This window comes from Anolis carolinensis, chromosome 1, assembly GCF_035594765.1.
Source record: "Anolis carolinensis isolate JA03-04 chromosome 1, rAnoCar3.1.pri, whole genome shotgun sequence".
Lineage (NCBI taxonomy): Eukaryota > Metazoa > Chordata > Lepidosauria > Squamata > Dactyloidae > Anolis > Anolis carolinensis.
Window position 1 is genome coordinate 274,074,473 of NC_085841.1, and position 71,650 is coordinate 274,146,122.

At 41.6% G+C, this 71,650-nt stretch overlaps 4 protein-coding genes and 1 long non-coding RNA gene across 5 annotated transcripts; 2 read left to right on the plus strand and 3 right to left on the minus strand.

The window, feature by feature from the left end:
• The first annotated feature begins 6,867 nt into the window (after nucleotides 1-6,867).
• Nucleotides 6,868-20,636, plus strand: LOC103278316 (A-kinase-interacting protein 1). Its single transcript, XM_008107114.3, has 7 exons — nucleotides 6,868-7,118; nucleotides 11,228-11,372; nucleotides 13,231-13,314; nucleotides 16,444-16,557; nucleotides 17,810-17,899; nucleotides 18,775-18,864; nucleotides 20,288-20,636. The coding sequence occupies exons 2-7, from the start codon at nucleotides 11,238-11,240 to the stop codon at nucleotides 20,414-20,416; spliced, it is 642 nt and encodes a 213-aa protein (XP_008105321.1). The 5' UTR covers nucleotides 6,868-7,118; nucleotides 11,228-11,237; the 3' UTR covers nucleotides 20,417-20,636.
• Nucleotides 20,637-21,185: 549 nt separating this feature from the next.
• On the minus strand, nucleotides 21,186-33,427 carry c1h11orf16 (chromosome 1 C11orf16 homolog). Its single transcript, XM_008107107.3, has 6 exons — nucleotides 32,760-33,427; nucleotides 30,031-30,215; nucleotides 29,540-29,696; nucleotides 24,349-24,577; nucleotides 22,604-23,248; nucleotides 21,186-21,492 (listed from the first exon to the last, which is right to left on the minus strand). Exons 1-6 carry the CDS (start codon nucleotides 32,844-32,846, stop codon nucleotides 21,296-21,298), a joined length of 1,500 nt encoding a protein of 499 aa, XP_008105314.2. The 5' UTR covers nucleotides 32,847-33,427; the 3' UTR covers nucleotides 21,186-21,295.
• On the plus strand, nucleotides 27,684-31,542 carry LOC134295387 (uncharacterized). The gene is made up of 3 exons (XR_010001940.1): nucleotides 27,684-29,238; nucleotides 29,605-29,787; nucleotides 30,845-31,542. It is a non-coding gene; the product is annotated as an uncharacterized LOC134295387 (long non-coding RNA).
• Nucleotides 33,428-34,410: 983 nt separating the features above from the next.
• Nucleotides 34,411-35,223, minus strand: ascl3 (achaete-scute family bHLH transcription factor 3; the record flags this gene model as incomplete). Its single annotated transcript, XM_062966623.1, has 1 exon — nucleotides 34,411-35,223. A coding segment is annotated over one exon (561 nt), but the record flags the coding sequence as incomplete, so codon positions are not given.
• A 6,489-nt stretch (nucleotides 35,224-41,712) lies between these two features.
• On the minus strand, nucleotides 41,713-50,883 carry tmem9b (TMEM9 domain family member B). Its single transcript, XM_008107085.3, has 5 exons — nucleotides 50,629-50,883; nucleotides 48,103-48,194; nucleotides 44,915-45,023; nucleotides 43,590-43,724; nucleotides 41,713-42,575 (listed from the first exon to the last, which is right to left on the minus strand). The coding sequence occupies exons 1-5, from the start codon at nucleotides 50,719-50,721 to the stop codon at nucleotides 42,420-42,422; spliced, it is 585 nt and encodes a 194-aa protein (XP_008105292.1). The 5' UTR covers nucleotides 50,722-50,883; the 3' UTR covers nucleotides 41,713-42,419.
• Nucleotides 50,884-71,650: the final 20,767 nt, after the last annotated feature.

Below are 71,650 nucleotides of genomic sequence, written 5' to 3' on the forward strand. Positions count from 1 at the left end.
CTTTGCGGAATTAAGAGTCTTGACTGGTCATATTTTCCCCCTCCCAGCAAGACAGGAAATTACTGTTTATTATAGAATAAATCTCTGGCAAACAGCTGGCAGCTGCACCAGTGAAGAAACTGGGGTGCAATGATAATAAATTGTGAAGAAAAAGTGGGTCATATTCTGTGCTTGCTAGGAAGATTATAAATTATTCTGTCCAAGACTCCAGGCTGTCTGGTTGTCTGTGTAGTTTCAGTTGATTGGAAATAATCATAACAGCAGAAATAACAAGACATTTTCATCCATTTTCTATTTCCCATCAGTAATCTAGTATTGTCCCCAATTTAAGAGGGAAGCTTTGATCTACTTGACCCAGAAAAGGCTTTATTTTGGCACTAAGGTCAGAGAAAAATAACAAAGGACTTGAACCTGTCAAAATCAGATATTAGGTTGAGAGATCAATAATAAATTCTGCCCAAGTCAACTTGGAAACTATTGACTTTATCACATCACCCACTCTTTCACTACAGTTGTGTTACCATAGATAGTGGATACATATGCTGAGCACTTTTGATGCCACATCTTTCTTCAATGGTGCAATTGCACTGCTTTGCCATCCTGTGATCATACTTTTGTACACCTTTGTAACCTCATCTTCCTGCACTACTGCAGGAAGGCAAAGTTTAAAATAGATAGATAAAAGGAAAACAGCCAATTTGGAAATAGTGAATCTCATCCCCTGACATCACTTCACTGCCAGCAAGCTGGCACAGAAGCAGAAGAAACCCATCATGCCAAAATTGGTGATGGGAAAATTACTGGATTGTGATCTATTGATAGATTTTACTTATCAGTAACGAGGATGGGAGAATCATGGGTGGGAGGCAAATTGGTAATGTGATGGCTACGGTGCCATGCAATAGGGACCATCACCAGCTACAATGCCAGTTGGTCTTCTTAATGTCAAAAAGTGTACATATTGAGAATAAGCAGCAAATTGGGGTGAGGGATAAGAGGAAGCAGAAACCAGTTTCTGAAAAAAGTGATGGATGCCACAGAAAGTAAGAGGGAACTATAACATTATCAGGTAGTGACCAGAACCAATTAGGAACCAGTCCTCATTCTTCGAAGTGGAACTAAGTAGACACTGGTGGCTTCCATGCCAATGAGGCAGCAAATCCACTTTGGGTTGTAGCCCAAATTTTAAAGGAGCTATCCAAAGTGTTCACCTTATTCTGAAGCTAGCACTCTATATAGCTTCTTTAAAGTTTGAGTAAGCTTTAAAGCAGATTCATCATGTAAACCAGAAAAAAAAACTGTGAATGGATTACCTTGAGTTAGTAATATGGTGAATGAATGCTAGTAACTGAATCAGGAGAATGGAGGTGCTCTGAAATACCTGACTATTAAAGTTATGACACTCAAGCTGTTTCACAGGGATGAGGATCGCAAGGCCTTCTAAATATTATTGACTACAGCTCCCATCCTTATTGTCCATAGAATCATAGAATAGTAGAGTTGGAAGAGACCTCATGGGCCATCCAGTCCAACCCCCTGCTAAGAAGCAGGAAATCGCATTCAAAGCACCCCCGACAGATGGCCATCCAGCCTCTGCTTAAAAGCCTCCAAAGAAGGAGCCTCCACCACGGCCCAGGGGAGAGAGTTCCACTGTCGAACAGCTCTCACAGTGAGGAAGTTCTTCCTGATGTTCAGGTGGAATCTCCTTTCCTGTAGTTTGAAGCCATTCTTCCGTGTCCTAGTCTGCAGGGCCGCAGAAAACAAGCTTGCTCCCTCCTCCCTATGACTTCCCCTCACATATTTGTACATGGCTATCATGTCTCCTCTCAGCCTTCTCTTCTGCAGGCTAAACATGCCCAGCTCTTTAAGCCGCTCCTCACAGGGCTTATTCTCCAGACCCTTAATCAATTTAGTCGCCCTCCTCTGGACGCTTTCCAGCTTGTCAACATCTCCCTTCAACTGCGGTGCCCAAAATTGGACACAGTATTCCAGGTATGGTCTGACCAAGGCAGAATAGAGGGGGAGCATGACTTCCCTGGATCTAGACGCTATACCCCTATTGATGCAGGCCAGAATCCCGTTGGCTGTTTTAGCTGCCGCATCACATTGTTGGCTCATGTTTAATTTGTTGTCCACTAGGACTCCAAGGTCTTTTTCGCACACACTGCTGTCAAGCCAGGCGTCCCCCATTCTGTATCTTTGATTTCCATTTTTTCTGCCGAAGTGAAGTATCTTGCATTTGTCCCTGTTGAACTTCATTTTGTTAGTTTCGGCCCATCTCTCTAGTCTGTCAAGATCGTTTTGAATCCTGCTCCATAGGTCATTCTGGGTGAAGTTTGAATGCGATTTCCTACTTCTTGGCAGGAGGTTGGATGGCCCATGAGGTCTTTTCCACCTCTATGATTCCATGATAGGAGCATAGCTTCCCTACTGTTGGCATGTTAGATAATGTTGCACTCCAATGCACAGTTTCACAACTATTTTAACTTTTTAAAATTTTTAAAAATTAAAACTTTTTCAATTTTAATGTGTTGAACATGTTTTTAGTCTATTTAAATTACTTGTATTTATTTTTAAATTGTTAGCTTTGATTTTAATTATGCACTTGAGCTCTTTTGATTTAGGGTGAAATAGTAATATTTAAATAAAAATATAGATAGAGATATATATAGATATATATTAAAGTGTTGGACTTTTGGTACTCACAAGAAATATACTGTCATAGTAGAATCTGCTGATATTTTTACACAGGATTAATTTTTTTTTTTATCTAAAGGAAGACCCACAACGTTGGTGGATTTTCCATGGCATCTGCTAATTTAGCCACGGAACTCTTTCTTCAAATACAATTCCCTTTATAGTAGCCAAAAAGGAATTCCCTGGACTGTGAAGATCATTTCTGCTCCATCTTGCAAGGACTTGCATTTATGTACAATAATCCACACTGTCAGCAAGTCTTTCCCTGGGTCATTTTGGAACTGCTGACTGTGTAACACAATGTACCGAGGCACATCTTTGTTTGGCATTGATTTTTATAAGAAACAGGCTAACTCGTATTCTGGGCTGCTTAAGGCTGTGTGACCTAAGCAGAAAAGGCTGCTTTGTTGGACTGTGAAAGCATTACAGTATTACTAAAGGAGAACTTTCATTCCCATAGCAAATCCAGGTGGGTGAATGTTGATGAGCCTTAAGCAAAATGGGCAGCTCAAAGATAAAAAATGTGGCCTATACATTCTGGGGAATCAGCATGCATAGAAGAACATACACTTGCTGAATTTTTAAAGTAACATTTTAAACAAGCAGGTTTCAAACAAGAAATGTTGGGCAGAGAGAATGGTGATAGAACTGGATTGGAGGAAAATATGTTGGGTTGCCTCATCATTTTACCCATATATCAGTCATGACAACTATAACACCAAGGATATTGGTTGCTCTAGAAAAGGCCTGCACAGCTTATGTCTCTCCAAGTGTTTTGAACTACAGCTCCCAGAATTCCTGACCACGGAACAAGCTGACTAGGGCTTCTGGGAGTTGGAGGTCCAAAGACCCGGAGGGCTGCAAGTTGTGCAGGCCTGGTCTAGACTAAAACTAATGGCATAAAAGGTATCAGATTTCAGCTAAACTTGCATCAGAAGATATATGTCTGGTACAAAGCTACATATCTGTAGCTATGGCTGCATCTACACTGTAGAATTAATGTAGTTTGATACCACTTCAACTGCCATAGCTCAATGCTATGGAATCATGGGAGTTGTATTTTGGCATCAGCACTATTTATGATGTTGTGTTTGACTGTTTATTGTCTATGTTTTGCACTTGTTGTATTTTGTATGTCTCTCCTTGAGTGTTCTGTGAGCCGCACTAGGTCCCTCTGGGAGATGGTGGAGGGATATTATCATCATCATCATCATCATCATCATCATCATCATCATCATCAAGCAGAGAAGGCTACAGTCCTCCTAAAATTACAACTCCTATGATCCTATAGCATCGACAGTTAAAATGGAACGAAACTGCATTAATTCCATTAAACTGAGACTGTTCAGCTTTGGCTATATCATGAGAAGTTATGACTCACTAGTAGGAAGGAGAGATCATGCTTGGTATGATGGAAAGCAGTAGGAAAAAGTGAAGACAACATAGAAAGAGTATAGCAGGACTCGTTTATAGGGTGACTTGGATGTCCCTCATTCATAAGGTTGCCACAAGTCAAAATCCACTTAGTTGCTGTGAGTTCTCTGGGCTGTATGGCCTTGTTCCAGAAGCATTCTTTCCTGACATTTCGCCTGCATCTATGGCAGGCATCCTCAGAGGTTGTGAGGTATGTTGGAAACTAGGCAAGTGGGGTTTATATATCTGTGGAATGTTCAGGGTGAGAGAAAGAACTCTTGTCTGTTTGAGGCAGGTGTGAAGGTTTCAAACTGGCCTCCTTGATTAGCATTGAATAGTCTTGCGGCTTCAAGATTTGGCCACTAACTGCCTGGAGGAATCCTTTGTTGGTAGGTGTTAGGGCTCTGCGTTTGGTGGTTCTTGTGTAGACTTGTCCACAGCTGCATGGTATATGGTACCATGGTATTCTGCTGAATGTAGCATTTGGACTACATAGGGAACACTAAACGCAGCATTGCCCAAACACGAATCAAGGAACGTGAAAGGCACTGCTGACTAACTCAGCCAGAGAAGTCAGCCATAGCAGAGCATTTGATGAACCAACCTGGACACAGTATATTATTTGAGAACACAGAAATGCTTCACCACTCTAACAACCACCATGTCAGGCTACACAGAGAAGCCACTGAAATTCACAAGCATGTGGACAATTTCAACAGGAAGGAGGAAATCATGAAAATGAACAAAATCTGGCTACCAGTATTAAAAAAAAACCTCTAAAATCAGGATAGTAAATAAAGAACATCACTCAGAAAACAGAGAAATTCCAGACATCAATCAATCAGGGCCAGCTAACACCTCCCAACAAAGGATTCTCCCAGGCAGTAAACAGCCAGACCTTGAAACTGAATGGCTATTCAATGATAACCAAAGAGGCCAATTGAAACATTAACACCTGCCTTCAACAGACAAGAGTTCTTTCTCCTATTCTGGACATTACACAGATATATACACCCCACTTGACTAGTTTCCAATATACCTCACAATCTCTGAGGATGCCTGCCATAGATGTGAGCAAAACGTCAGGAGAGAATGCTTCTGGAACACGGCCATACAGCCCGGAAAACTCACAGCAACCCAGTGATTCCAGCCACAAAAGCCTTTGACAACAAAAAAATCCACTTGTCTGTGGTTAACAAGAAGCTGAGTAGGAAACCCAGCTGAAAGTCATCCTATGTTCAAAGAAAGCTTGTCTTGAAGATATTTAGCTTGAAGGCTTTGCCGAGTAACTTGATCAGCACAAAGTTACTCAAAAGTAACTTCAGCAGCACTTTGATCTTAGAAAGCAGTCAGAAATACCGCAGATATTGCTTAGTCCGAGGGCAGCAACCTTCCGTGGCAATTTCCCAACTTTTATTTGGGTTTGGTGCAATAAAATGAAACATTTTTCCTGTTTGTTGCTACATTATGTTTCCCACTCTGCTTAAGAAAGTATCAAGTAAAGTTGCCAGACCACAGAAGGTAGATATACAATCCTGAGTAACATACTGGGGGGGTGGGGGGGGGGAGCTATGGATCACATTATTATTATTTTATTGACACAGAGTATGACACAGCAAACGAGATATATATGCTGGATTTCGTATTACAAAATCACACGTCAAACACTTCCAGACCATGAATGCCTTCGACAACACTTCCTAAGTGTTTAGGACTGTGTGATGTACTATTATTTATTATTATTATTATTATTGTTGTTGTTGTGTTGTCGGAGGCTTTCATGGTTGTAATCACTGGGTTACTGTGAGTTTTGTGTGTTGTATGGCCATGTTCCAGAAGCATTTTCTCCTGACGTTTTGCCCACATCTGTGGCAGGCATCCTCATAGAAGTGGGAGAAACGTCAGGAGAAAATGCTTCTGGAACATGGTCATAACAGCCCTGAAAACTCACAGCAACCCATTATTATTATTGTTGTTGTTATTATTGACACAACAACATTGTATGACACAGCAAACAAGATAGATATGCTGGATTTCGTTTCACAAAATCACAAGTCGAACACTTCCCAAGTGTCTAGGACTGTGTGATGTATTTTTGGATGATGCGCGCAGATCCCAGTAGGGTGGTGGCCTTTTGCAGTTAGCAGATCGTAATTTTGTCAATGTCTATTGTTTCCAAATGCCTGCTGAGATCTTTTGGCACGGCACCCAATGTGCCGATCACCACCGGGACCACCTGTACTGGTTTCTGCCAGTCATCATCATTATTATTATTATTATTATTATTATTATTATTATCCCACTTCTTATCCATGCTATATAATTTTAGCCTGGCTCCATGCAATAAATCCATAGTATGGAGCCAGGGCAGTTCAAGTGGCATCAAACTGCATTAACTCTGCAGTGCAGATGCAATTTCTATGCGTTCCCCGGCCTATTACAAGCTTCCTTGACTCAAATGGGATTCTTTTTCTGAGGCCCCTTCCACACAGCTGAATAAAACCCCACATTTTCTGCTTTGAACAGTGTGGACTCAAATAATCCAATTCAAAGCAGATACTGTGGGAGTTTCTGCCTTGATATTCTGGGTTATAAAGCTGTGTGGAAAGGCCCTGGAACAGGATTGTTTTCCTCCTCTGCAAGGCCTTCCCAAAGTGAGTCTCGCTGAGTTCCACCGGACTTCAATCAGCGACCAATGGAATTGCCGCCTTCAGCAAAGCAGCTGAAGCGGAAGAAGGCGGGGCCAGGAGGCGCGCCCATTGTGACGCAATAAGTCGCTGTTCCGATTAACGCACTACTCCCTCCGACACGGCTCGCACGGAAAGCTCGCGCGTGCCTTTACAGCTGCAGCGACAACCAATGTAGTAGTGACGTCAGCAGCTTTGCTTTCAGCCATTGGCGCTTCCCGCGGGAAAGATGGGCTCATAAGGCGGCGTTGAGCGACGGCTCTTTCCTTTCGCCTCTTGCGTTGCTTCTGACGGCTGGCGTCCACGCGGGTTGGAGTCACGGTGAGTTCCTCAGGCGACCGGCAGGGGGAGCCCGGACACCTGGAGTGGGAGAGAAGTCCCGCCAAAAATGTTTACAGTGAAGCAATGGTGCTCAACCTTCCTAATGCCGGGACCCCTTAATACAGCTCATGTTGTGTTGACCCCCAACCATAAAATTATTTCCATTGCTACTTCATAACTGTCATTTTGCTACTGTTATGAATCGTAATGTAAATATCTGATATGCAGGATGCACTTTCATTCACTGGACCAAATTTGGCACAAATACCCAGTACGCCCAAATTTGAATACTAGTGGGGTTGGGAGGGATTGATTTTGCCATTTGGGAGTTGTAGTTGCTGGGCTTTATAGTTTACCTACGCTCAAAGAGCATTCGGAACTCTACCAACAATGGAATTGAACCAAACTTGGCACACAGAACTCCCATGACCAACAGGAAATACTGGAAGGGTTTGGTGGGCATTGACATTGAGTTTAAAGTTGTAGTTCACCTAAATCCAGAGAGCACTGTGGACTCAAACAATGATGGATCTGGACCAAACTTGGCATAAATACTCAATATGCCCGAATGTGAACACTGGTGGAGTTTGGGGAAAATAGACCTTGGCATTTGGGAGTTGTAGTTGCTGGGATTTATAGTTCACCTACAATCCAAGAGCCCCTTGAACCCCACCAATGATAGAATTGAGCCAAACTTCCCACATGGAACCCCATGACCAACAGAAAATACTGGTCTTTGGCAACCCCTCTGAACCCCCCTTGCGACTCCCCCCAGGAGTCCTGACCCCCAGGTTGAGAAACGCAGTAAAGGCTTGACTAAACATTTGGAGTGACTGCTGTGTCCCACGGATCAGGCACACCTTTTGCGACAAACAAGCAAGAGAGGTTCTCTCCATTCTGTCAGAGTGAGGATGGGATTCCTAGTAAATCAGAGAAAGGGAACCAGCAGGATACAGTGGTTTGAGCCGTAGACTGGGATTCCTTGGGCAAGTCCCACTCTCTTGGCCTCAGAGCAAATTTCCCAAGAAAACTCTGAGAAGACCTATGGTCTTAGCATTGGTATGGGTCAGAAACTATGTGACGACACTGAGCGACGGCCAAGTCAGAAATATGCCAATAGAGCACTCCTTTCTCCCAAGATAAGCATCTGTCTTCTCTGCCTTTGGAAGCTGTAGGAACTCCAAAACAAACAAATGAACCAACAAACTGTAATTGGATTACTGTAAGTTTTCCAGGCTGTATGGCCATGTTCCAGAAGCATTCTCTCCTGATGTTTCACCCACATCTATGGCAGGCATCCTCAAAGGTTGCCCATTACAATTTGTGAGTGAAATGAACTCAGCTGTGCTGCTTGTTAAATTAGATCTTGACCTTAAAGGGCACAGTGGCAATAGACTATTGTGTTATATCAGTACTTCAAAATGTGAAGTATGGCAATAATGCTTTCCTGATGTTTTTTAGGTATATTTCTACATTTCTGAATTCTCTAGAGCCAAACAGCAATCCTTTAGCTAACCTTTTGTTTTTTTTTTTTTTTAAGGAAAATGAAATCCTCTATTTTAAAGTGACAACACTGTCTTAACTATAGGAATACAACAGAGTTGCTTCTGTTATACTAATGCTTAATGCCTCGCAACTCCAGGGATTCTTGGAAGCAACTGATTATCTGGATCCGGCACAGTCTGGCTTCAGACCGGGGCATGGAACTGAGACGGCCTTGGTCTCCTTGGTGGATGATCTCCGCAGAGAGCTCGACAGGGGGAGTGTGTCCCTGCTGGTTCTCCTGGATCTCTCAGCGGCCTTCGATACCGTAGACCACGGTATCCTTCTGGGTCGCTTCGTGGGAATGGGCCTTGGGGGTACTGCATTGTAGTGGCTCCAGTCCTTCCTTGAGGACCGTACCCAGAAGGTGTTGATAGGGGAGAGCTGTTCGGCCCCACAACCATTGTCTTGTGGAGTCCCACAGGGTTCAGTACTGTCCCCTTTGTTGTTTAACATCTACATGAAGCCGCTGGGCGAGATCATCCGGAGTTTTGGAGTTCGGTGTCATCTGTACGCAGATGATGTCCAACTCTATCACTCCTTTTCTCCAGCTTCCAAGGAGGCCGTCCAGATCCTGAACCGGTGGCCTGGCTACTGTGTCGGACTGGATGAGGGTGAACAAATTGAAGTTGAATCCAGACAAGACAGAGGTCCTCCTGGTCAGTCGTAAGGCCGAACAGGGTATAGGGTTACAGCCTGTGCTGGATGGGGTCACACTCCCCCTGAAGGCGCAGGTTCGCAGTTTGGGTGTCCTCCTGGACTCATCGCTGAGCCTGGAACCCCAGGGTTCGGCGGTGGCCAGGGGGGCCTTCGCACAACTCAAACTTGTGCGCCAACTGCACCCGTACCTTGGGAAGCCTGACATAGCCACGGTGGTCCAAGCTCTGGTTACATCTCGTTTGGACTATTGCAATGCGCTCTACGTGGGGTTGCCTTCAAAGACTGTTCGGAAGCTGGAACTAGTCCAACGTTCCACAGCCAGGTTATTAACTGGAGCGCCGTACAGGGAGCATACAACTCCTCTGTTGAAGCAGCTCCACTGTTAGCTTCCAGGCACAATTTAAAGTGCTGGCTTTGGCCTACAAAACCTTAAACGGCTCTGGTCCAACTTACCTCTCCGAACGTATCTCCCCCTATGAGCCGCCCCGCTGATTAAGATCTTCTAGTGAGGCCCTGCTCTCGGTCCCGCCGCCGTCACAGGTGCATTAGGCTGGGATGAGAGACAGGGTTTTTTCGGTGGTGGCTCCGTGGCTGTGGAACTCCTTGCCAAGGGAGATTAGGGAAGCCCCCTCACTCATGTCTTTTAGGAAGCAGCTGAAGACCTGGATGTGGGACCAAGCTTTTGGCCCATCCTAAGATACGGTTGATATAATCTGATGTATTCGTTGGATTAATGTGAAATTGAATACAGACTGGCTCTGACTTTTGGCCCAATGCTACTGACCCTGTTGTAATGGTCACACAGTGTTTTACTGTTTTAAATGGGGTATGATATTGGTTTTAAGTGTGTTTTTATGATCGTTTGTTTTACTATATTTTGTATTATATGTGGCATTAATCTTGCCATTATGTAAGACCGCTCTGGGTCCCCCTGGGGGAGAAGAGCGGTATATAAATTAAATAAATAAATAAATAAATAAATAAAATGAATAATGCATTTGTTTGGGATATCATCCAGTTACATCTAAAAGCCACGGATTGAGCCATGGTACAAGTGCCTCCATACCAAGTGATTTTCGTGCCTCACTTGTAGACTCTTCTTAAAGGAAACAGCTTCCAGACATTTTGGATGGGGGCTATTTTTAGGACAGACATTTATTTATTTCGTGTCAAAAGCATTGTATAAATAGGTATAAAACTGGTAAAATAGAGGAATCACACGCGGCGAAATTGTTTTAGACCAAAAATGGGCGAAAGTGAATGCATTTTCTGTAGCTTTAAACAGTTCTTCCTCTATGCATGAGGCAGGACATTGTGGGCAAGCATACAGATGCAGCGTTGTCTGTTCTGCTCCACAGTTTCACAAGGTGGAGGACTCTTCTAGGTAGTGCCATTTTGCCAGGTTGTCTTTTGATCTGCCCACTCCACTTCTGAGTCTGTTCAGGGACTTCCAAGTTGCCCATTCTTGGTTTGCCCCTAGAGGCAGACCCTTGTAGGGGGCCATCCAATTGGGATTTCCTGGTTTAGCTGCCCAGAGGGATGCCCTCTTTGTTGCTGGGGGAACATTTAGAGGAGTGGTGGTTCTCATGAAGCCTTTCCTTGTATTTGAGTCTACTGGGAGGAGATTGATAGCCATGCAGTGGTTGGCTTTCACAGTGTTCATGAGCCTCACCTTTTCTTGAAAATGAAGGACTTGGAAAGTATCCCATGTGCAATCTGTATGAACAGAATTGTACAAAACAAGTGGGCAAAGCAACTCTTGGTGAATTAATAAAATTCATTAGAGATGAATAGACAATTTAATTCCATTTCCTCTCTTGTCTTCTTCATATCTCTTTTTTTCCTGTTGACGCCATTTGTTGCAATCTGAGAAAGTGTACTGTTTATTGTCATTGCTTTTAAATCAGGTTGCAAAAAATGACATCCAATTCCCTAAGTGTTAACCATCGCATGCAACGCACAGCAACACTTGCACAGGAAGTTCTGGAACGGGCAAAATCACGAAAATTAAACTGGCCAATTCCTGGTCAGCTCCAAAGGAGGACCTTCCGGGTAAGAATTTTAAAAAGAAAAACCTTGAGATACTATGTTTGGGGTCAAAATAATTATATTGCAATGAACAGCCTCATGAAAAGCAACAGTAGCAGTTCTCCCTCAAAATGATGTGTTTTTCTAGTACCTGCCAGCTTTTACACCATCTCTGTTATTTTCAGCCATGCATCTTAAGCCAAGGTTAGGGAGCAAGTGGTCCTGCAGATATCCCTCACCACTGACAATATTGATTGGGGCTTAGGAAACTTGCAATCCAACAACATCTAGAAGGCTATATATTCCCCATCCTGATCTTAATGCTTTTCATTAAGTTCCACTGATGGAAGCCATGATAAAGTGAAAAAGAGAAAACCCTACACTGGGAAAGCTGAAACTGAATGGTTCACATGCACTTGTTTTGCCCTATTCCTCATGGGTGCTACTTGCTGCTATTTGCTTTCCCCTCATCATTCCTCACCATGGACCATGCTGGCTGGGGCTGATGGGAGTTGGAATCCAGTGAAATCATAGTGAACTGAACCTATGCTTTACTTACTTTCTGACTACAGTTCAAAAGAGGGTATGAACACTTTCATCCACATTGCCAGATCTCTTCAGTGTGTTGCTCACTGCTGCACAGACAACTTGAAAGGACATGCACACACACACACACTGGCCACCGGTTACCCAGAACAGATGTTTATCACAATCGCACCTGTGATTGTCTCATGTACCATCTGTCTGTTCTTCTACCGGTTACTTTTCTACCTACATCATGTTATTTTTGATAGCTTTTAACTAAAGACAGCAGTGAATGCAATAGAAAATATAAAGTGAAACAAATGGCAAGTAGGTGTTTTTTGTTTGTAAATTTCAAATATCCAGTTAACAGCAGAGTTTGTAAAACTGTTTTGAGAACCAGAAGCAAGAAAGAACTTCCAGATCTTCTCTTTACTTAATACTTGATTAGAGGTTGTTTTGTTTTTAGTAAAAAAAAAAAAAGATTAAAATTAACTATTTGAAACAAGTTTCAAAATCTTGTGCAGAGCTGCATTTTATGAGCCCCTACATGTAAATGCAGGGGATGATGGGCCCCTTTATCAACCCTAAACCTCTAAGCCATAATCCTACCATGTTTCTCAATGGAAACTCCCTGTTGAACACTGCTTCATGTAGCCTCGGAGTAAATCTGTGTAAAGATGGGTATTAAATTATAATGGAAGCAGGGAGTGTATATAGTTAGCTTCTTCCATTAAAGTCTGAATGCATCATGATGTTTGTTGTCTTTGCTCTTGGATTCAGGGGGACCAATATGCACAAATAGGCCATGGGAAGCAATGTTGCTTTGTGTAGCTGCTTTTATGGGGCAGGAGAGTGGTATGCTTATCAGTAGATTTGTCTTAGTCATCCAAGGGCAATTTGAAGTTTGCTGTCTTATATGGTACCAAAGACGGGAAAGGATGATGATGGGATCATAATGTTGGGATTAAAAGTATAGGGAGCTTTTAAAGACCCATCTAAGTTATTTTAGGAGGCTTTTAGAGCAATATAAGATTACATTGGCTACGTGAGATGGTCTGGGAAAATGAGACTGTCATTGATAACTGTCTTGTTTTCTAGTTTTTAAAATAAAATAAAAACAAATTTAGTGAGAGGTAATTCTTTCTAAGAAGCCTCTCTTGCAGTGAGTTGTGGATTGAACATGTTAAGACACAGTGTGGAAGACAATTCTTGAGGAGCTCTTATTCATTTTCTTATTTAGCTAGCATGAGGCAATTGTGTATAACAAGCTCTGCTTCTACAAGATAACACATTGCCCTTTTGTTTGTATAGTGTCATGTTTTCTATAGTGACATTACATTTTGTTTCATGAAAACAGGAAGGGGATGGTGAAGATGCATGTTTTGCTGCAGCCTTTGCTTCAGTTGCTGAACACATGGGCCACATCTCTGCAGCATGTGAGGTAAAGGGGTCTTGATGCGGGAACAACACCAGCTTTGAAGGGACCAATCTGTATAAAAGGTGAATGGATTGCTTCAAGGTTTGGAAGAGAATGAAATCCAGGGGGAGCTCCCACAGAATGAAATATCTTTTGCCAGTTCTTTTGAAAACCTCCCATCAAATTTCATAAAGTTCTTCAGACCTTCAAAGCAGGTGCTCCTGAGATACAAAGGGAAGGAATGGATAAATCATAGCTTCCTGTCTTTGTTTGTCAGCATTCTCCCATAAACAATGTTCTATGAATTTAGCCCAGTGACTATTATTAAGACTAGGTTTTAACTGAACTGTAGAAGAATATTTTGATGAAATTGTTAGAATCTGAGACTCAACATTTCAGAAAAAGCTGAGTTCTCATTTCTGTCATGGTTGTATTGGAAATTCCATTGTCAGGTCAGAAAACACTGACATTTCATGTCAAATCTCCCTCTCTGGCTTGACAGCAGTGTGTGCGAAAAAGATCTTGGAGTCCTCGTGGACAACAAGTTAAACATGAGCCTACAATGTGATGTGGCAGCTAAAAAAGCCAATGGGATTTTGGCCTGCATCAATAGGGGAATAACGTCTAGATCCAGGGAAGTCATGCTCCCCCTCTATTCTGCCTTGGTCAGACCACACCTGGAATACTGTGTCCAGTTTTGGGCACCGCAGATGAAGGGAGATGCTGACAAGCTGGAAAGCGTCCAGAGGAGGGCAACTAAAATGATTAAGGGTCTGGAGAACAAGCCCTATGAGGAGAGGCTTAAAGAGCTGGGCATGTTTAGCCTGCAGAAGAGAAGGCTGAGAGGAGACATGATAGCCATGTACAAATATGTGAGGGGAAGTCATAGGGAGGAGGGAGCAAGCTTATTTTCTGCTGCCCTGCAGACTAGGACACGGAACAATGGCTTCAAACTACAGGAAAGGAGATTCCACCTGAACATCAGGAAGAACTTCCTCACTGTGAGGGCTGTTCGGCAGTGGAACTCTCTCCCCCGGGCCGTGGTGGAGGCTCCTTCTTTGGAGGCTTTTAAGCAGAGGCTGGATGGCCATCTGTCGGGGGTGCTTTGAATGCGATTTCCTGCTTCTTAGCGGGGGGTTGGACTAGATGGCCCTTGAGGTCTCTTCCAACTCTACTATTCTATGATTCTATGATTCTATGATTCTATGAAATACAAAAGGGAGGAGGAAGTAGCCTTGCCAGGGTACTGAAACTCTACCATAATGTCCACTTTATTTTAGAGACCTTGTCAGGTGTTCCTTATATTTCTCCAGCCTAAATCCAGGGAAATTATTTGTGGATGTGGCCTGGTTTTTTTCATGCGTTTCATTACTACAACATTCTCAAGCCTTAGGGTGAGCAACCAAAGCAGTCCATAAATCATAATGAAAGGTCACTTCTCAGTGTGCGTTCTGGATTTGCCAGAGCATTTTGAATGACTTGGCTGTGTTTGGGGTAAACTGCCATAAATCCTTCCCATGTTCAATGCATTTTGGGGGTGTTTTTACCCATTTTTTGTTGGGGGTGAGGGTACTTTTTGGAGGCATATGTATCCTCTGAGCCACACTTTCTTCAGACCAAGTCCAACAGTATTGGCAAGGAAAATCCACTAACAGTCTCAAGAAACATCAGACTTCTAGTCAACAACATTTTATTGAATAGCCAGTTGGCCTTATCAAGCACAGACAATACAAACAACATACAACATACATCTGGTTCATTTAAAATAAAATACAGATATACAGGTATTTGCCAGCTTGGTGCCAATGTAGCTTGGCCATAGATGTATGCATCAACTATCCTCATCTCCCCTACAGTCAGAAAAAGAATATAATGCTCAGAAGCCAACCTGTTGAGAATAATGAAGAGAGACTTCTCCATCATAATCTTTCCACCTTTGCAGTCCAGGGGCAGCAGGGGGCAGCAGAGACTCTTCTAGGAGGTGTGGTTCGAGGTTGGGTTTTAGTGTTTTGTTTTCCATAAAGGATAGCATTGGGTAAAAATTCATTTCAAATAGATTTTGATCATGATGTACCTAAATTTACAGATTTATGCTAAGGACAGAAAGAACTTGTAATTTTTTAAAACACTGAACAGGTAAGAAACAGAAGTTAAGAGATCTGGTTTTGGCATTTTTGGAATTCAAAGTTTTGAAGTCCTGGATCTTCAGTTATGCCAATGCTGCAATAGAGTTTATCCAACTTCAGCTCTCATTAGTATGGACTCCACAGGGAAAGAGAGAAACCCTCCTGGACAAGCCGTCTGGAAGAAAACAGCAGATGATGGGGCAAAGCCCACCAATAGTCTTGCCAGTTCTGTGTTCATAGTTCTCCGTTCTCATTTGCTATTGTCCACTTAGCCCCCAAGTTTTCCCAATGAATGGTGGGTGGTGAAGCAATAGGTTCAATAGTTTGGAGCAGTGGTGAAGGAAAACTTTTGATTACTCTGGCTCAACATTGGTTACAGCTCTTATCAGAATTTATTTTATTTGTGCTGGTGATAGAAATGAAATTATACTTTGGAGCCAATGTGGGGTAGCAGTTTGGGTGTAAGACTAGGACACTGGGAGACGAGAACCATTGAAACCCGTTCAGTAGCCTTGGGTAAGTCAGCCTTAGAAGAAGACAGTGTGAAACTCCCTTTGAAGAAATATTGCCAAGAAGACTTGTGATAAAATTGGATAAATACAAAATGACTTGAAGGCAAACAGTAATAATAACAGGTTGTCCCTATTCATGCTCCTTGCTGTTAAAATCTAGGGAGGTCCAAACTGCAATCACTTTAGTGATTGAATGTGTCCTGTACAGTTTGGAAGAATATCTTTTCAGTTTGCTTTTGAAATGCTTCCCACAGTTTGTGAGTTCTCTCAAAGTAATGACAGTGATAGCTTGTAGTTGACATTTGTTGATTTTGCTTTCTCTCACTTTGAAGGTTTATAATGTGACAGAAAACAAAATTGACAAATGTTTCCATCCATGCAAGAAAAAAATGGTCACATCTTTGTAGAACAGACTCTGTTTCATACAATGTCATAGGTTTAAATTGTGCTTTCTTCAATTTAAATGTACTTATACTTCTTTGTTTAATCATACTTTCTTCTTCATTGCTCCTCAGAACTACTACTGCTGTGTGTCTCCACTTCAGTTTAAGGAGTGTGAAGTTGCCCATATCTTTAGATACCACAGCAGGCAAGCATCTGAAAATCTGTTGAAAGCATTTGAAAATGAAGTAAGTGTGCATACGTTTGAGAGGAGACGTGATGGCCATGTATAAATATGTGAGGGGAAGTCATAGGGAGGAGGGAGCAAGGTTGTTTTCTTCTGCCCTGGAGACTAGGGCACAGAACAACGTTTTCAAACTACAGGAAAGGAAATTCCACCTGAACATTAGGAAGAACTTCTTCACTGTGAGAGGGAGATGTTCAGCAGTGGAACTCTCTGCCCTGTAGTGTGGTGGAGGCTCCTTCTTTGGAGGCTTTTAAACAGAGACTGGATGACCATCTGTTGGGGGTGCTTTGAATGCAATTTTAAGAACAACAGATTGGAAAGGATATGAGGAATACAGGAAGAAAATAAAGATTTATTAAAAAAAACAAGAGTCAAGTCATAAGGTTATTGAAGACGAGAAGAACAAAGAATGGAAGACCAATTTACTCCTAAATTTTCCTAGGAGCTTCCTCCTCCTCCTCCTCCTCCTCTTCTTCTTCTTCTTCTTTTCTTAGGCATTCTCTCTTTTCTATTTTACAATACTGTTCCCCTACTTTATAAAAAAGAAAAGAAAAAAAAGATTTGCACATGGGATAATTTACTGGCTGACCACATTCGAGTTCAAATCATCTTTACTTGGAAACAGTGGCATCCCATGGCTTTCTTGGAGAGGGCTGATGAATCTGTACCGGTCATTAGAACTGTCGAAGATGCTGAATGTATTTTGTGGAATAGGTTCACCTTGAATAGCGCATTTAAAGTTCAGATTGAAACCTGAAGCAGATTTACCACTTCCTCTGGGAGAGAACCACCAGCTGTTACTGCTTAGAGATGCCGTAGTATGTGATTTGGAAATTCATTTCTTAGGAAACCATGAGATTTACAGTTACGGTTTGAATGTGGCCTTTAGACAGCTAAGAGATCGATCTTGTACATCACACTGTTTCAGAACAGACATTGATACTATGTAGTTTTGTAGGATGCATAACAAGGAATCTTGATCACCAACTCTTACTGCAACCTTAGAGTGCATCTATTAATTATCAGGATCTGAACATTTTTGGTCAGGATAATCACAGTAACCAACAACAATTTCTCTCTGTAGTGTTTGGCATAACAGCTATGGTTATATAGAGATATGTTATTAGTATTTTATGGCAAATGTCTTCATGTCATTCTTGATGTCTGTCAGCATTGATTTGGATTCAGTATGGGTTTTTTTTCCTGAAGGCTGACCTGCTTACCTCCAGCTTTTAAATTCCAATTCTCTGTAGGAAAGTAAACATGGTCCAATAGTGGAAGAACCTGGGTGTCCAGATACAGAATCATCTGCATTAGTTCCAGCTAAGACCTCTGATACAAAAGCAAGTATAAGTTTGCTTGATCACTGAAAGCTTCTATGGCTCTTTCCCCTGTGCGTTCTTGTACATCACACTGTTTCAGAACAGACATTGATACTATGCAGTTTTGTAGGATGCATCACAAGGAATCTTGATCACCAACTCTTAATGCAACTTTAGAGTGCATCTATTAATTATCAGGATCTGAACATTTTTGGTCAGGATAATCACAGTAACCAACAACATTTTCCCTCTGTACTGTTTGGCGTAACAGTTATGGTTATATAGAGATATGTTATTAGTATTTTATGGCATATGTCTTGATGTCTATCTATCTAATATCTATCCTCCAGAATACCCCACTACCTTATGACCCTGTTCGCTGTGGTTTTTATTTTTATGTCTTTCTCACCCCGAGTTTTAACTTAATGTTCATGTGGTCTGCCCTTGTTTTCATTGTCTCCTTGTTTTATTTTGTAATGGATATTATTTATTGTATTGCTTATTGTATTGTGATGTGTTGTTTTTTTATATGCTGTTTACATTGTATTGTTTTGGGCATGGCCCCATGTAAGCCGCCCCAAGTCCCCGTTGTGGAGATGGTGGCGGTGTATAAATGAAGTTTTATTATTATTATTATTATTATTATTATTATTATTATCTATTAATTATCAGGATCTGAACATGTTTGGTCAGGATAATCACAGTAACCAACAACATTTTCCCTCTGTACTGTTTGGCGTAACAGCTATGGTTATATAGAGATATGTTATTAGTATTTTATGGCATATTTGATGTCATTCTTGATGTCTGTCAGCATTGATTTGGATTCAGTATGTTTTTTTTTCCCTGAAGGTTGACCTGCTTACCTCCAGCTTTTAAATTCCAATTCTCTGTAGGAAAGTAAACATGATCCAATAGTGGAAGAACCTGGGTGTCCAGATACAGAACCATCTGCATTAGTTCCAGCTAAGACCTCTGATACAAAAGCAAGTATAAGTTTGCTTGATCACTGAAAGCTTCTGTGGCTCTTTCCCCTGTGTGTTGTATCCGGGCATGTCATTCTTTCAACAAAACGGACAGGATCCCTTCCTTCTGAGTCTGCTTCAGTGAATTGGAAAACATTTTAGAGCAATTATGGGGTGCAAGGAGAGGAAAGCTAAGTCCTACTCTATGGGATAACACTTGGTAAAACACATACAGTTTCCTAAGAGACTAAAACAGTCACACATTTATATGAAAAACTGAACTGTATGGGAAAACGGGGAGAAAATGTGTATTTTAAACTGAGGATTCTACAGATATACTTATTATAAATTATCCATCGAAAGTATGGCAAGCTCCTACAATTACTCCCCAGCTATTGCTCATACATGCAATACTTTCTTGGCAATAATATTCTCCTGTTAAAAGTATGTACTTACGTTTTATAGAATGCCATTTTGTGCTCACACATGCCTACGCTATACTTTTGGAAAACACACCAAATAATGGCTTTCGTTTTAGAGAGAAATATGAATTAGCAAGTAATAAAATTTTCACATCGAAAGTGGTAGAACATCGATTGTTTATAGGAAAGTAGGAAATGAGATGTAATAATAAAAAAAGAAGAGAAAATGAAAAGAAAAAGAAAAAAAGGGAAAAAAGAAAGAAAGAAAAAGGGTTTGTTGACTTCCATCTAACTTTAACTGGTTCTTCATAAGTTTTTATATCTATATATGTATATAAATTAGCAAAAATTGGTAAATCACCACATCCCCTTCGTCCTCATCAGTCCCTAAGATTGTATCTGATTCAGCAGATAGGGTCAAATTTCATTTGTTTTAAATAGTACTTTACCAGGTCCCAGTTGGTTTCTTTCTTTGGTAGACCTTGACTTGTGGATAACCAATATGTAAGTTTATCCATGTTCATCACCTCCATGATTTTATTTAACCATTCCTCCTTATTTGGGATCTCTTTTCGTCTCCACTGCCTGGCATATGTTATTCTCGCGGCGGTGACCAAATAGTTAAACAGGATCTCTTTATTTTTATCATGGTCAATGTCTAACATTCCAAGTACAAAATATTCTGGTTCTCTTTTAATTTTTATTTTTAAAATTGTTTGTATGGCTTCGTTTATATCTTTCCAATAAAGTTGAGCTTTTGGACATGTCCACCATAAGTGAAAAAAAGTGCCCGTCTGTTGCTCGCACTTCCAGCATTTGTCAGATGCATTCTTACAACATTTAGAGATTTTATGAGGGGTGATATACCACCTATATTGCATTTTTAGCCAATTCTCTCGCATGTCATATGCATATGTATATCTAAGGCCCTGGTAAGTAATGGCTTTCCTAATAGTTAAAACAGTTTTACCAGTGTTGATCTTTCCTTTGAAAATATCTTGACCTCCAAGTTTTACATGCAGGATATCTATGTTGAAGTTTCTCCTGGCACCTACAGCGTCAGCGCATCTTTGCATGAAGACGGAATCAAACAAACACATCTGCTGAAGATTAAGCCAGGAGAAAGTGTAAATTTGACTTTTGATTTCTAATCAAGGTAACTAATGATAGATATGTCAGCATCTGGCAGTGTGTTTTAATATAATCCCCTTTCTCTTGAGCATTGTTAAAATATTACCTTTTCAGATGTGAGCATTTTATTGTGCTCTTATTTTGTCTGTTTTTTATTGTTTAAACCATGTTTGTCTTAACTTAAATCATGTGTACTTTCACTTGTATGCTATGCAATAAATATAAAGCTTTATTTCTATACTTTGTAGTTTGTCTTACAAATTTCTGAAAACAACAGTTTAAACTGTTGAAGTGAAATGAATTAGAGCAGAAAAGAAAGCTTCACTGCAGTGTATTTTGTACAACAGGATATACACTATTTCCTCACAAGTGAAAACAGCTGGATGCATTGTCATTTGACTATTGGATGACCCAGTTGTGTATTTCTCAGCCTATTTATTTGGTTCTGTGGGGACCAATTTATTCCTGTCTGGTCTCATAAGTTCAGAAATTATTATGGCCCCTTCTACACAGCCATATATCCCAGGATCTCATCCCAGATTATCTCCTTTAAACTGGATTATATGAGTCTCCACTGCCAGATAATCTGTGATAAGCCGATAGTCTGTAATCAGATCCTGAGATATAGGGGCAATGTGAAAGGGGTTTATATGAAAAACTGCTTCAACTTTCTCTTGAAAGGTGGCTCCATTTGTTGTCTTCCATGAATACTACAGTGCTGCAATTAGAAGCTTGCTGGAAAGTAGTTCCATGGACAGACCCACATCCATACAGAAGTACCAGGCACAGTCTTATTTAAATGATTTATTGCATTCTTGCACATTTTCACTTAAAATAAGTAGAATTGCTGTTTGAATACCTAAAGTCAAGCACAAGTTTCTGCTGTGACTGAATATTCATTACCCTCCCCATGATGATGGTTTTATATCTTCCTGGTTCAAGACTTTTTTCACTGTAAATTTGTTTCGAGGAGATTGTTCAATGGTTTCAAATATGGCACTCTGGTTTAGTAGAATGATTGGCATTGTATCCATATGTGGAGCTACTTTGGTTCCAGTTCTTTCCTTCCTGCTGCAGCTGCTGAAAACACTGGATCCTACAGACAATAGTATAATATTTAGAGCTGCTCTTATTACCTACACTCTCTTAATTCAGCAAAATGAAGAAGAGCTATTTTATCGCTTCATAACACATCAAAGAAGCAGAAATAAAATACTAGCTGCAATCTACATCCCCTTAGTGGTGCCTAATAACTATATGTAGAGAAACACTATACAACCCCTGTGGAGAATAGCAACCTTGTGGTATTTCCAAAAATACCATTTTGGAAATGCTCAAACTGCATCTGTTGCGTGATGGCAAATAATTAACTCTGCATATGTAGCATGACTATGTATATATACATCACTCAAAGACGTCAGTCACTATATGTGAATACCTTTCCTCCTACATCTGCTAGTAAAAACTTATTCATTTGCTAACATGAGATGAAATTTGAACACCTTTTATCTAGTTGCTCCCTCTGATATTTGGACAAATGCTGTCAATGTAATAGACCAAAACTCATGTTTATGTTGTTGCAATAGCCAGTTTTGAACTTGCAATATTGGAGATAATTCATATAATTTGGAACTGCTTTTTAAAAATTCAGTTGCAGACATTCTTGATGTGATCATATGCAGTACCATAAGAGAGAGGGCTATGCTCAACATCTTAAGTAAGCAGGCATAAATACACTAGGTAGGTGGTGTTGGGGATAGGATATGACAGTCATAGAGTGATCATAATAAGATATACTTTTGACTCTTATTGTTTAAGTAGAATAATAGAATTGAATGGCATATCTCCATTGGGATTGATAAGCTAGTAATCTGAAACAGCTAGGTTTGTAACAGAACAGTGAGCCCATAGTTTCCATTGATTGGCTCTAGAATCACCCACACTCCTAGATACCAGAATCCATGAATGCTCAAGTCCCATTATAAACAATGGCATAACGAAACAATGTCCTTTATACTGTATAAGATGTCAAAGTCAAATCTGTCTCCCTTTGTTCTCTCTGCATATTGGCAAAGGACTGAATTTCAATTCCAAAATATGTTATTCACTGTTACGCTTTTGGCAGAAGAAGGACTCTGAATATTGATAATCACCCCTTATCACATGACATTCTAACTTTGATTAAAGTTTCATCAAGTGTTGTGTACCTTGGCTCTTATAAAGAGAGCTCGGGTGACTTCTCTTCCAGTATTTCCAGTCTGGCCTTTTGACTTCCTGTACTTTGGGCTTATCAAATAGGGTATAATCTGTGTTCACTGCATGATCTACCATTGTCAAAGATGCTTTCCAATCAGTTTGGGTAGCTGAGGAGCTTGAGGAAGAGACAGGCAGAGCAAGAGCAGACTCTGCTTTAGGAGGACCTTCCACTGCTAATAATTGCGTAGTGGGTCTGCTACTGAAATCGTCCTTGGTTAATTCAGCTGAAGGGGGCTTCCACCAGCAATTACAGTACTTAGGAGAGCAGCAGGAAGCATACTGTGTATATCCACGTTGTGAGCATGTGTTTTGGAAGCAGCTAGAATAAGGACAAATACAAGAGCAATGTGTCCATTGAAGCCTTCGGCGGTCACCCAAAGTGCATGGATATGTACAGGGTGATATGAAATGAGGCCAAGCATAATATTTAGCCCTGTGGAGCTGCCCTTCAATTTTTTTCCTGGTAGTGTGGGGCATGTGGATCATCTCTACAATCCTCTCCCACTGGTGGGGTGGAATCCACAAGGCTACGCCCAATGGGACTTTGGCTTTCTTGCCATTCCAAAAGCTGATGGTAATTTTTTCATCTTCTCTCTCTGTTGAGAAAAAATACATATAAACCACATTTCAGTACCACTGTTCTCATCAAGCAAAGCTTCTATTACTAATCAATGTCAGTAGTCCCTCCACATTTGTGGGGATAGAACTGCAAGGTTCCTGTGAAAGTATAAAACCATAAATCTGAACAAAACGTATTTTAAAATTATCTGAGAGAACACTTATTTAGGCATTTATAGGTCTACAAGTGCAATTCTGCAGTCAATTCTGACCAGCAAATGCCTAGAGAGAACATGTTATTTTGGTCAGGTGCAGGGCAGCAATGGTGGCAGCAAATACAGCCATTGTGAAAATCAAATCTCTAAATGCACTCCAATACTAAACTACAAGCCCCAGATTAACATAGGATGCAGCCACGGCAATTAAAGTGGGATCATAGTGTGATAGTTGAACAGTATGAAAGGGCCCAAAATAGTTGGCATGTCACTCCTCTCAGTTCCACTCAGCCTGACTCTCCTTGCTTTGGACTCAGATCCAAGGACAGGGATCACGTGAAGGGAGAAAAGGAAAGGGGTAAACAGAGTTCATCAGCACTAGGAAAAATACTCCCCTTGTATAAGTCTTTAAAAGCCTGTCCCTCAATTTTTAATGAGAATTATTACTAAGGAGTTTAATGAGGATCCACGCTCAGTGCTGCTTGAGGATGAAACTGCGTATAGAGTTGGGCATCCTTTATAACAGGCGTAGGCAAACTGGGGCCCTTCAGGTGTTTTGGACTTCAACTCCCACCATTCCTAACAGCCTCAGGCCCTTTCCTTTTCCCCCTCAGCTGCTTAAGCCCCAGTTTGTCCATGCCTGCCTTATAAAGATCAAATATCCCTTATTCAGAATTCCAAAATCTAAAATATTCCAACATCTCAAATTGTCCACACAGGTGGTTGAGATAATTATGCTTTTGCTTTGTGATAGTTTAATGTACACATATTATATTTCATGCACAATTATTAAAAATACGGGTTTTCCAAAATCTGGAAAACACTGAAATCCCAAACACTTCTGATCTCAAGCATTTCAGATAAGGGATACTCAAGCTGTATATTCCCAGATGTAATTTGCACAGTAATCATAGGAGTTTTACCTCTCAGGGGATCCCTAGTCTCCATGCCTTGGAGGACTGTGCCAGGCCCGTATCTCTTCTGCTCTGGTTCCCAAGGTGCCAGCACTTTGTCACCTGGCAGGATGGAGTGTCTCATTCCAGTCACACATTCAAAGATGTCACTACTGTCTGTTTCTTGCACACTCACTGTGTCTTCTTCGCCCACTGCAAATGGCCTGGCAAACTGTACCAGGAATTTTCTCATCTCACCCTGATGTTGGAAATAAAAAGGATGAACATAAAAAGCCAGTTTCTACAGTACTTAACAGTCTTGTCTGTGACAGCTTAAAAAATGATTAGATGTTAAGGGCTGATAAAGGAGAGAAATCACAGGACATCAGTAATGATACAAGAGTACTAAAGAACATTGCAGAGGCTTTTTCCTTTAGTTTCAGATGAAGTTAAAATCAGAACACACTGTCATTGTATGGGATGGCTAGGAGAATTATGTTTCTGTCACCCTTAAGATTTTCTTACCATAGAGCAGCGTTTCTCAACCTGGCGGTCAGGACCCCTGGGGGGGGGGTTGCAAGGGGGGTGTCAGAGGGGTCACCAAAGACCATCAGAAAATAATATTTATGATGGTCTTAGGAACCCCTTTGGCAGATCTCTCCACCTATCCTTCTCTTCCTTTTTGGAAACAGATGATGAATCGTTCCACCAAAAGCCCCCCTCCTGCTGTGATTGGCCAGCCTCTGGGTTCAGTGCATTCTTTGATTGTAGGTTAATTATAAATCCCAGCAACTACAACTCCCAAATGACAAAATTGTTTGAGTCCACAGTGCTCTCTGGATGTAGGTGAACTAAAACTCCCAAACTCAAGGTCAATGCCCACCAAACCCTCCCAGTATTTTCTTTTGGTCATGGGAGTTCTGTGTGCCAAGGTTGGTTCAATTACATCGCTGGTGGAATTCTGAATGCGCTTTGATCATAAGTGAACTATAAATCCCAGCAACTACAACTCCCAATGACAAAATCAACAACCCCCCCCCCAACCCCACTAGTATTCACATTTGGATGTATCGATATTTGTGCCAAATTTGGTCCAGTGAATGAAAATACATTCTGCATATCAGATATTTACATTACGATTCATAACAGAAGAAAAATTACAGTTATGAAGTAGCAACGAAAATAATTTTATGGTTGAGGGTCACCACAACATGAGGAACTGTGTTAAGGTCGCAGCATTAGAAAGGTTGAGAACCACTGCCAGAGCTTTCTTGGCAGGATTTGCTCAGAAGATGTTTGTCTTTGCCTTCATCTGAGATAGTGACTTGCCCAAAGTCACCTACAGGGTTTTCATTGGGTGAGTGTGGATTTGAACACTGGTTTTCTGGGGTCCTAGGCCAATGCTCAAAGCACTACACCACACTGGCTAACTTAAAACTACACTGGAGCATTTAGAAATGCAGTTTGGGAATCCAAAGAAAAGGCATAGGAAAGGTTACTAAGAGAGTGTGAACACCGTAAATGTATGCATTCCAGATGTGAACCAGGTGTGTTTTTACTATTCCTGCTGATATAAAAGTCCCAGTGCTTTGAACATATCTCAACTACATCATTTGGTACTCAAGTCACAATTCAGTATTCATCCTTTTCCCTTTTCTGTTATGTGTCTTGTCCCTGTCCAATTATCTGCATAGAAGACATGGGATACTGATTATCTATCCATATAACTTGGGTGATTGATGAAGCTCATATATAAATGAGTGATTTTATAATGTTCCTGACCAAACCCAAAAACTGGAGGTAAAAACCCATCACCCACATCAGCAGTGCAGTTTCTGTCCATTGTCCACCCTCTAGTGAGCACTAATATTCTGACCAGAATTTTTACACTGTGTGTGTGTACACATGGAGTAAACACACACACCTGGGGTAAAAGTCCCTGTTTTACTTCAGCATTTCAAAATGAGAATGTTTATTCAAACACTGTGCTGTAGGTAGTGGCTAGAATCAAGTGTCACAAAGACATAATCTGGATTCATTCCAGAGTCACTCCAATCACACGCTAAACACCAGGCATTTCAGAACTGTCAATCTTTCAGTGATTTTGCTGAACAAAAAACTTTGTTGCTCGCTCACTTGAATTAAAAGGAAAAACATCAAATATTTGTTTTTGAAGTTTCAAGTGCTAACATCTAAAGAATTGAAGACTGATGTTCCTGTGCACAGAGGCCTAGTATTGTAAATTATGTATATATAAACACACTGACAGGTTTCCTGCAATAATACTGTTCATTAGTTTACTCGCAATGTCTGATGGGATACGCCCCAAAGTGCGGAAATCCCCAGAGACTTCTGGCATAGGTATTTTTAAAAAGAACCTGATCTAGCAAGGAAATAGATGATCATCACAGTCTTTTCTTCCTGTTGTTAACTTCTGTCGTCGATTTTGGCTTATGGTGACCCCATGAATGAGGGCCTTCCAAGTCACCCTATACTCAATACAACTTGTACTGCTCATGTCTTGCAGTTTGAGGACCATGACATTCTGGATTGAACCTATGCATCTGTATTGCAGTTTGTCTCTTTTCCAGTTGCCCTCTACTTTACCAAGCGCTGTCATGTTTTCTTGTGAGTCATCTCTTTTCATAATAATGCCAAAGTATGATAGTCTCAGTTTAGTCATCTTGGCTTCAAGGAAATGTCAGGGCCTGATTTCTTCTAGAACCCATTCATTTGTCCTTTTAGTGCTTCATAGAATCTGCAGAACTCTTCTCCAGCACCACATCTTAAGTGAACTGGGTTTCTTCCTATCAGCAATTCTCACTGTCCAGTTCAGAACCGTATATTGAAATAGGGGCTATGTAACTCCCACTAGCTTGAGTGGGAGCTACCTCCTAATAATCATACACAAGATGGAGTGGGAGCTACCTCCTAATAATCATACTGGTGGAGTGTTGGAAAACCAATGTATCTAAAAAAGAAACAGTAGTATGATTACTGCCTTCATGTTCAGATCTGTATTCCAGTAACCTCTGTGGGGTTTTCCATTTATCCCAACCACTGTCACCAAATCTAAAAGTCTTCTTTACCCCATCTCTGCCACTGAATGTGAGGGCTTCCACTTATTCCCATTTCTGCCACCAATTTATGAACTTCCTCTTGTCCCATCACCTTGGAGGCATCCTAGATGCCCTCATGGTTCCTATTCAAGACTTTATTTATATCCTCACCAGACACCAGCATCCTTGATTAATCAATTAATCCTTGATTAATCCTTGATGTGTCTGAATTTAAGCTTTCCAATATCATTTCTGAAGCATTCCTGGATGGAAAAACATATAATTCCAGAACGGGGGGGGGGGGGGGGGGGGGTATTGAACATAAAGTTAACATAACATAAAAGATTACTAAATACATATCATCTCTCTCACTTTCTCTCCCATTCATATCCTAACTAACTTTGACTCTAACAAATCTTTATCTCTGACTAACTCTTTAAAACCCATCAAATTAAGCCTCAGACATCACTCTGACAGACTCAGCTTTCATCCCTAACCTTATTGTTGTGTGCCATCCAGTCATTTTCAGCTTATGTGACTCCAAAACAAATCTGTCATTAGATTCTACACCAGCTTTATTCAAATTCACTCAGGCAATCCACCAATGGACAATCACTCTCAATTCTTTGCTCCCACCCACTCCTAACAGATCCTTACCTTATAACCTATACTCCCCATTGTATTAATAATTACACTTTACTTTAGTTTTCTACAAAATGCAAAAGCATTTCCCCTCAAAAGATCCATAACATCACAACCCCTTTCAGAAATCCATAGCATCACAACATCATTCAAATGCCTCTGTTATAAATGGCTAGAAAGTGTTCGTCATCAAATAAGGTCACAAAGACCTTCATCCAGTTTCTAATTCTAGTATAGGTCCCCTGAATCAGAAGATTTGCATAAGTTTAGCGATAGATTCAGTGAGATTTCTCTAATCAGGAGTAGCAACTGGTTTTGGGCTAACAGCAAATGTCACTTATTGGGAGAGGGTCTAATATAGTGGTTTCCTCTTCCAAAAAAAATCCCATTTTTTTTTTAGTCATGCTCCAATTTGAGCTAAATTTAGAAATTCTGAAGTTAGAACAATGAAAAGAAATGAATTACAGCAGTCAAGTATCAGGACACCACTATCATTCTAGCCCAGTTTTGACAGCTTTGACAGCATTTATGACTGGTTGTTCTATTTCTCAAGCTGGCCAAAGAATTGGAGTCATGACCTGGAAACTGAAGAAGGTTATCCATTTTACAGTCAAACCAAAATCAAATTATCCTTTCATACCTTTAGCTCTGCTTCTGTGCGTTATTTTTCTTCTTGGTAATCAAATAGACTTGCCTATTGCATACAATAATACAATGAATCTACATAATCCTGTAAATAAAGCTGTTGCAGTGCAAATCTGGCACAACAGTGACTAAGATCCATAGAATTATAACATTATGAACTTCCACAGCTACATCCTATAAAATCCTGGATTTGTAGTTTGTCAAGGCCCAAGAGTTCTCTGGATGAGAATTCTAAATGTCTCCCTAAACTACAAATCCCAGGATTCCTTGGGATGGAACCAAAACAGTTAAAGTGGAATCAGTGCCATCATTCTTTGTGTGGAAAAGAAAACCCTGAAATAAATACATTCACATTAATTTATTCTGTTTTCCTAATAGCTAAGTGCACTCCAGAAGTTTACCCATGTTGGTGGGTGCTTCAAGGTTGAGAACATATAGCATGCTCTACTCTGTCTTTTCTCCCTTGACAGTCTTTGCTTCTGGTAAAAGAAAATATGGAGGAATTATTGGGAGGAAAAATGAGATGATTACAAATGGATGTCACCAGTGTCTAGACACCCTATACATTCTATGGGTAAGTTGGGCAATTGTATAGTCAAGACCTCGTATACAAGCCTCCTGAGTGAACTCAGTAGTGTTTATCAATAGTGTAGCTACTTGTTGGACTATCATGAGTACTAGAAAATAAGGCATTTGAATAGAGTTATCTGTTGGCACTCTCGCTTCTGCGGCACAACTGCAGTGGTTGCAGCAAATCTAAGGAGTTTGTCACCAATATGGGCACAAATGACATGAGAAGACCCAATACAATCTACATATGGAATTATTGTACTATATGATCTACACCACACACAAAAAATCATGAAATGACTAACCTCTATGCCTTTTATTATTTTGCCTTGGTAATAATAACCATCCGTTTCCCTTCTTGCCAAAACAGGAACATCGGTAGTATCCAACAATTCCTTCAAATTCTTTAATGCCTCAGATGTTGTTTCATGGAAATGGGAGCAGGAGCTGAGACATGAACATCTTTGAATTAAATGAAAAGGGTTAAAGTAATGATTAGCCATGAATGACAAGAAAGACATCAGTCTTCAACAACCAGATCCCTGATTCAAATGTAAGAAGTTACATGCAGCAGAAATGCATCCTTCCATTCCAGTGCTTTTCCATGAGCAATGCCCTCTCCCCTTGAAAAAAAATCCAGAGAGATTACCTCCCTGAGAAAACTTCCACCACTGTACATTGGAATACATTCACATATGGGAGCTAAGATTTTAGTGTGGAGCCTTTTCTTATTAGTTTTTACACTATTGTTTGCTTATCCTGTGGGTTCTGAATTCTCAAATACACCTTTTACTACCTTGTTGAGATGCGTGGTCTAACAAAACAAGTAGGATGTGTTAAGACAGAACGACTGCAGATGTAAGTGGGATGACCGATGAAGCATCCATGAGCAGATTGAGCAGCCCTTGGTGTCACATAGCAGGGATGGTAGCATGGCAAAGAGGACCACGTGGAGTCACCCATTCCTTCAGAAGCACTTCCCTAACAAAATCAAAAAGTGAGGTTCATTAGATATTTCATGTAGTTTTAGTACTGCCAACATCCCACCTATTTACTGCAATCTGATCTATGCCTTGAGAATGGCATAGATAGTACAGAATATGGCAGTTAGATGGTTGTCTAAGTTTGGATTGTCTGAATTGTTATGTACCCATTTAGGTGTAGTTCCCTTCCCACTCCAGGTGTTAAGCACCTTGGTAGCATTGAAAAGCTATGTCTGTATCCTATGGAACCTGGGATTTATAGTTTCCTATGGCACCTATCATGTTCTGTCAGAGAGTTATCATACTGGATTTTAAGAAAATGAACAAATGACCTTACAAAATAACAAATCCCAGGGTCATGTAGGATAGAACCATAGCAATTAAAGGAGTATCAGGCTACTCTAGATGTGCCCTTCTTGTGGTTACTGATAAACATTTGAAGATCCCTGCCAAAGACGTGAACATCCATTATGGAAAATATATTTTCCACGGTGGCTTCCCTTCTCTACCTATGTCTCAATTTCCAAATAGGCTTGAGAAAAAACTTTCCTTTCAGATAATACAATAATTTCTAATGAAGAAATATTTTGATCAATTCAACACCTACATGTGCTTTTTCATACACAGCTTTTCAAAAAAGGGAAATCACTGAGCTCTGAAGTGAAAAGTGACAAGAGAATTATTCCGTGGTTGTCAAGGGGATGTAACGCGATGTAACAGCACACTCCAGACGCTTGATGATTTAGCAGTCACGCCAGCAAAAAGAATTTTGTATTGCTTCAAGGATTTACGCAAATTGGTTTGATATGGTGTGTCGGGCTTAAAAAGGAGGTGGCAACTGAGAGAACACTCTTCTGATAAGCTTGGGCTTGTTTGTTGCAACGGCTTTCTACAATAAATTTGAAAGACTTTCCTAAGAATGAGAAATGGACTGAGAAGTTGTTCCTTGGGGAAATGTAATTAGTGCCCATGTACTAACTATGCAATCATCAGAGTGCAAAATCCCTAGCCAGTACAGCATAGCCATTGGTTGGGGAAGGCTGTTTTAAGTGGCCAGAATATGGCTTGGTTGCTGGCAAAGTGTAAATCTCCACTAGCATTCTTCTGGTGGGCTTTTGACCATCGCCTTGTTGGCTGGAGTTGCTTCTGGCCATAATCTGGCTGCAGTTGCAGATGGAGAAAAGGAACAGTAATTTTCCTCCACTGAACTTGCTGAAGATCAGTGTGTATTTTTATGGCTGTCCTTTCTTCCTGCCTGAACAACTAACTTCAGATAATTGATCATGGGAGTGAACCCTAGTATCTTCAAGCTGTAATTACACAAGGGAGCTATTGTGTAAGGAGGCACTGGATACCTCATTCTGCAGTGCCAAAAAAATACATGCCAGCATATGTCACCACAAGAATTCTGAGTAGAATTAACACTTTATTTCAGGACAAATTGACCATTTGTCATGCAGCTGATATGCATGTGTGTGTGTGCATCTACACACACACACACACACACACACACACACACACAATACAGTATATAATCCTTGAATATTTGGAAATGTCCAAACCTCCATGCCACTCTGTGAACATACTAAATTAAATGTGAGGTAGCTTTTGTTTAAGTGAAAGCAGATTCACTAATTTCCTCCCAGTACAGCAACACCCCAATATCAAAACATCTTTAGCAATGTATTTTAACGTGTTCCAAAACTGGAGCCAGATTCATTAAATAGGCTGTAAGGATTCATCACTAAAAAAAACAAAAAACTTTATTTGCTTCAACCTACTGATTAAACCAGCCTTTCTGGCATCCTCTGCACCAGGCATGAGCAAACTTCGGCCCTCCGGGGGTTTTGGACTTCAAAACGGTAGGCTGTTAGGAATTGTGGAAGTAGAAGTCCAAAACACCTGGAGGACCGAAGTTTGGCCATGCCTGCTCTGGACGCATTGGACTCACTGTCTGGGAATGATGGCGATTCTTGGACAACCTATCGGGAGGGCACCAGGGTGACAAATCCTGGCTTTAACCAAGTGCATTATAACTCAATCCAATTTCACTCAAATGTAAACACACAATTTTCAAAGTAAGGAGATTGTAGCCTAATATTTACATCTTTAAATCCTTTGCCTTAACTATAAAGATAGGACTAGCATTTCTTTGACACATTTTTCAGAATGTCACAATTTTCTACAAATGAGTGTTAGTAAGATATCCAATTATTTAAATTTAGTTGATTAGTAATCTTTTAAATAGCAGGCCATCATATTACATATTGTAACCTGCTGACGGGCCTTGAAATACAAACACAAAGCCACACAGCTGCCTCAGTTTGCTCTTCATTTATTCCACCACCTGCAAGAAGTTTGATATTGTGAAAAAGCTACTGAGCCTAAGAAATGTTCTTGGAAATGCATCTGCTGTGTTTAAAATCCATTCGTTACCAGAAGGATAGTCTCATACATGAAAATGATCAGACATGACTCAAAGCCTCTCAGTCAGAATCGTGTGATGCTTCAGAAACTGAAAATATAAATTTGAGAAACTCACCAGAGTTTGTAGCCCTTGATGTTGGGATCTCTGACTAAGATCGGCTTTAACAACATTGTTCTTCTCCGCTGCTAAGGGGAGTTTCATAAGCTGATGTTTTCTGTTACTAAGTAGGTTACCATAGAGCCTTGCTAACAGGAATTAAAGCCTGACAGCAGAGCAAATGTGTGTGAGCAAACAGAAACACCGAGGAGGGGTGTAATAATACGTATTAGCACTAAGGCATTATTTCAGTCACACCTTACTTCCAAAGCTACCGGCACCAGCCAAACACTGAAACAAAGAGATTGAAAGGGAACCTCAGTTAATGGGGGGTGGGGTGGAAGGTGGTTTATTCCTCTGTAAAGTATCATTTTGAGCAATATTTTTATTCCCCCCTTAAAAAATACAGATGATATATGTCTTAAACCCTTTGCTCATTACTCAGTTATGGTGCTATGATCTCATATTATTTACCATAATAACTTCCTATGGATTTGAGATTCGCAGTTTAGGAAGTGTCACTGAGCATTAATTATCCAGCAGAGAGCTTTTAATGCCTCACCAAGTGGTGCTCAATGGGTCAGATTCCCCCAGAACCCAATTTTCTTCCTACTTGGTGTTCATTGCTTCTTCAGCATGCGGAAAAGATAGAAGCTGCTTGGAAGATGTCAGGATGTTATTCTGTGGTTTATGTTGACATTTATTCTCTTGAGAAAATATACAGAGTTTTGCTTTCTTCTGTGTTATAAAGTATTGTTAACTGTTTTTTACTTGCCACGAGTGCATTTAAATACCACCATGTTTAAAAGTAGAGCTTTGTCATGTTATTTCTGAACATGCAAATGTGAGTAGATAAATAGGTACCGCTTCGGCGGGAAAAGGCAAAAAGGCACTCCAAGCAGTCATGCCAGCTACACGGCCAGGAGGTGTCTATGGACAATGCAAACTCCTCAGCTTAGAAATTGAGAAGAATACCTCCCCCAGAGCCAGAGATGAGCTCTGCCTCCAGAGCCAGAAATGAAAGGAGAAGCCTTTGCCTGGAAATGTGTGTATTTGTATCTCATTGTATTTGATTGTAACAAAACACTGAATGCCTCACCAAGAATGACTGTGTCTGTTTATATGCTGTAATACTCTGAGTCCTCTCGAGGAGGACAGAATAAATAATAATAATAGTAATAATAATAATAATAATAATAATAATAATAATAATAATAATATCATCATCATCATCAGAAAAATTTCCTGATCGTAAGAGCAATTCAACAGTAGAACTCTCTGCCTCAGAGTATAGTAGAGGCTCCTTCCTTGAAGGCTTTAAACAGAGGCTGGATGGCTATCTGTCGGGGTGCTTTAATTGTGCTTTTCCTGCATGGTAGGAGGTTGGACTAGATAACCCATGTGCATCTTCCAACCCTAGTATTCTATAATTCTATGAAATATGCTTTTTAAAGGTTCCTAAATAAAGAAGTCCATATTCAACAAGCTTACTATTGATATTTTGAGAATTTATACATTTTTGCATACATTTTAGGTACAGCTAAGTAAATCTCCTTACCATTTTAATGTTCTAGGCAAATATTCAGCAACCTTATTGAATCTGTGTGAAATTTTTGAAATATGTTTAATAAAAAGTATATGGAGCCATTCTCAAAGAGGAGAATACTCCTTTATTAATTTTTCCTTTATTTGACGTATATAGCTTGAGATGTACATTGTGTTGCCTCCCATCAAATCTTCAGCAATAATTCCTACATATTATTGAACATATTTTGGATTTTTTTTCCAGTCTTTTAAAAGTTCTAGACATTGTAGCAACATTCATTTTGTACTCATATGTGCTGAAATTAAGTCTTCCAAGTATATATTATTTGATCCTTACAGGGTCAATATGGAGTCACTGTGTTTGTCCTGGATCAGACTATGACATGTTTGGGATTTGACTGGAGCTGTCGTGGGAGGACTGGTGATCTCCCCTACTATTTCCATCTGAATCATTAGGTAGCATAGATTGGAGATTCTTGATGTATTTAATTGCAGCTCGAAGTGTTTCAACTTTACTGAGCCGTTTCTCCAAATACTCAGCAGGTAGGTGATGCCTGAGTTTGGCATATCCTTCATTGACACACTTAACCCTCTGCCTTTCCCTTTCGTTTCTCTTTCTGATGAAAGCAGGGTTGCAGGAGTATTCACATCTTCCAAAATTCCCACAGGAGGCTTGAAATGGAAAACTGCAAGGATTACTGTAGGAATATTCAGCAGGCAGTTGCTCTGGCATTAATGGAAGCAGAGACAAATCCTCAGGCCCAGGAAATGGGTATGGGGCCTCCGGATACAAAGCAAGGCTATCGAAAGGATCCCTGTAGCAAAGTCTGGACATCGGTCCAACATAGGAGTCGCTGAAGGCAGGGAACTTGTCCATGGCATTACAGCTTTTCCTAGCTTTTATGTATTGTACAAAAACCTGGAAAAATAGAAAAAATTATCTGTTTAATTGCTCATGCATTGTAAGAGGCTTGGTTTGATTGGCAGTATTTTAGTGTATATCTGATATTATGGAAATGTGTGGAAGACTGTGTCAGTTTAGTGCTGGCCTATTTCAATACAATCTTGCATATACACAGGAAAGGTTTTTTAATCCCTGAAATTTTATTCTTTGCTATGGGTTTATCTTTTCTTTTGCCCTGTATCTGTCACTTTCGTTTTTGTAAGATATACCTTATCAGAGAAGTGCAGAGGATTGTTAGGATGGGTATGAAATTCTCCATTACCTCTCCTTCTCATACACTCACTTCTCATCGCTACCGTCTGTGCCCTTCTCTTTCCGTCTCCTATAATGATTCATAGGGCAGGTAATGTCTGCAAAGAATTTGCACTGCGTGTAAATGAGCTTCACTTTGATTAGACTATGTTTTATAGCTTTTAATGGACACATCTTTCTTGGATAAATTTAAGCATGCCTAATTAAATACTTTGCTATATTTCCAATCTCATCTAAGAATCTAAGCACGATAACCATTCTGTATCTCTTGTTCTGTGAAACAGCAAAGTGACAGTGGAGAAATGTGTGCAGATTTCAAACAAAATAATGAAGTTTTCTCATCCCCTTCTCTGATACAGATTTGGTTCCTATGTATAAAGAATTGGGGAAGCAGTTGTTTTCATCTGTATTCAGTAAATTACTTGATAATCAACTTTTAAAGTTCCATCCTGCTTTAAGCAGGCGGTAGTAAAACCGTTATTAAAAAAGACCTCGTTAGACCCATCTGTATGTAACAACTACAGGCCAATCTCCAACCTCCCATTCCTGGGCAAGGTTCTGGAGCGGGTGGTTGCTACGCAGCTCCAGGAGTTCCTCGATGACACTGATTTTCTGGACTGCTCGCAGTCTGGCTTCAGGCCTGGACACAGCACCGAGACGGCCTTGGTCGCCTTGGTGGATGACCTCCGCAGGGAGCTGGACAGGGGGAGTGTGACCCTGCTGGTTCTCTTGGACATCTCAGCGGCTTTCGATACCATCGACCATGGTATCCTTCTGGGGAGGCTCGCCGGGATGGGACTCGGTGGCACAGTTCTGCTGTGGCTTCAGTCCTTCCTGGGGGGTCGTTCCCAGATGGTGAAGCTGGGGGATACTTGCTCGGACCCCTGGCCATTGACCTGTGGGGTCCCACAAGGGTCTATCCTATCCCCCATGCTATTTAACATCTACATGAAACCACTGGGAGAGGTCATCTGGAGTTTTGGAGGGTGTTGCCATCTCTACGCAGATGACACACAAATCCACTACTCGTTTCCATCTAACTCCAAGGAAGCCCCTCGGATGCTGAACCAGTGCCTGGCCGCTGTGGCGGACTGGATGAGGAGGAACAAGCTGAGGATCAATCCTGACAAGACAGAGGCCCTCCTGGTCAGTCGCTTGTCAGATCGGGGTATTGGGGGCAACCTGTGCTGGACGGGGTTGCACTCCCCCTGAAATCACAGGTCCGCAGTTTGGGGGTCCTCCTGGATTCAGCGTTGATGCTTGAGGCTCAGGTGTCGGCGGTGGCCGGGAGGGCTTTCGCACAACTCAAACTTGTGCGCCAACTGCGACCATACCTCGTGAAGTCTGACTTGACCACGGTGGTCCATGCCCTAGTTACCTCTAGACTGGACTACTGTAATGCGCTCTACGTGGGGCTTCCCTTGAAGACGGCTCGGAAATTACAACTGGTCCAACGCTCGGCTGCCAGATTAATAACGGGGGCGAGTTACAGGGAGAGATCTACTCCCCTGTTTAAGGAGCTCCACTGGCTACCGTTCATTTTCCGATCCCAATTCAAGGTGCAGACCATCATATATAAAGCCCTAAACGGTTTGGGACCCACCTACCTTCGTGACCGTATCTCCTACCATAAACCTGCCCGATCTCTTCGATCGTCAGGGGAGGCCCTCCTGTCGCCACTGCCTTTATCCCAGACCCGCCTTGTAGGAACAAGGGAGAGGGCCTTTTCTGCTGTGGCCCCCCGTTTGTGGAACTCATTGCCCATTGAAATCAGGCAAGCCCCCACTCTTTTAGACTTTAGGAAAGATCTAAAAACATGGCTCTTCCGATGTGCTTTCGGAGAGTAACTGTTACACACTTTTTGTTACTCCCCCCATCATCTATCCTCCAGACTGTTTGCTATTTTATGTCTCTGCTCCCCGTGGTTTTATTCTTATCTTTTTCTCACCCCAGGTTTTAACTGAGTGTTCATGCGGCCCGCCCTGTTATATTGCTTTTTTGATTTTGTGTTGTACTGTACATGATTATTTTTGTATTGTTGTAATTGTATTATGATAGGTTGTTTTTATATTTTGCTATATTGTATTGTTCTGGGCATGGCCCCATGTAAGCCGCCCCGAGTCCCCGTTGGGGAGATGGTGGCGGGATATAAATAAAGTTTTATTATTATTATTTTATTATTATTATTATTATTATTATTATTATTAAACATTCATTTTACCAGAGTTCACCCTATATTGAAGCCACAAGGCAACACTTTCAAGTGGAAAGGCAGATTCAGCAACCCCGTGGAGTTCAATCTCAGGTTTCTCTGCTGGAGGATAGAGCTGTATGTGCCATAAAAACTATCTTTCTCCCCTAAATTGATCTGCCATCGTCTGCTGTGATGGAAGGGTGTTCCTTTATTGCCAGTATTCATCTGTCAACCCAGTTAGATACTGAATGTGGAATAAGGGAGAAGTGCCAAAATTTCCATTGCTTAAAGCAGAAAAAATGATTTGGATCAGACTTGAATGTTAATAGGTAACCAGAAATCAAATCATACTCCCTTCAATCCTCCTATATTATTGGGATTTTAAAGGAGAACTGCTAGGGAAATAATTCTCACAAATGAATCAAAAACCCAGCAACAATCTTTGAAAAACAGATAGGTGCACACTGAAATCTCACTCCTCACATGGATTATTTCCTAGGTGCAAATTTCTACCTTGATGTTCCACATATACACTCAAAAATCCCCTCCAAATTTGTCCTGAAATTTGAAACAGCATTGCAAGAAGATATCAAAATGAAATCATTTTCAAGGAACTGTGCTGATTTAACCTGCATATGGAAAACTATGCTAGTAGTTCATCTAAAATAAAAACATTTTTTCAGTGTTCTGTATTTTGATATGAAAAAAGCCAACTATTTAAAGCACAATTTGAAATAAAAACCCTGCACCTTCAGCACTGAAACAAAAAATGTTTCCAGGAATTCAGAACCTTGGTTACTAACCTCTTATAGTTGAGGTGATTGGAAAACCTTGGCTAAATTATTTATTATGAGGTCAAATCCTGCTAAGGGCCAAACATGAGAATCGGTTATTTTCTTTCTAACATATGTAAGGTATATTGCAAATCTGAATTTGGTTAAGGCCCAGCAAATAAATCTACTGTTTCACCAAAGACAAAAAAGAAAAAAGAAAAAGATCACCAGTGGAGAAAAAGCTCCCAAGTCAACAGAGAAAGTCTAAAATATTACATAAGGAAATGAAGTCAAAAATATAATACTAAAATTTCATGTGTTAAATTTTTGATAACAGCACTTCTTTCTAGAATTCTGCTACAAAATAGAGTTAACAAAGTATCTATTAAACATGTTCCCCATGGTAACTCGTATAAATAGCAAACATGTAATATTTTGCAATTAGCCTCTGTCTATCTAACATTTCTTACCTGAGTTCTCCAGTTCCCGTGTCTGTTGGATTGTATCAAGGACAGATTTAAATTTATAGTCAACTGGTAATATGCAAAGTAGTTTACAATAAGATCTGCTCATTTCTGGTTTAGCTTCTTCCTCCCACACTGCAGCTATAATGACAACAAATATTAGAATGATGGGATAGAAAGCATAACTTTTATGGTTAGTCAGCAACATATTTATATCTCTTCAACACACGTATTGTGATAATTTGATGATTTTAAAAAATAAAACCATACAGAAACATTTGCTGGATCTGTTACTTTTCTCATAGGTGTACTAAATATAAAAAAAATAGAAAATTCAAAACAGACTATGTGAATAACCACAATAAATATCTTAATCCCGCAATTCATTTGTGCTCTCCCATCTAAGTTCTAACCAGGGCAGATCCTGCTTAGCTTTCACACTCAGAAATGATCTGATAATTTTAGGATTCTTAGGACCTTGGCAAAACAGAAGTGGGACCCCATGGGGAAAGATGAAATATCCTCTTGGGTAAGCAATCTGGAAGATTGCAGCAGAAGATGGCATGATACCCATCAACATCTTTGCCATTTCTGTGCTGTAAGTTCACCTCTCTCATTTGCTATTGTCCAGTTGTCTCCCAGATTTTTCCCAATGAACTGTGTGTGATGACAGGAGGATGAATACTTTAGAGCAGCGGTGAAGGAAAACTTTTGACTACTCTAACTGGACTTTGACAGCAACTTATTTCTGAATGTATTTTGTGGTGATGATGGAAGCAAGGGAAGCGTACTTTGGGGCCAATGTAGAGTAGTAGTTTGAGTGTTGGGTGAAGACTGTGGACTAAGGTTCCAATCCCACCCAGTCACAGAAAGCCACTGAGTGACTTAGTACAAGTCACTCTCTCAGGCTCAGAGGAAGGCAATGGCAAACTTTCACTGGACAAAATTTTACCAATAGGGTCAATTTAGTTATTCCATACACTTCTATTGGATTTCTTAGGGTTTCATGTTATGGCATAGCTTTTCAACAGCTCTATGGCAGAGGTCATCAGAAAGATCAACCTGGATTGCTATCAATATGCAGTCATTGCATTGTATTGCTCTTCTCTGTCCAAGTCCAGGGAGACAGATGTTCTGAATCACTGTATGAAATCAAAAGCCAACTGAATATGGGCCAATTTAATCCATATGACAAAGCTGAGCATTGATCCCAAATGAAGTATGTTGCCTGTTCTTAATGTAACTGCAACCCACCAAAATTAGGTTTACAGCCTCAGGATGTTTCTAGAGCTAGACTTGCTCTAGAACAATCAAGCAGCAAGTGTGATAAGCGATTTTGCAGAACTCCAGCTGATGTACCAACTACACTCTTTCTATAGATGGCACAACTGGTCATGGCTATTCATGTCTTGGGTTGGACTTGCTATTGTATGTAGTATGCAGGACAGCCTCTTGAAAATGTTTGGAAACGACCATAAATCCAGAACATTGACACCATATTACCTGAAGGTATCCATTAAATGTTACTCCATTTTTGGGACAAATTAAAAGTGCTGGTTATTATTTTTAAATACTCTGAAGCTATCTCATATAGGACTTTGAATAACTACCATCTCTCCTTATAAATTTCAGCACCTACTGAAATCAACAGGGACACCTTGCTCTTGCCTCCCACTGTCACTGAAGTTGTGAATGCCAGCATCTTACTAAAGCTGCCTTGGATCCCATATCTCGGAGAAAGTTATGAATTCAGTTACGCAGTCAATCCACCAGCCCAGCTATCAAACATGGGAATAGGGCTAAGCTCCATTATGTTGGCACTGTAAATTAGAGAAAGGATAGTACGCACGTATCTGGAGGGAATGTCTAAATATAACAAATTTTTGGGAACAGATGATTTAAAAAATGGAGAAATGATTCAAAATACCAATCCAGGTAAACATGGATTTTATATTAATGGCAATAATAGGGAGCAAAAACGTGGGTGCAAAAAATAACAATTTCAGCCCACCTTTTCCCTCCAGTAAGTGAGGCAGAGACAATCAGAAACAGGAGCCAATCACAACTCCTTGTCAAAACCTTGCTTGCTGGTGGGTTGAAAACATCTTCCTCATTATGGCCCAAATTCCAGCTGACCAGATCTCCTTTTTGCCTGCTGGCTGTCTAGGTGGGCCAGCCAATGAGTTATGTATACACAATATCATTGATTACCCGTATTTATACTCCAATTGTTATATAAAATTAGTGCTCAATTCAGCCAAAGCAGGATTGAGCTTCTTAAACATTTCCACTTAGGATCCCTTTCAGCCCAAGAAATTTTTACGTGACCCCAGGGATATATGTATATAAAATAAGTATAAAAATAAAACATTTACTGACAATGAACCAGCATTTTCAAAGCTCACTAAATGGACTAACTTTCTCTTTTATGAAGTACAGCTGAAACATCCACTGCAGCATCCACTGTAAACACTGTACAACAGATTTTTGTAAACGTCCAAAACAGTCTTTAGGGAAAAAAAATGGGGCCCCCAACATGGAGCTAAGGGGAGCTCATTTGGGGTCAGGACCCAAAGTTTAAGAAGCAGTGGCCTAATGTATTATCGTTATGATAGAAAGAGATTCAAATAGGCTTCATATAAGACTCAGTATAAAAGTTTTCACTCTGCAGTAACCAAGTAATTAAACTGCTATAGTCCAGAGTAGATTCACTTGGTTATCTAACAATGTCGACAGGATCAAAACCATTTTTAAAATGTAACTCATTCCCAAGACAAGAGAAGATTCTGAATAATTTATTTGCATTCCATTATCAAAGCTAATCTTAAAAAAGTTATTGTTGATCAGCTTATTCGAATTTATATTAATAAATCATTTGTAAATATCACAGATAACATTCAGCAGCAGCCTAGAAGGGCCAACCTTTTCCAACTGTGCATTGCACTAAGTCTGTTTTCTTTACATTGTAATTACTCACCAACAATCTCTGCCCACTTAGGCTTCACCTTACAATTGCAAAGCTCAGCTAATTTTGACAGTACATGAAACAAAATTCGTAGAGCAAGCCAGTTTTAGAAGTGACCATTATACTGCACAATGTAAGGCGTTTATACACAGCAGACAGTAGGAAAACAAATATATTTACAAAAATTCATTATGCAAAATCATTTCTAACAGAAACGCTGCACATCTTTTAATTTCTTCAGACAGCTATTAGTGAAAACTGCATTTAAGAACTATACTCATTTATCTCTCAATGGCAAAGTTATCACATAGATAATTGCTTATGTTTGATTAGAACAAGCAATATAATAGTGAACAGAGATTTTGGCTTGTTAAAACATTTTAATATTGAGTTTGTAGTCTCTTTACTCCCGATGAGCAAAAACAAGTCTTCTCATGTAGTGGCATACCAGAAAGAAAGAAATCAGTGCTTTTAGTCCATTTTTTTCTTCCAACGCCATTTGAAATTGGCAATTGTACTCTTTAACTTAGGACAACATGGCGGTCAAACACCGATTTGCGCTGTTCTTGGACTTGGAGTTTCCAACGTTGCTGGGCATACTCCACTTTATTCAACATGTTGGCACGGCTTCGTGAGCGAGCCAACACATCATGAGCATTTGCAAATGGCTGGTGATCCTGAAATTGAATAAAATTTTATTATTTCATCATTTATTGCTCAACACATTGTCTGGATCACTTAAAATACAATCCTGGTTTCCCAGAGTCCTAGTCCAATACTCACACTATGATGATCATGATACTTTTTCTGTCTTAAAAGAGACTCAAAGCAACTATACTACACACTATACTGCATCTCAATATAACAAATAAATTATTACATTTTATATTTTATTATATCTTTACACTGTACTTGAGAGTAGTTTGAAACTGCTGACACACTGCAGATCTATGTTTAATATTTGTCACTAATCAGTAACACCTATTATGAAACCGTTTGGAATACTCATTTCAGGATGTCAAATAATACCAATACATATGTTTACACTCAATATCTTAACATGAAAAGCAAAAACACAGCTGTTTAGCTGACAGGGTTGAATGACAATTGTGTGTTTATGTTAAACATTTCCGTCATTCTATTAGGCATACCTATGAATGGACATTCAATCCCAAATCCACTTTGATTCAAAGATGTTTTTGACTCCAGGTTTATCTTAAAGCTCAGATTTGGAAAGGTTTGTGTATATAATATATACTGCAGATTAAATATCCACATTGTAGACTGCTTACCGTGGTAGCATACCAAAATTAATTTTAGATCAGGGCTATTAGCATTTGAAAATATACAGTTACCAAATTGGGAATCATAAGCAGAGTTTAAGAAGTCAAAATATGATAGTTAGCCAAAACAAAGGTGTGGAGTGGTACAATTCACCAGAAAGAGTACCAACTGTTATAAACTGTGATTGTGAGCAATTTCCATGGAAATTTCCAAGAAAACTCTTGGCTTGTGACTACCTTAGTTTTTGCCGAAGAGCAATTTCTGTCTTGCTTTTAGAATTTTAAGATAAGCTAATTCTGAGTATTATAGTAGGATTGTAACACATTCATTCAACATTTTCTACATATCAGTCTGAATGAATCTCAAAGCTTGGGATTCCAGCCCATGAATATTTAAAAACCACTCACCCCAATGTCTTCATCACTTTGTATTAGCTGTGAATGTCCAAAGAGACGTCTCTTCAGGATAGGCTCTACCATTGTGAGATACACCATGTACAGGAGCAGGAGACCCAAAATGGACAAATATATGATGATAGTAATCTAAATAACAAAGCATTAATATTTCAGTTGGCAATATAAAACAAAATGTCAATAGTAACATAAACATTCAGGCTTTCCTTTCTCAGAAATTTATCCAAATTACTACATACAGTAGCATGCTCAGATTACAAAATTTTATTATGTTACTCCTCAAATGAAGCAAAGTGGAATCAGTATGAACCAAGACAGGAAAGCAAGTTAAAAGACTGGTGCTACATCTATTGTATTTGAAGAGGCCAAAATGTATCCCAACTTAAAACTGGTTTTAAAAGGCATCCACTAAGTCAGACTGTACAAATACAAGATTAGTATCAGTATCACTGAGAAAGATTAATTAGGCTGGCTATTCAATAATGTCAATGCATTAACTGAATGTTTCTAGAAACATTAACAAAATGTGAAGCAATGCATGACTTGCATACCAAGAATGAAAGGCAGGAATTTTAAAGAGTGCTTGGAAAATTATGAGGCTCCATTTAGTCCATGGTATATAAGATCTTTTCAGAATAACATGCCTTTGTAATTTGTAATAGCAGACCTTACGTAAATAAATAATTGAGAGTCATAAGACTATAAGCATTTCCTTCCTAATCACCATGACAAGCAAAAAATATCTAAAGGAAATAGAAGTGTTCATTCTGCTTGCTTAAAAATGTATCTTGATTCCACACCAGAAGGTTACACAAAAAAATCAAAGGCTTAATGAAACAAGTTTGCAAAATATGATGACATTAAAATGAACATAGTTATATTGATTTTTCAAAGAACAAAAGCAAACATTATTTTGGAGAAAAAGATTTAAACAATTAGGGCTAATAAAAATGGCTTTAAGAAAAAGAAAAATATCTACAAAGACTGATGGCAACAAAGGACCTGAATCATTGTTGATGGACAGATTCATTATTTAATGATCTCACACCATACAGAATCAACTCAATATAGCACATTAAAAAAATATTGTCAAGTTCATTTTGTAGTTGCCGCACAGCTTGCAACAAGGATGATAATCTTAACCTATAGCAATACCTGGATTTATGGCTGGATGAAAATCTTAACCTGGACTGGATAATTTTATAGATATACAATATGAATGTTAAATTATACTGTTTTAATGCATGTATAACTGGGAGAAAAACAAGTATGTGCATGCTGTCAGTTTAAATAAAACAGTAATCAAGGGTTATTATTACTTTAATTGTTTCCGAGCTTCTTTCTTCATATTTGCATTCACAACGTAAGCAATAAGCTTCTACATCTGGCCCAGGAACAGGCATAGGCACCACAACATGAAAGCAATCACTGGTCAGAAAGAAAAACAGGTTGGCAGTAAGTTTACGTAAGTCTAGCCCCTGCAGGAAAGTATTCACCAATGAGAAATCATGTTGAATGAAGCGAAACAAGAGCAAAACAATACCTTATTCATATTTCTTGAAGTTAAAAAGATTTGACATTCAACCCAACTAATGACCTCTTTAAATGTTTAATTTGCTGGATGAAAAGTTAGTTATTTAGTGAATTACTGGATGCAGGAAATGAAATAAAATAATGAAAATTTAAAATCAAGAATTCAAATACAAGTCCAGTGTTCCCTCACTTATCGCGGGTGTTCCATTCTAGGATCACCTGCAATAAGTGAAAATCTGTGAAGTAGGGACTCTATATTTATTTTAATAAATACTGTATAGCCCCCCTCCCTCCCTCCTTCAATGTACGGTATGTATTGTATTTCTGAAGCCGTGACCATCAAGCTGCGGAGGGCTTGGTGCATGGACTTGGAGGCGGGTCTGCTGCCGCCGGCAACGCTCTGCACACGCACCCCACCTCTACCGCCAATGCTCCGTGCGCTCCAGCACCCCACTGCCAACGCCCCGAGCGCTCGTGCAGAGCATTGGCGATGGCGGCGGGGAGCATTGGCGGCAGTAGGGCACGCGCAGAGCGTTAGTGGTGGTGGCAGCAGGGACAGCGCCATGTGGGGTGATGCCGTCCAGAATGGGGCTCTCAGGGATCCAGTCGGGACGGGGGAGGAAAGAAGCCCTCTGCTCAGCTGGTGCAGGTCCTCGGAGCCAGGCCCTCCTTTGAGGTGGTTTTTGAGGCACAGACTGGGTCTACTGACGCTGCCTGCGGGTGGCTGAGGAGGGCAGCCCAGGCCGCAAACCTCAGCCGGGGCCCGCATCTGAGAAAACCTGCGAAGTAGCAGGGAAACAATGTATAGCAATTTTAGGGACAACAAATCCTTGAAACTTTGGTTAGTTCTAAACTACCAGGCCTTATTCTCACATATTCACTTCCTCTCAGCATTGCTTCTCAGCTAGATCTACACTGCCATAAATCCGGTATCTGATCCCAGATTATCTTATTTGAACTGGATTATATGAGTCTACACTGCCATATAATCCAGTTCAAAGCAGATAATCTGGGATCAAATACTGGATTACAGTATATGGCAATGTAGAAGGAGCCTCTATGGAAACATTCCATTTATGGGCCTGAAAGTATCAGCATAGGCTAAATACACAGGAACTGAAGTTGAATGCTTAAATATGAGATCTCACAGCCAATCAGTATCCATTTACTTCCATTTTGATATTACTATATGGTGTTACATTAATCTGATAATGTGAAATAGGGCATTTTAGAATAACTTCAACTAAAGACAGTGGAAAAAGACAACTATTCTCAAAATCCACATGATCATGTAAAGGTAGAAACATTTTAACCATCTTCCTTTTCACCTACTTCAATCTTAAAGACTTCACTCACCATATGAAATACCACACACTCTTTTTATAGAACCATCATGTCTTTTCCATCCCCTACAATTCACCTTAACTTTAATCCTATATGAACAAGACAATATTAAGGAGACCTCTGATTTGTGACTTCAAGCATCAAAGAAGGCTTATACAAGGAAGCAACAGCAGAAATTCAATAGCTGCCTCCTGTTTTCACAAGAGGTTTTAGTGACAATTTCAGGATACAATGCATTGTCTTACCAAAAAATAATGTGTTTATTAAAAGCAAAATTGGAAGCCCTTTGCATTTACTGCTCCTGAAAGCCTTCTTGGACTTGTTTGCTTCAGCAGTTACATTATTAATCCTTCCCCTGAATTTGTATCACATGATAAGGAAGTATCACATTACACAATTAAGAGGATGACATTACATAACATTTGCACAAAAAACTTACTACTGTATACAGCTACAGTATATGCTTACTAGCCTCATAACATCTTCCAAATTAGTATGTCACCATCTGCTGGGTGATCCATAGAAAATAGCATTGGAAAATTAAGGCATACTTAATACAGATGGATGAATTTATAATAATATTATTTTCATGAGTATCTTTACAGTATAAGTTATCCACTGTGTTACCTAACCACACAAAAAGGCTTCTTGTAAGTACAGCGTTATGCCAAAGTATTCATCACCATCCCTTTGATTATTTCTATATTTTGTTGTATTAAAGCCTAGAACTAAAAACTAATTTAGTTGGAGATGTAATGGCTTGATGTACACAAGATATTGAACATTGTGAAGATGTAAAGTATTTTTACTGTTGTACAAAAGTTAAGTGAACAAAGAAAATAAACCCTTAGACCAGATGTGTTAAACTTGTGGCCCTCCAGAAATTTCAGCCTCCAACTCCCTGAAGCCCTAGCCAGTTTGTCCAATGACCAGGAATTCTGGAAGCTGAAGTCCAAAACACCTGGAGAGCCACAAGGTTGACACCAATGCCCTGATAATATTGGCTATAAATATGTTTGGCAGCAATTACAAATGTAAGTCTTCTTGAATGTCTGTCTGTTTTGAAGGAATGGCTCTACAGGCCATCCGACTTACATCTGACTCATAGTTAAGAATGGGGATGAGATAGCAGAGGGTGAGAGAAATATATTGCTAGGAAAGGAAATTCACTCCTGAAAGAGTTATCATGGGGAAAAGATGTCTCCACTGAAGCTTTATCATCAATCCTTGTTTCCACAGCAAGCCAAATTTTTCAAACTCCAATTATGACAGGGACAGAAAGTGAGGTAAAATCTTCTGAACAGACAGCACAGACAGCAAAACAGACACCACAGGGGTGTTAGTCCTTCCCTACGATATCCAAAAATACAACAATATATATTTTTGCCTGGAGCTACACTGTTCTGATTTACAAACAAATTCAGCTTAAACAAACCTACAAAACCTAATTTGTTTAGTAACTTGGGGACTGCCTATACTCTAGTTAGAACTAAGAATCTGGTTTGGTTGTTAATGTCTACAATTCAGTTTAGTACAATATCTTCAACTATACTTCCTAAATAGTTTAATTGCTATGCACCAATATTATATTTCAGGAGTTCAGGAATAAAATGAAATGGCAAACACTCACCAATCTTTCTGTGAAATGTTTTTGCTGAAAATGTCACCAGCATGGTCTTTGTAAGGAGGGCAGATGCATTTACACCGAACATCCTCAGAATTCTGAAAAAAACCAATGTGAACTAAAAAACTAATACGTTTGTCATATGCCAATATGAGGAATACATAATAAGAGGAGCACACAGCTTACCAATGAGCTATATTGGGTTTTTATATTTTTATAAAGACTTTAATGTGCTAGGAGGAAAGATTTCAATCCATCATCCATATAAACAGTCCTTTTATTTCTACTTATTTCAATTCCACACTGGGCAATTCCACTGGGCAATTCCATCTCACCATGTTAAACAGTGGATGTGGCTCTTAATGAGACATGCCGCATTATTACAGGATGTCTACGCCCTACACCACTGGAGAAATTATACTGTTTAGCCAGTATTGCACCACCCGATATCTGCCGGGAAGTAGCAGCCAGCAATGAAAAGACCAAGGCATTGACATCTCTAGCCCACCCTCTCTTCGGCTATCAGCTAGCATGCCTTAAATCAAGAAACAGCGTCCCAAGATCTACAAAGATACTTGCAGGAACACCTCAGCAAGTGAGAGTCCAAAAGTGGCAGGCTAAAGCTCAGAACCTCAATCAATGGCTGATACCGGATAGGATACTTCCTCCTGGGCACACAGAGGACTGGGCAGAGAAGGCACTGAACAGACCATGCACTGGCATCACGAGATGCAGAGCCAATCTTAAGAAATGTGGCTACAAAGTGGAGTAAACGACATGCGAGTGTGAGAAGAGCAAACCACAGACCACCTACTACAATGCAGTCTGAGCCCTGCCACATGCACATGGAGGACCTTCTCACAGTGACACAGAGGCACTCCAAGTGGCCAGCTTCTGAGCAAAGGAAATCTAGCATAATGCCAAGTTTTTAACTTTGTGGTTTTTTATACACCATACCTGTATTCTCAATTCGCTTCTGACACGATAACAAAACTTATTTCAATACAATGAAGTTACCCTTTTAATGCAAAGAAAATGTGCTAAAGGACCTTGCTTACAGACAGTTGTATCCGAACTTATGTTCTCAGATACTTTTGGAATTTATCTCCCATAATACTAAAACAGGGTGGCAAACAGTGAAGGATTATCTGAGTTGCTAATCCCATAGTACAGATCACCCATTTTAGAAACACTGTACTACAGAAACAGAAAATGTGTTAAAACAGTAGTTCTGAAACTTCCTAATGCCGCCACTCCTTAATACAGTTCCTCATGTTGTGATGACCCACAACCATAAAATTATTTTCGTTGCTACTCCATAACTGTAATTTTGCTACTGTTATGAATTGCACTGTAAATATCTGATATGCAGGATGCATTTTCATTCACTGGACCAAATGTGGCACAAATACCTAATTTGTCCAAATTTGAATACTGGTGGGGTTGAGGGGGATTGATTTTGCCATTTGGGAATTGTAGTTGCTGGGATTTACAGTTCACCTATAATCAAAGGGCATTCTGAACTCTACCAATGATGGAATTGAACCAAACTTGGCAAACAGAATTCCCATGACCAACAGAAACCACAGGAAGGGTTTGGTGGGCACTGACCTTGAGTTTTGGAGTTGTAGTTCAACTACATCCAGAGAGCACTATGGACTCAACAATGATGGATCTGGACCAAATTTAGCACAAATACTCAATATGCCAAAAAGTAAACACTGGTAGAGTTTGGGGAAATAGATGTTGACATTTGGGGGCTGGAGTTGCTGGGATTTACGGTTCACCTACAATCAAAGAGTACCTTGAAGCCCACCAATGACAGAATTGGGCCAAAGGGCAAGTGGAGAGATCTTCAGCCTTCTTTGCCAAAGTGTTAGCCTAAGACCATCAGAAATATGTGTTTTCTGATAGTCTTCAGCAACCCCTCTGAAGCCCCCTTGCGACCCCCCCCCCATGGGGGTCCCGACCCCCAGGTGGAGAAACGCTGTGATATTGTTTGTGTATCCACCATCTAAAAATAATCCAACATGTAATCAACTACCATTCTACATTGAAAATTTAACACAGTTTTGAAGCTAGTTTCAAACTGTGGTAGTCAGACAACCACCTCGTACAAAATCAGGCAAAATAAAGCCCTTAATTTGCACGAGTGCTCTGTGGTTTGTGTAATCACCATCCGGGCTTCAAACTGGCTCCAAGATTTCCTATGTAATCATCTGCATAACGAAAACAGTTTCTTCAATCTGGAAACTGCCAGATTGATCAATAGCTGAAGTGGGCAATGTGTGGAGGGCCAAAGACTGAGTGCCATTCCCTAAGGCGGATGAAGTAGTTCCCAACTGTTGACCCTCCACTTGTTTTGGACTTCAGCTCCCAGAATTCCTGGCTGCTGTCCAAGCTGGCCGAGCCTTCTGGGAGTTGAAGTCCCAAACAAACCCTCAGAGGCTCTGGCGGGCCTACCATCTCTTCTCGGGCACAGAGAGTGCGAGACGGACCAGGAGAGGAGAGGGAGTCCGCGGCGCCGCTCACCTTCTCTCCCGCCGCCGACGCCGCCAGCGCGGCCAGGACCAGCAGCGCCCACGCCGCCCGCGACCCTCCTCCGCTTCCGCGTCCCGCCGCCATGTTGGGCCTTGCCTTCCTCTCGGCTTGCTGGCCTCCGCTCAGGCACACGCCCTCCGCGCCGCCGAGGCGGGCCCTCAGCCGGGGCTCACGCCGCCACACACTCCCCGACTTCCGCTTTCCTCGCCGAGCTCGAACCTACCGCTGAGGCTTTTCCGTTTCCGGGAGGTTTCATCCCCCCCCCCCCCAACAATAAAATCCCAACGAGCTAAGTTCCGAGAAGGAATAGGGCTGCGCTTGTGACACTCTCTATATAATGCAGTTTGAGCCCACTTTTTTTTTTGAGCCTGCGGTGGCCTAGGGGATAAAAGCCTCGTGACTTGAAGGTTGGGTTGCTGACCTGAAAGCTGCCAGGTTTGAATCCCTCCTGGGGAGAGCGAGGATGAGCTCCCTCTATCAGCTCCATGCGGGGACATGAGAGAAGCCCCCCACAAGGATGGTAAAACATCAAAACATCCGGGCGTCCCCTGGGCAGCATCCTTGCAGACGACCAATTCTCTCCAGAAGCAACTCCGGTTGCTCCTGACACGAAAAAAAGCCCACTTTTAACTGCCCTCGTTCAATGCTATGGAATCATGGGAGTTGTAGCTTGGCGAAGCACCAGCACTCATTTGGGAGAGAAGGCCAAGAGCCTTGCAAAACTACACCTCCCATGAGCTGTAAGAGTTGAGCCGCGGCAGTCAAAAGTGGTGTCACGCTGCATATTGGCAGTAGATGAACTTGTTCTCAGGTCAAACAATGAGGCAGAAATACGATGAAGGCGAATAGGTTGCTGTGAGTTTTCCGGGCTGTATGGCCATGTTACAGAAGCATTCTCTCCTGACGTTTTGCCCACATCTATGGCAGGCATCCTCAGAAATTGTGAGGTCTATTGGAAACTAGGCAAGTGGGGTTTATATATCCGTGGAAGGTCCAGGACGGGAGAAAGAACTCTTTGTCTGTTGGAGGTAAGTGTGAATGTACCCTGGGGGAAGCCTTCGCTGGGAGATCTTGGCTCCTCCAGGCAGGAATTAGCTAGGCCTTAAAGCTTTCAATGCTAATAAAGGTGATTTACACTCACACTTGCCGCCAACAGACAAGAGTTCTTTCTCTCACCTGGGCCTTCCACAAATATATAAACCTTCCTTGCCCTTTTCCAATATACCTCACAATCTCTGAGGATGCTTGCCATAGATGTGGCTAAATGTCAGGAGAGAATGCTTCTGGAATATGACCATACTTCCCGGGAAAATCACCGCAACCCAGTAATTCCAACCATGAAAGCCTTTGACAACACAAGGCGAAGAGGGCTTAGTCCTTCTTCAGCCATAAGTCATGACCGAGGCTGGCAACGTGCCTGGAAGCCAGGGAGCTCCTATCCCAGAACAGCAGGGCCTTGGAAAGCCCCTATGTTTATACTTTCAACTGTTTTGTAAGACTTGGAGGTGCATCTACACTGCTGACATAATGTGGTTTGATACCCCTTTAACTGCCGTGACTCAATTCTATGGAATCATGGGAGTTGTAGTTTTACAAGGCCTCTATCCTTCTCTGCCCAAGAGTGCCTTACCAAACTACAGCTCCCAGGATGTAATAGTGTTGAGCCAGGGCAGCAAAAGGGGTGTCAAATGCATTCATTCTACCCTGTAGAACCAACTTTGGTGCCTGTTGATTTGAATGGCATATTCTGCATAGCTGCAGCAGGATGTGAAACTGAATCTGTTGCATTTACTGATACGGGCTGCCTTATGTCTTCACCAGGCTCCATGACATCACAAGGGCCGGTCCCCAGGGCTGTGATGTCACAAAGGGTTCTTGTGCTGTCACACCCAAGCTGTTTTAAATGTTTTTAGTGCTAACGTGTCTTAACTTTCTATCAGCTTGGGAGGTGCTGTTTTGCCTTCCTGTTTGAGCAAGGAGCCCCACAGAATTAATATCCACGCTATTGCTTTCAAGGAACGGTAAAGATATATTAACTGTTCTTGGGCCTGTCTCCATCAAGGCACTATCTTGATTTCCCCACAACAAAGTCCATACTTAACATTTGAAGGTAACTGGTTGTTCTTGAAGATGCTGCTTGTGGGTGATTCTGGAGATGAAGGACAGATTAAAGTTTCTCTTGCTCACTTTCTCTGGTAAAGAGGCCTCTGTTGTCCTATTTGGAGAAAAACTGAATATAAATCAATTTAAAAAAATAAAACAAAGGAGTATTAACCCCATTAGTCATAACCTCAGGATTAGACCAATAACTAGAATATCTAGAAAGGGCTCCCAAGCTATTGATTTTATCAACTCTGGTAAGGAGACTTTTGGCCTAGAAATAACAAATTAGACCATCAACTTATAAACCTGCTCTGTGTTCATATTTCAGTGTATAGAAATTATTAGATATTGCTTAATTATACATGGTAATGATTTCAGATGCAGGTCAAACATCAGGAGACAAAAAATGCAACAAAAGTGTTTAAGTCATAACCTATGTAAGTTTTCCTGCCACATGGTCACATGTTCCCCAGCCCTATAGGCTAAATTCACTGGAAACTATTGTCCACCAACAGGACTGCTGCCAGTTAGGGCTGCAATCTTATACTCACTTGCCAACAATAAACCCAAAACAACTCCAGGGAGACTTCTTCTGAACAAGGCTGTGGACACATGTTACCTTGAATGCAGCATGCTTCTGAATACCTCTTCCTAGAGGAATATGACACATCAAGTTCACATTAGAGTGATCACTTACACTTTGCCAAAAAGAATAGCATAAAGAAAAAGAATGTGAAAAGATAGCTTTGTAACGAATAGTTTATTGTAGCATGAGAAACTGTGAAGGATCCCATTAGCACCCATTGAGGCTAACTGGGGGAAATAAATTTTTATTATAAGTTTTCATGAACCACATTATCTCTTGTCTTGAAATATCTTTGTCCTTGTCACTCTCATAAGTGCTAATGGATTCTTTTACTAGTTTTTTTTTAACTAGAGAGAGAAAGAGAGCTGGAGAACAGAGGGAGAGAGAACATAAGGGTGACTGTGCTTTTTGCAGGCCAAAGGATCATCTTGCCCTGCATTCTGTTCTCACAGAGACCAAACATACCTATGGAAAGCCCATAATCAGGGCATGAACAGTTTTATCCACCTACTCACGCTACCTTGTAAGAAATACAGAAAGGTATATTTCCTCTGGTACTGGTGATATATAACCTTCATGACTAGCAGCCATTGATTTCTTATTTTCCATTGATTTGTTTACTTCCCTTTTAAGGCCATCCCAGATTATGTATTTTTGATAACATATTCCACTTTTGATCTATGCATACATGTAAAAGAAAGAAAGGGTTTTTTTTTTTAAAATCTCACCATTTGATTCTTTTAGATGATCCTAGGTAGTAGTGCTGGGGCCCTTGGTGACACAGTGCGTTAAAGCACTGAGCTGCAGAACTTGCGGACCAAAAGGTGCCAGGTTCAAATCCCAGGAGGAGAATGAGCACCCGCTGTTAGCCCCAGTTCCTGCCAACCTAGCAGTTCAAAAACATGCAAATGTGAGTAGATCAATAATTACCGCTCCGGCGGGAAGGTAACGGCGCTCCATGCAGTCATGCCGGCCACATGACCTTGGAGGTGTCTACGGACAATGCCGGCTCTTCGGCTTAGAAATGGAGATGAGCACCAACCCCCAGAGTCGGTCACGACTGGACTTAATGTCAGGGGAAAACCTTTACCTTTAGGTAGTAGTGCTATATTTCCCCCACATTATATGTTTTTATCATGCTCCCACCCTTTGTCATAACTACACAGGGATTATATCCCAGCTCCAGTGTGTATTATCCTACCCTGATTTGGCCCCATTATTGCCACAGTCATTTGTTTAACTACAGTTATTTGTTCAACTGAAACCAATTTTTGAAAGCCATATGGTTTCCCCTTCCTGAAGTCACATCCGTACAAGAGGATGTTTCTATGATATGCACATGTTCACTGTATCAGTTTAATTTAGATCACATGACTAGAATAATTGTGAGGAGGGTTTTTTTGTTCCTGTTATTCACATAAAGCAATACTGATGACCGTCACCCCAGCTTTCGAATTGATTTGAAAACGCAGCAGAGAGTTCCGTAGATCACTCACCAAAGGAACGAAGCGGGACCGCAGCAGACTATTATTAAAAGACTTTTTTCTTTCTTCATTTTCCCCTTCCCTGATCTATGTAACAAAACCCTCCAATAAAAGTAGCATTCACTTTAACAATAACACTCTCTATCTGGTTATTTTGTGTCTTTCTCTGACTCCTTCCTCCGCATGCAATTTCTCTCTCTCTCTCTCGTCCCTTTAACTCCGGCTGAGGTTCTCCGCCATAGATTAACATGGCGGACGATATAAATTGGCTCATATCTCTATCAAAATTACCCCTAGAACGCTCCTCTTTTAGACCTAACCCTTTCTAAGGCTCCTGACTCGAAGACAACCAGCAGAACCGGAATCGGTCCAGTTTTCGGCACCTCAACAGCTGACTGTCAAACAGGACCGACGGCTCCTTTCAAGCTAAACTGCTGCCTTATCCCGGACTTTCCTCTCCCCGCAGCCCGCGGAATGGTTTTAAGAGATCCCTAGCCCCTTTTCTGTGAACTGGGGATGGGGGGGGGATCGCTCTCTCGCTGGGGAAACATAGTTCTCCAAGAACCCTTACCCTCTCTACAGCTGCCAGGGGGTGCCCGGACGGGTGCCCTCCACATGTCACTCATACTTTCATGATTTTATGAAGGAGAAGAACACTCTTCCCCAGACCTACCCCTGGACTTATGAAATCCTATACTTCCAAAGACTGCAACCCACATGTGCCCTTTTCCCCATGCCATCTCCACGAATTCCTCCCATCACAGATGAACTCTTTTTCCTCATGTATCCATGAATTTTCATATTCTATGTACTTGGACACTCTCATGACTCGCTGTTGTATGAACTTCTAACCATTGGGCTAACTTCATGAATTGTGAAATCATGCTGCCAGAACTCCACTTCTCCCCAGATGTTGTATCAAATGTTTTCTATTGTTCATGATTCCCCTTTATGCAATGTCACCCACCTTTATGGATTCTCCTTTATTTCCTTGAAATCTATCTATCTGCCTATATGTATTTGTACTCTTTGGGATCCCCGGAAAATATGTATTTTCCCAGCAGGGTTTATGTTCCAACTTTATTTTAATTTTCATTCTATCCCATATAATTGTCAAATCATGAAATCAAATGGGAAATATTATGACCCCAACGTGAACCTTAGCCCTATGACCCAAACCTCCCTTCCCAAAAACAAAAGGATAATCTGCCACCGTTTAATCCAATCTCATTCCGATCGCATGGACAATATAGGGCTTGAGCACCAGATTCCTAAAGGTGACTCGCCCCCAAGGCAAACATTGTCATATCCCAGGCCAGGACGCCGCTGGAAGGCACCCTGTGGGGCCCGTCAATGACGGCTCATCACCACCCTTCTTCACTTCCCGTCTGACACCCCAAGACATATCTAAAATCTGTGAACGTGACAGGACCCCGGACATCCTTGATGGGTGCCATTAATTCCTTTAGAAATCGGCCGGGCCAGGATTAATCTGATATTTCCTGTCCGGTCACCTCATTGTTTCAATAGCTCCCGCCTCCTCCTCTCTGATTGGCCCGAGTGGGGACAAAAAAAACGGCTCCCCATTGGGCCAGCAGAGCAAGGCGGGAAACGAAAGCCCGCCTCGCTCAACCTCTCAGCCTATCCACGATCAGATGGGCAGGGGAGCGGGGCGGGAAATTCAAAGGGCTGTCAGACCGAAACATTGTATAAATATGGCTTTATTTGAAACATGTGTTACGCTAGTAGATTGAATGATCGCTATTAGCGTCCTTTTCAGCTGAATTGCTCAATAAAGACTCCTTGGCGGATTTTCCTTCACCCTTGGCGGACCTTCTTCATTTCAGGCTTCAGGTTGTATTGCGGCTTATATTCTCCTTTTGGCTTCGCCAAGGTCCATTCCCTCAGGACCGGGTCGGGTCTCTCTTAAAGGGCCCGATCCCCTAAAGTGCGGTCGACAACATAATTTGGCAACCACGAAGGGACTTGCTTGGAAGTTCCAAAGATCAATTTCTAGGCTAAAATTCCAAGCGGCGACCTTGGTCCAGATATTCTGGAACAGGTTGGGGAGAGAAACGGCTGCAAGGAGGGCCCTCCGACCAACAATTTGACCTCATTTCACATCCAAATTTCTCTGGCAGTCCCTTTCTCTCTCTAGATCTGATTCAGGGTACTGAACAAAGGAGCCAGATAGGAGGAAGCAGATTTTTAGCTCCTCGAAGGAAAGGCGCCAACGTGAAACAGGGGACACCCTGGAAAAAAATAAAAGGGAACCGGCCCCGTTGTTGAGACCCAGGTGGGCGGAGCCCTGGAGGTATGGCACTTCGGATCAGGGCTCGGTAACAAATTCCTGGTGAAACGCGGGAACATCTGGCACCCGGGGGGCGTGTGAGAACAGTCTGGCTTGTAAGATTACAGGTTCAAGGATCGTGGGGTAGGGGAACGATTGTGTTCCCGGGGCACCTGCGGATTCCACGAACGCCAGCCATTCAGCCTTGGTGTAGGGAAACTCTTGAAAGGACGAGTTGCATCCGGCCGGTGGGTGAGTCATTACTCCATTAACTGTCAGGTACTGGGCAGGGGCTGAGCCAAGGATGGGTGTTTGTTCAAGCACGTCTAGGGTGTCCCACCCCAGCAGACATCCCCAGGGATTCTCCATTGGGAAAGATCCTGGCCAATTGGGGTGGGCTTTGCATCGAAAAACATGGTGCAGGCCAGGTTGGGCTAACTCAGAGCACATAAGTGGCCCCTTGTGGCCCTTGAAGGGGGAACAGCTTGCCCCCCCCCTTGCTCGAGTCGCCGAATTCGGAGTGTTGACCTAAGGTGACTCGCCAGGGGGAGGGCAAGTGGTCCCAACTTGCTTATGCTGCGATGTTCATGGCCTTAAGCCAGAGGGAGAGTGGAAGGGGGGAGGGGGTCTAAGTCTTCCCATGCAGGGACGTGGGCTCCAAACCTACCCTCCTCAGAAGCTCCTCTCTAGACCTACTTCCCCTCCCGCCTCCACCAGAAGAGGAACTTCTGGAGACATTTGCTTGCCCCCCCCCCACCTTACCAACCCCGACCCCCATCCCTTGCCCCACCTCATCCCCTGCTTTCTCCCCCCTGTTCTGAGTCTTGCACCGACCCAGAACCCCCAAATCGACCCTTCAAGGGAACCTCTGCTTCCCGGGATCCCACTCTCCCAGACTCACTCTCCCAACTCCCTGCCATTTCACCCCGTCCCCCCTCCGTTTCCCAGCCCTCTGTTTTCTCTCAGCCCCATCTCCCCTCCGTTTCCCAACCTCCTATTCCCTCTCCACCCCCCCCAACCGAATCCCTCTAAGCCTTTTTTTTTCCATTCCACCCCAAGACTTCTTCCCCCTTGCAGCCCCCCTCCCTTAATCTCTCCCTCTCTTCCTCTCGCTCGTCCTTTTTGGCCAGAGGAACAGGGGGAAAGGAGGGGCCCTGGGGGGGATGAGGCAGGGGAAGGAGGAATTGACTGTTCAGAGACCATAAGATATCCATTGCCATCCTCTGTTTTATCTGAAGCCTGAATATTGGGTCAATAGTTCTCCAAAGAATTATTTTCCCCTCTCTCCCTCCTTTTCAAAGCAATCTGCTTCTGAATTTTTTTTGAGTCACAGTTCAATCCCCCTTTTTTTTCCCCTCTTCTTTTCTGCTTGCTTTCAAAACTTTACCCAAAAACTCCAGAAACTCCCCAAAGATCCCAGAGGAACATAAATTTTTAGACTGTCAATTTGCATTTTGTTGGTTACAATTTGTAAGTGGGACCTTTGATCTGGCATTCTTTCCAAATCGTCAGGTCACACCTTGAAATTTGCTCAAACTAAAGGATCCTGTGTCCTCAAAAACTCCTTTCCCTTTTTCTTTTTTTCTTCACCCAATCCCTTTGGGCAACCCTGCAAAACCCCTCCCCTTTTTGAATCTCCCTCTCAGCCCCCCCCCTCTCTCTGGGGGATATTGTGTATCTTTGGAAAACCTTCCATCTTCAGAGACTGGCTGGGTCCTGCCTGGGGCTTCCCTGTTCTCTGAGTAGTATTCTTTGTTTGTTGCCTTGACATTGGAGCTTTATCTGTCCTTTAAATGTGGGGAACCAAGTTTTGTTCCTTTTCCTCATGATTTTCTTCCTTGAGCTATCCTCTCTGTTTCTCTCTCTCCCTCTTGTTTGCAATCTCTTGAATGACTGTGTATACAATGGGTTAGGGGTTTTACTAACACTCTCTCAGTATAAAAGGGACCGTTGGGAATTGTAGAATGGGAATCCTGGCACCCCACATGGAAGGCACCCCACTCCGACCTGGACTACCAGGACCATCATCCGCTCCTGTGGCTAAAAAGGGACTCTGAGAAACCCAGCTCAAATAAGGCAAGAGCAACCAGTGGGGTGCCATCACGGTGATGAGGCCGCCACCCACAAGCTGGCTCCAACCCCTGGCAGGGGTCGTAAGGCTGACCCTGAGCAGAAGAACATCCCCCTTCTAATGCAGGGAGGAAAGGGCGCCCCCACGAGACCAGGAGAAGGCTGGCAGGTAAGGGCGACCCCCCCTCACCTGAGAAGAGGCGGCAGAGGCTGAAGGTGCGTCCCCATGGAGCCACAAACAGGACCCACGCTGTTGGTCGCTGGGTCAGGCGCGAGTGGGGAGCCCTAACACGGCTGCGAGGGTGCCAGAGGAACCTTCAGTATTGAAAATGTCCCAGAAGGTATGAATGATTTATTTCCCATTTTTTTTCCTCTTTTTTCTTCCTTATAAAATTAACCCTCCACACTTAGGGTCTTGGGGGAAGGGGAGTGGGGATGGGACACGTGATCTCTTTTCTTTGCTGTCTTGAGGCATTCTCTACCCCTCGGACCTCCTCCCGGGTGGGAGGGCTGGACCTGGCTGTGGACACTAGGAGGCGCCTGGTGAAGATGGCATCACAACCTCCTCGAAGCCCTCCTGACCTCCTACAGCGCTTGCAAGGTGCTGGAATCCATGCCAGGATCCATCAAGAGTGCTCCTGAACCAGAACCAGCCCCCACCAGCGGTGAGGAAGACAAAGACCTGTGGACTGCTGAGCCGGGAGACGACCTGAAGGTGTTGTTCCGGAAAACACCTCCTCAGGGCCTGCCGCCCGCAAACTGTCCTGACCTACACCCTCTCGAGGTCCGGAGAAAGACCAAACGCCAGAGACGGAAGCACAAGACCCCCTCCGAGGATCCCTCCAAATCCCATCCCCCTAGCACCACGGGAACACCGCTATTTGGACTTACAAACATTTGACAGCTCACTTTGACAGCTGTCAAATCGGCCCTCACTTCAACCCCCCCCTCGGAGGAGCCGACACTGCGGTTCCCCGCTGGGAGCTGTCCAGCGTTCTGAATCAGGAGCCGTGAGTTCTAATTTTCACTCTATTTTTCTCACCCTGTTCTTTTCCTATCCTTCACGGCTGGGAGCTGTCCAGCGTGCTAACCCTAGAAAGTGCTAACCCTAATTCTCATTTCTTCTCTAACCCTCCCTGTCAATTCTAGCCCGGTTTTGCAAAGGATTTCTCCTCTTTTCTAGTTATAGTCCTTTTCCTTCTAATAATAGGCTGCTGCTGGTCGCATTTGCCCGCTCTGTTCCAAATTGGCAGAAAAAGAACCATTCGAACCCCTCTCAGCAGATGGCCATGCTGCCGCTGAGAGGTTATAATGCTTATGCGGTAGGGCAGGGGCGAAATGGGCTCCTCCCACTTCGCCCCGCCCTTACCGAGTGGGGAATATGATGACCGTCACCCCAGCTTTCGAATTGATTTGAAAACGCAGCGGAGAGTTCCGTAGATCACTCACCAAAGGAACGAAGCGGGACCGCAGCAGACTATTATTAAAAGACTTTTTTCTTTCTTCATTTTCCCCTTCCCTGATCTATGTAACAAAACCCTCCAATAAAAGTAGCATTCACTTTAACAATAACACTCTCTATCTGGTTATTTTGTGTCTTTCTCTGACTCCTTCCTCCGCATGCAATTTCTCTCTCTCTCTCTCGTCCCTTTAACTCCGGCTGAGGTTCTCCGCCATAGATTAACATGGCGGACGATATAAATTGGCTCATATCTCTATCAAAATTACCCCTAGAACGCTCCTCTTTTAGACCTAACCCTTTCTAAGGCTCCTGACTCGAAGACAACCAGCAGAACCGGAATCGGTCCAGTTTTCGGCACCTCAACAGCTGACTGTCAAACGGGACCGACGGCTCCTTTCAAGCTAAACTGCTGCCTTATCCCGGACTTTCCTCTCCCCGCAGCCCGCGGAATGGTTTTAAGAGATCCCTAGCCCCTTTTCTGTGAACTGGGGATGGGGGGGGAATCGCTCTCTCGCTGGGGAAACATAGTTCTCCAAGAACCCTTACCCTCTCTACAGCTGCCAGGGGGTGCCCGGACGGGTGCCCTCCACATGTCACTCATACTTTCATGATTTTATGAAGGAGAAGAACACTCTTCCCCAGACCTACCCCTGGACTTATGAAATCCTATACTTCCAAAGACTGCAACCCACATGTGCCCTTTTCCCCATGCCATCTCCACGAATTCCTCCCATCACAGATGAACTCTTTTTCCTCATGTATCCATGAATTTTCATATTCTATGTACTTGGACACTCTCATGACTCGCTGTTGTATGAACTTCTAACCATTGGGCTAACTTCATGAATTGTGAAATCATGCTGCCAGAACTCCACTTCTCCCCAGATGTTGTATCAAATGTTTTCTATTGTTCATGATTCCCCTTTATGCAATGTCACCCACCTTTATGGATTCTCCTTTATTTCCTTGAAATCTATCTATCTGCCTATATGTATTTGTACTCTTTGGGATCCCCGGAAAATATGTATTTTCCCAGCAGGGTTTATGTTCCAACTTTATTTTAATTTTCATTCTATCCCATATAATTGTCAAATCATGAAATCAAATGGGAAATATTATGACCCCAACGTGAACCTTAGCCCTATGACCCAAACCTCCCTTCCCAAAAACAAAAGGATAATCTGCCACCGTTTAATCCAATCTCATTCCGATCGCATGGACAATATAGGGCTTGAGCACCAGATTCCTAAAGGTGACTCGCCCCCAAGACAAACATTGTCATATCCCAGGCCAGGACGCCGCTGGAAGGCACCCTGTGGGGCCCGTCAATGACGGCTCATCACCACCCTTCTTCACTTCCCGTCTGACACCCCAAGACATATCTAAAATCTGTGAACGTGACAGGACCCCGGACATCCTTGATGGGTGCCATTAATTCCTTTAGAAATCGGCCGGGCCAGGATTAATCTGATATTTCCTGTCCGGTCACCTCATTGTTTCAATAGCTCCCGCCTCCTCCTCTCTGATTGGCCCGAGTGGGGACAAAAAAAAACGGCTCCCCATTGGGCCAGCAGAGCAAGGCGGGAAACGAAAGCCCGCCTCGCTCAACCTCTCAGCCTATCCACGATCAGATGGGCAGGGGAGCGGGGCGGGAAATTCAAAGGGCTGTCAGACCGAAACATTGTATAAATATGGCTTTATTTGAAACATGTGTTACGCTAGTAGATTGAATGATCGCTATTAGCGTCCTTTTCAGCTGAATTGCTCAATAAAGACTCCTTGGCGGATTTTCCTTCACCCTTGGCGGACCTTCTTCATTTCAGGCTTCAGGTTGTATTGCGGCTTATATTCTCCTTTTGGCTTCGCCAAGGTCCGTTCCCTCAGGACCGGGTCGGGTCTCTCTTAAAGGGCCCGATCCCCTAAAGTGCGGTCGACAACAATACCCTTTTCTGTTTTTCTGTAATTCTTGCCACCCACATGCACTCCCATTGGATTGCGTGAATACCTGAGTGGTTACCACAGCCCTCAAATGTGTTCCCTCCACCACCTGTATGTTTTTTATTGCCATGATCACCTTCACTGTCTTCTTTGGGGGATGGAAATTGAAATCACACTGGACTCAATCCTTTAGTTTTTGCCTTACTCCAAAAAAACTATTGTGGAGCATGATTGGCTGGACATTGCCATTCACAAGTGAGCAAAAGCCCAGGTGATACACATCTGATGATTATGTGCTAGACCTTCCCATGTTGGGTGGATGCGAAGGGTTTTTCATGTCAGTCCGGTCAGACCTAAAATGCCTCAACAGTTTCATGTGCCTCGAGCCATTTTCCCCCATTGTAGATGCACTTCATCAACCAAACTGAAGTACATGGTTATGAGGTGGGCCATCTCTGTGGGAAAAGGGAATGTTCTTACTGTTGCAGTTGCACTCAGTTACTTATTTTCTTGCACACAGACAGTTTGGGCTTAACTGCCTTAGTCATCTATTTTCTCAGTGAAGGAGCCCTAAATGTTTTAACCTTTAATCACTTGCAAGTTGCTCACATCACCTGATCATCGTGGTTTGCCTTTCAGCAGCTTTTTAAGTATAAATAATAGCTATGATTTTACAATATTGCTCATTTTAGCAGAGAAGACTATGTCTAGGTGACATGTATGCCTGCCTAATTTATACTCAACTCCTGACGGGTTATTATTATTATTATTATTATTATTATTATTATTATTATTATTATTTTACTCTTGTATCTCGCCACCATCTCCCCAAAGGGACTCGGGACGGCTTACACTCATGCCACGAAGTGCCAAAAGCAGAACATAAAATAAAACACAATTTGAAACACAATACATCAATTCCTGTGGTCTCCCTTAATAAGTTATTTTTATACCCCGACAACCATCTCCTCGAAGGGACTTGGGGCAGCTTACAAGTGGGCCCAAGGCGTTCTGAGGTTCTTTATTGTTGAACTGGCTTCTGACTAAATATAACTCTTTTCAGATATAGATACAATTTCCATAAAAAGTAGGGCACGTTATTGTAGTGTTCCACTTGTGGGTTTCGTAGACATCTGGTTGTCTACTGTGGAGATATAATGCAGGGATCAATGGGCCGTAAGTCTGATCCTGAATGAATTTTTCTATATTCTTATGTTCTTGGGTTAATTAGATAGGAATATGTCTACAATAAGGAAATAATCACTTCCCAAGTACAGTTGTTTCAAATGTCTCTTTGATTTGAAATAAGTATTGAGAAGCTAAGACCTGTGTTTAATGTTCTAGTTAGTACTAAAATGAACAGTTTCAATTATCTCATTGTCGCTATCATCTTGTACATTTGATTTATGAACTTCAGCAAACAAAATATACTCAATTTCAGAGTGGAAGTGAAGAGATGCCTTCAGCAGACAGCAGAATGCTAATTTCACTCTTGACTGCACAATGTACTGTTTTTGTCTGCTGCAACTTGCTTCCTCATCATGTGTTATTTCAAATTTGTCCTAAGGGCTACTGGCTGAAGCCTTTCTATTTGATGTTCTTGTATCCATCTCAAAAGAGCATTCTTAAGTAATCCAAGTGCTTACAATACATGTTGTGATTTGGCTCAGAGACCTACATAAAAAGGTCTGTTCTGTGATGCACCAAATGGCTTCAGAGGAACATGTTTGTTCTTTCTTAGCCTTGTTTTGGTATCTATAGAATGCAGATTGTAGTGGCCTGACTACCTTGTAGAGCCACTATTAAAATATAGTTGTAATTCTAAAAGAATGAGAATGAATCCAACTGAAATTACCGGGACTTCCTTTTGAGGAAGCTTGCCTAGGTTTGGAAAATGGATAGAATCAGAAAACGGATTGTCAGTGTATAATGCCAATTTGATCAAGCAAGATTGCTACTTTTCACCAGCTTTTTCCTCTGAGACAGAGGAGAAAAATCAGCAAAACATATATCAGGATTTCTGTTCTTATAGATTTTTGAAGTTAGAAAAAGATGCCTTTCTTGACCACCTGTATGTCTAAGGAATGGGGAAATACTAAACCAAACCATATTGATAGTTGCATCCAATATTTGACTGGGTCTGTATGATGTTTTGAAAGATATTTACTTTACATTAAGGCTGTGTTCCACGAGTGGAGAACTTTTGATTGCTTTCCATATTTTGGACTACAGCTCCACTAATCTCTTAACCTTGACCCTGCTGGGAGGGGTTGATGGAAGTTGTCAGTTAAAATATCTAGACCAGATATGGGGAAACCCAGGCCCAGGGGCCAGTTGCGTCCCCCCTGGCCTCTTTTCTCTGGCCCTTCTCCCTCTCACCATCCTATCTGCATGAGGACACAGTGGCCCACTGCATCCTCATGCTGAGAAGAGGGCCAGGACAGTCACACGTGATCTCAGCGCCAACCCTGGGCAGAGCCCTTTTCTAGCCGCCTGCTCCTTGCCAGCACTCCTCTTCTTCCAAGCCTCTGCCCCCTGGTGACAAGGAGGGTGGCTTCTCCTTCATCTCTTCCTCCTCCTCTGCTACTGCCTTCATCAAGGGCAATTTCCTCCTCAGAAAGCCACTCTGAAAGGTGCATCAGCCCCAAGGAGTGGGCCCATGCTACCCGAAGAAGGAGCAGGGGGGAAGAGAAGAAGGAGAGCCCTAGGCAGCCACCTGCTGAGAAAAGGATTTGACACTCCCCAGAGGCTCTTCCCCTCCTGCTCCTGCTCTTGTTTCCGAGGGGGAACTTGCGCCTGAAGAAGTAGTAGCCATAGAAGAATAGGAGGACTAGGAGGAGCTGCCCTCCTTGTCATTGGGGGCAGAGGCGAGGAAAAAGGGGAGTTTGCCAGCAAGTAGCCACGTGTGAAACACCCCCCCCCCCTGCACCAGCTGCCCTTGGCTCCCCTCACCATGGACAAGATGGAAGGGATACAGAAAAGGGTGACCAAAATGGTTTGGATGTCAAGCTCTGTGAGGAGCGACTGAAGGAACTGGGGGATGTTTAGCTGGGAGAAGAGAAGGTAGAGAGAGAACATGAGAACCATATTTCAAGATTTAAAAAGGTGTCCCATTGAGGAGGAGGGAGGGGGAAAACTTACTTTTTGTTGCTCTAGAGACCCAGGGCACAAGGGAGAAATGGTTTCAAATGGCAGGGGAAAAGGTTCGACTGAAAAGATTAGGAAGAACTTCCCGGAGAGCAGCGCAGGCTGCCTCAGAGTGTGGTGGAGTCTCTTTCTCTAGAGGCTTTTCTACAGAGGCTGTCTGTTGGGAGTGCTTTGGTTGTGCCTTCTTGCATGGCTAGGGGTTGGACTGGATGGCCCTTGGGGGTCTCTTCCAGCTCTAGAATTCTAGGATTCTATATCAGGAGTAGGCAATACGGGGTCTAATGGATACACTTTTTGTCTCTCGCCCACCATCTCATCCTGACCAAGGCCAACCCTTTTGGGATCCAAATGTTTCCTGTCTTTCCTTCACTTTCTGCCTCCGAAAGAGAAGAGGAAGGGGAGAAAGGGGCAGGGAGGGGGCTTGGAGGGAACCCCTTTCTCTCCCCCCCCCCCCGGGTCTGTCCACCCCACTCTGGCCCGCCATGTGGCCCCCAAGTTAGAAAGTTTGCCCATGCCTGATCTAGAGGGCCAAGTGCCCGCCCCCTCCTAAAATTATGGAGATACCCGTGAAAGTCCATGAGTAAGCCATGGAGCCCCCAGAATTTTACACACAGAAGTCATAACCATCTTTGCCTTTGCACATTGCATTTGACCTTCATGTTCATAGAAAGGGAACCAAGAACAAACTCCTGTGAATTTTTTTGTGTTGTATTGATTTTATGTCATCACTCTCACAAAGTTTTTGTATAGTATGATTTCAACACAGCAATTGCCCTAGCTATTCTGTGTGCCCAAGACAACATTTAGAAAAATATTTCCACTCTGCATTGCCAGTTTCTTCGTTTCACCTCACAGCTGTACATAGTTAGACTTTATTTCCTTAAGATGTCTCTTCTTGCAACAATTCTCAGTGTTATTGTAAAAAAAAAAACCAGAACAATTGCTTGAGAAACACACAATTACAAAGCAGCAAATACAGATATACCTCAGATTCCATCTATAACTGTCAGATAATGCAACATGCATTAGCCTGGTGTATCCATACAATACACAGGCTAATCGATTTAACCTAGGTAAGCCATGTAGGGCCCTTCCACACAGGCACATAATGCAGCTGGGCTGTCGGATTGGTGCTGTGCCGTGGAGGCAGCTTAGGGCCACCTTTTGTGGACTCAATTCACCTCAGAACCAGCATTTTTCAGTGCTGATTCTGAGACACATTATGTGCCTATGTGGATGAGGCCCCTGTTAAAGAAGTATATATGTTCCTTGACTTTATACTTCAATCAAGAAATAAACAACTATCTAAGCTCTACAGTCTCCTGTTAAAATTACACACAGAAGATGAATATATCAAGGAGTGTATGGTAAAATGGGCCAAAAACATTGGCCGCTCGATCAGCTTAGACAAATGGGAATACCCTTGGAAAGTAAAAATAATAATTTTCAGAAGCTATTCCCTTCTAGAAAATTTCTACAAAATGTTTTATCAATCCTATATGACCCCTGTTAAATTAGCCAAAATGCAGCCACAATTAAAAAACACTTGTTGGAAATGTAAACAAGCAACAGGATCATTTTTCCAAATGTGGCTCAAACTACAAGAGAATATTTTGTTGCCTGTTCCCATTCTTATGGGATTTTTTAATCAATGTGATATGTGAACATCAAATGTTTGGACATGTTTTGAAGTTCTCTTGATCATGGGATGTATTCCCTGCCTTGCAAGGAGTTTCTTTTCTTTCTCTCTTTCTTTCTTTCTTTCTTTCTTTCTTTCTTTCTTTCTTTCTTTCTTTCTTTCTTTCTTTTTTTTTAAATTACATTAGGATTTCTGCATATGATGTGGAGCAGGGAGAAGTGGCTGGTGGTTTTGCTTTGAAAATGTTTTGGAGTTGAGGGATGGTAGAGTATGTTATACTTATTTATTCGGTACAGGTTGCCATTTGAGTACGAATCTGGACACATTCCATTGTTTTTGAATGTATATTTTCTTATTGTATATTGGATTGTTTGTGTCAAATGATTAATAAAATAATTTCCAAAAAAAAGAAGTAGATATGTTCCTGGGCATTACATTCAAACAAAATTTGTACCGTATACAGAAGAAACCTGGAAAGAATAGAAATTGATTCCTACATCATAAAAAAGAGCATTTTGACATTTCATAACTAACCATGTGCACATTTGAAATGAAACAACCAGGTCAGGTAACTTTCTACCACTGTGCTGTAAAGAGTGTCCTAACTGACTGCAAAAGAGTATCTACCTCACAACCTCTGAAGATGCCTGCCATAGATGTGGGCAAAACGTCAGGAGAGAATGCTTCTGGAACATGACCATACAGCCTGGAAAACACACAAGCCCATATTTCTTTAATATGAGACCCACACAAACTGTTTTTCTCACTATATTTCCCAGAACTGTCTGTCTTCTCAGAGCTGGCTTAATGCCCAGACTTTGGGATATCTGAAGTAAACGCACAAAACACTTGTCAGAGCTCACAATACCGTCAAGACCATGACAATAGTGTAAACATGCACAGGGATGGACTGCAAGAACTTCACCCCAGTTTGAGCTGTGGGTTGCAGGGTCTTCATCAGTTTTCCTTTGAAAATGCCAGAAGGCCTGTCAGTTGGTAATTCACTCTAATTGGAACACATGGAAAATGATGCTTGCAAGTGACTCATGACCTTATTTTGCCAAGCAGAGAGCAGCAGGCAGTCAGGCAGATGGGCAGCGGGACAGTTCCCTGGCTCCCTCCACAACAGTCTTGAGCTCAGTATGTGTAAAATCACTATGAAAAAATAATGAAGCTGACATTGCAAATGCCAAATTAATTATCTCTTGTAGCAAGAGTGGTCACTTGATGTTGGAAAATAAATTCATCTCCACCCTAAAGAGTAAATTGAAACCCCATTTTCTTTTTGTCCACATTAAAACTTTCAAATTTTTTGGCAATATTCAAGGGTTGAGGTGGAGGGACATCCAAGTGGAGAGGTTTTTAAAAGGCTTGCCATCCAGCTGTAGTGGAGGGATGGCACGTCTTGCAAAGTTGGGCTACTCACAACCATCATCTTGCAGTATTGTCTGCAATTGGATTCCTAAATAAAGCCAATGATTTCTTGGTGAGTCAGCCTCAAAGAATGCTTTAGGGTTTCTCACTTGCAAAGCTTGTTTTTCAACGTAAGGGCTTTCAGAAGAATATATCTGTCATTGTAAAGAAGACTGCTGTTGAAAAACCTGTGAGTTTCTATACATCAATATTACTTCCACATATACAAAGAATATCGCCCTCTCTCTCTTTGTGTGAATACATACACACACTCCAAAAGGCATACAAGGACTTTGTAGAAGCATTGGTTGCTAGGTGATAGAGGTGCTCATGAATCACAAACATTTTGGAATATTCCTTAAATCCATTTGATACAGCAGGAGTTATTGGAAGCTGCGTTACAAGGGAAAGGAAAGGAAACCAATGAATAGTCTCCTATTTGTCATTCCCTTGTTGATCCCAAGTAAACATCTTCCACTAGTAGCACTTTTATTAACTGCAACAGCTAGCATGTTGGGGCAGAGATGGAAGGAAATTCCACATAGTAAACATATACCAATGTGTATCAAATAGGGTATACATCAGGGATGGCAAGTCACAGAGTTCAGGAGCAAAATTTCTTCCTTGAGATCCTGCAAAGACCACACAGGCTTCCAAAAATGCCGCTCCCCCCGCCCCCCCGCCAAAAAAATAATACAAACCCCAACAATGTGAAACAAGTGGCCAGACTTCCACATCTGTTTATTTTAAAGAATATTGTTAAACAGCACCAGAGGTCCTGCAACCTACTGAAAAGGGGAATTGCCTCTCCTGAAGACTTCCATTCACCCCAGAGGGCATTGTGCGTGTCAGTTGAAACAGGGTCTCAGCGTTTTAAGCACTGCCCCACAATGATATTTTGTATAGGCATTATGTAATATAAGTGGAACATATAACTCTGGTTGTTACTTATGTAACACTGATGTTTTTATGCTATGTTGCAGCAGTGTAGGATTTCAGTTGTTTGCTATAGATTTGCTGACACATTCATCCACTCATCACATATTTTGACATGGGATAAAAATCAAGGTATTAAACTAAGATTCCACCCATCAGAACTGACTGAAATAAATTGGGAATCCAGCAACTAGACTAAGATGAATTTTGGAAATTGTATAATAAAGACCTACGACAGAATTGCTGGAGAAGGCTCTTTGAAATAAATATTTCATGTAGTGTGGATTGGAATTCAAGGCCATTTGTGAGCAGGTAAAACTCTCATGCATGTTTCCTCAACAGGGAGTTTTTCCACTCCAGTAACTGTGTTTAAGATTGCTTCTTATGTGAATGGAGGTGAAATGTTTGTTAGCAAATGTTAGTTATATAAACTGATCTAAATTTCTGGTAAAATTAACCTATTTCAGATTTTTTTTGGATGTATGGTCCAAATGCTCTATGATTCTATGATTCCCGAATCCTCTCCTATCTCCTCCTGGCAAATTCTACAGAAGCTTCACTGATGTTGTGTGCTTTCAGCTTATTTTGGATATATGGTCCAAAAGGTATTAGCCATTTTTTTCCTGCAAGGTTTGTTCAAAGGAGGTTTGCCATTTTCATCCTCTAAGACTGAGAGAATGTGAGTTGCCAATGAGAGAAGCACTTCAGCAGCTTCTGGAGGGCTGCACCATTTACTGTCTATTCCTCCCTTCTTTCAGACTTCTCATACAGAATTTTTTACCATCTTTCATTTCATTAATCATGTCTAAAGCATTTCACTCTTCAAAGTACTTCATGATCCTTATCTATTTTTCACATTAGCAACAATGCTTGAGATGATCATTAATGTCTCATTTCCAAAGTGGAGGCTGAACCTGAAGGGCAGAATTTTTCTCAAGGGCACTCAGTAATCCTGTGGCTCTCAAAGGATTTCAGCTCAGATTTAATTCTCATTATTTGCTGATTAGATGGCACTCAAGCTCATGGTGTACATAATATTTTAAAAGATAAGGTCTAACTTTGTGGCAGAGTGCAGACTTAATCTCAGAATCTGTTTTCAATCGCAAGGCTGAATTTTGAAGTACATGAGATGATAAAAAAAGAGTGAAATGGAGCCTGTTTAGCACTTGTCTACCTTAACTTCTATGTTTCTGCATGCTTGGATAAAGCAATCAGTTGTCCACATTATTTATTTTGCAGGCAAAGCTTAGAAAGTTATATTGAAGAAAAATGATTACAATGCCATGCTAAAGACCTTCATAATTGTGTCTCTAAGCACCATTCTACCATTGCCCAGTTACGTTAAAGTTAAATTTGAAATGAAACATGAACTCTACCTGCTTGGGTTGTTAGAAATGCAACTCAATAGCAAATGTAGAAAGTTATTTCTATACATGACAACAGCAACAAGAATTACCTATGCTCGAAGATGGAAAGACTCAATGATTACGACACAAGATGATTTGCTTATGAAAATAAGTGAACTTGCAGAAATGGATAAACTTACTGTGTTAATCAAGGAGGGATCTCTAACCAGCTTTAAGAAAGACTGAGGCCCATTCATTGTGTTCCTCCAGCAAAGATGGGGTCAGACTTCAATCACTGCTTTTTTGGACTAGAAGAGTATTATGTGGGGAAAGGATGTATATTTCATGTAATGGGTATAGAATATTGAGAAACTGTAACCATCAGACAGTGTAAAGCCTTTAAATTATATAATGTATGTAGTTATTGTTTTCTGACATTTGAATCTAGTAATATGTTTTCTTTTATTTGACAAAAAGTATTTTTAACTGTATTTCTGTTAGTTAGTTAATAGGGCCACGGTGGCACAATGGGTTAAACCCTTGTGTCAGCTGAACTGCTGACCTAAAGGTTGGCGGTTCGACTCCGCAAGAGGGGGTGA

What these genes read in the sequence shown, in the direction of transcription:
- LOC103278316 (XM_008107114.3), top strand. Translation starts at nt 11,238, where the DNA reads ATGACATCCAATTCCCTAAGTGTTAACCATCGCATGCAACGCACAGCA. An exon ending in ACATCTCTGCAGCATGTGAG is followed by an intron (nt 13,315 to 16,443) that starts GTAAAGGGGTCT and finishes ATTGCTCCTCAG; the next exon opens with AACTACTACTGCTGTGTGTC. An exon ending in CTAAGACCTCTGATACAAAA is followed by an intron (nt 18,865 to 20,287) that starts GCAAGTATAAGT and finishes TTTTACATGCAG; the next exon opens with GATATCTATGTTGAAGTTTC.
- c1h11orf16 (XM_008107107.3), bottom strand. Translation starts at nt 32,846, where the DNA reads ATGAAACTCCCCTTAGCAGCGGAGAAGAACAATGTTGTTAAAGCCGAT. An exon ending in ATCAAGGGCTACAAACTCTG is followed by an intron (nt 30,216 to 32,759) that starts GTGAGTTTCTCA and finishes TGATTTTGTTAG; the next exon opens with GGAAGTGCTTCTGAAGGAAT. An exon ending in CTCTCTTTATAAGAGCCAAG is followed by an intron (nt 21,493 to 22,603) that starts GTACACAACACT and finishes TATTGTCTGTAG; the next exon opens with GATCCAGTGTTTTCAGCAGC.
- tmem9b (XM_008107085.3), bottom strand. Translation starts at nt 50,721, where the DNA reads ATGGCGGCGGGACGCGGAAGCGGAGGAGGGTCGCGGGCGGCGTGGGCG. An exon ending in GAAGCTCGGAAACAATTAAA is followed by an intron (nt 43,725 to 44,914) that starts GTAATAATAACC and finishes TTTGTTATTTAG; the next exon opens with ATTACTATCATCATATATTT. An exon ending in AAAGTGATGAAGACATTGGG is followed by an intron (nt 42,576 to 43,589) that starts GTGAGTGGTTTT and finishes ATTCAATTTCAG; the next exon opens with GATCACCAGCCATTTGCAAA.